We start from the raw sequence: 72,089 nt of genomic DNA on the forward strand, positions 1-72,089 counted from the left end.
CCCACAGTTTGAGGAGGATGATGTAAGGGTTATAAGCAATCCAAAGAGGAAGAGGTCGTCCTCTAGCCCTGAAGGAGCCCTCACTGTGATGGAGAGGAACTTCGATGCTGCGAACTTTATTGATTCCCAACTGCTTCCTGGCACGGAGGAGTATTTCCATGGCTCCGACCTCCGTGGGCAGGCGAGGTGGATGTATCGTTCTCTCCTTCTCGGTGCTGCCATAGCAAGGAAGGCCGAGTTTGCCTTGTCGGAAATGTAGTCAGTGTAGAGGAAGCTCGAATCCTCCGTTCAGGCCAACAACAAATTCAAAGTTGAAGTTGAATCACTTCGGGAGCGGTTGGCTAAGGCAGATGAGAAGCTCAAAGCCGCCGAGGAGAAGGCCACAGTTGCTGAGGAAAAGTTGAAGACCTCTGATTCAGCCGTTTCCAGGCTAACCGAGCGAAAGCTGACTTTGGAGGGTCAGCTCAATGCCGCTCAGGGCCGGGTGGTCCCATTGGAGAAGGAGCGTGATGAAACTGTCTCGTTGGCTAAGACTGCCCAAGACGAGGCTGCTGAATTTAAGAAGAAGTTCAAAGAGATCGTGAAACAGGAAAAAAGTGCCATATTGATGACTGAAGAGGCCCTTAAGGCCCAAGTGAAGATCGTGGCTCCGGACTTCGACACATCAGCAATTGGGGTCTTCAAGACCATTCGGGACGACAAGATTATCGATATGCTGAAGAAGTGACTCTTGTGTTGTATGGACTGTAATTTTTGTACTTTGTAGCTTTGCGAATTTTGTCGTTTTATGTCTTTGATGTTGTGACTTTAAACTATTTCGCTGAAATGGTAGTTGCCTGGTCGGTTTGTAATCTTTCTTCGCTTCTCGTGTGGCCGGTGATACTTTTATATTATGATTTGTCGCCGTTTTATTGGTATTGGCTATTCGTTTGTTTACTTTACCGTTACGTTGGTAGTTGGCAAGGCCGGGTTGTGGCCGTAGCTGATGAGGCCGGGTTGTGGCCTTTATCATTGCTATAGCCGTTTGTCGCGGCATTAATTTGGGTGTTTCCCGGGGTGATCAGTCCTGGGTGACCGTGTCATCGCCGTGTTAATCATAAAACAAGTGAACGTTAATCATGGGATATAAAAAGGGAAAAATGAATTTAATCTCAAGTGAATATTAATCGGCAGCTGGTTAGATCTATAACAATAATAAGTATTTGACAAGAGTAATTTATTTAACCGTAAAGAAACTTGGGTCTTACTGAGACCGGCAGGTCGCCCACTCAGCGTATCTGGTTTACGAATAAAACCTCCTTAGGTTACTCGCGTTCCATGTTCTCGGGACTTCTTTTGCCGTCGAGTCTCTCTAGCTTGTAGGCACCCCTGCCGATTACTTCCTTCACCCTGTACAGACCTTCCCAGTTTGCTGCCAGCTTGCCTTCCCCGTGAGTCGGTAGTCCGATGTCGTTCCGCCGCAGGACCAGGTCATTTGGTTCGAACTCTCTCTTGAGCACTTTGGCATTATAGCGCAGGGCCATCCTTTGCTTCAGTGCTGCTTCCGACAAATGGGCCATCTCTTTAGCCTTGTCTACTAGGTCTTTTTCCACAGCTTCTTCAACTCCTCCCAAGAGTAACCGTGGGCTCGGCTCGCCGACCTCTACAGGTATCATAGCATCCACCCCGTATGTTAGGCGAAACGGGGTCTCCCCAGTAGACGACTGCTGGGTTGTGCAGTAGGACCAGAGGACTGAGGCAAGCTTGTCAGCCCATGATCCCTTCTTCTTATCAAGCCGCCTTTTTAGGCCTAGCAAGATGACCTTATTCGCGGCCTCGGCTTGACCGTTCATCTGGGGGTGTTCCATGGACGAGAACTTTTTCTTTATGCCCAAACCGGCGAGGAACTCTCCGAACTTCTTATCAGTGAACTGTGTCCCGTTATCGGAGATAACGACCTCAAGGATGCCGAATCGAGTCACTACTTGTCTCCACATGAACTTCTGACAATTTGATGAGGATATGCTGGCCAGTGGTTTGGCCTCTATCCACTTGGTATAATAGTCGATAGCAATTATTAGGTACTTGACTTGCCCCGGATCGACTGGGAAGGGTCCTAGGAGGTCGATTCCCCATTGTGAAAAAGGTCGGGAAGATGTCAATAGACTTAGCTCGGTTGCTGGTGCTTTGTGGAAATTGGCGTTCTCCTGGCACTTGATGCATCTTCTCACGAATTCTTTAGAATCCTTCATCATCGCTGGCCAGTAGTAGCCAGCTTTGATGAGCTTCCTTGCTAGGGCTTTGCCCCCGATATGGTGACCACAGCATCCCTCGTGGACTTTTCTGAGCAAATAGTCCGTTTGGTCGGGACGCAAGCATTTTAGTAGGGGTTGGCTGAGTCCCTTCTTGAACAACTGGCCTTGTATGATTGCATACTTGGCCACCTCCCTTCTCAACGCCTTGGCCGACTTCTCGTCTTCAGGGAGCTTACTGTTTTCCAAGAAGTCGGTGATCGGGTCCATCCAAGAGGGATCTACCTTTGTTAGATGGAGGGTGACTGTTGGTTCTTTTATCAAGCCTTGGATGAGAGACCGATTTCCTGCTCCTAGCTTTGTGCTCGCCAGTTTCGACAAGAGGTCTACTGCGTATTCTTCTCTCTCGGGACGTGTTGTATTGAGAACTCCTCAAATTTCCTGGTCAACTCTTTGATCTACTCCAGATACCTTTGCAGTAACGAGTCTCTGGCCTGATATGTTCCATTGATCTGGGAGGTTACGACCTGTGAATCACTGCATACTTCTAGTCTCGTGGCTCCGACCTCCCCGACTAGGACTAAACCGCCCAAAAGAGCCTCGTATTATGCTTGGTTGTTTGATACTAGGAATTCAAACTTAATCGACTGCTTATATAAGACTCCCGTCAGGCTTTCCAAGATTATCCCGGCACCCCCAAATGTCTGGTTGGAAGCTCCGTCCACGTGGAGCTTCCACCGTGTACTCAGTGTCCTGGTTGGGTCTCCTGTGACTTCTACCAAAAAGTCGACCATTGCCTAAGCTTTAATCGCCTGCCTGGGTTCTTATCGTAGGTCGTATTGGGATAGCTCAACAGCCCAAGTCATCATTCTTCCCGCTAGGTTGGGTTTCTGGAGTACCTGGAGGATTCCCTGGTCCGTCCTCATGATCACTTGGTGGCCCTGGAAGTACCGTCGCAGTCTACGGGAAGAGGTCAGGAGGGCAAGTGCTAGCTTCTCTAGTTTGATGTATCTTAACTCTGCTCCCTACAGTGCTCTGCTCACAAAATAAATTGGTTGTTGGATTTTTCCTTCCTCTCGCACCAAGACCGCCGCCATCGCTTCATTCGTTATGGCCAAGTACAGGTACAGCGGCTCGCCGTTCTTGGGTTTCCGAGAACAGGTGGTGTCGCAAGTATCTTCTTGAAATGCTTGAATGCTTCTTCGCACGCTGGGGTCCATTCAAACGCTATCCCCTTCTTCATCAAGTTGAAGAATGGTAATGCCTTAGCAGCCGACACCTCGAGGAATCGGGACAGCGCAGTGAGCCTTCTTGCCAACCTCTGAACGTCTTTGGTGCACCCTGGGCTCTTCATCTGGAGTATTGCTTCATACTTTTCCGGGTTGGCCTTAACCCCTCTTTGGGTAATCATAAACCCCAAGAATTTTCCCGCTTCCATGGCAAAGGCACACTTAAGCGGGTTGAGTCTCATGCCGTGTTGTCAGAGGGAGGCAAATACATTTTCCAGATCACTTATCAGGCCCTCAGGTCGGGTGGTCTTTACCAGGATATCGTCTATGTATACTTCCACTGTTTTGCCTATAAGGTCATTGAATATCTTGTTCATCAACCTTTGGTAGGTGGCCCCTACGTTCTTCAGTCCGAACGGCATTACCTTGTAGCAATATATTCCCCTTGGCGTTATGAACGCCATCTTTTCCTCGTCTGGCCGGTGCATCAGTATCTGATTGTAGCCGGAATAAGCGTCCATGAAGCTCAGATACCGATATCCCGCCGCCGCATCGACGAGCGCATCTATGTTGGGGAGGGGGTAGGAGTCTTTGGGGCATGCTTTGTTAAGATCGAAGTAATCTACGCACATTCTCCATTTTCCGTTGTGCTTTCTAACTAGGACTACATTCGACAGCCAAGTCGAGTAGTCGAGTTTCTGTATAAATCCTGCTTCAATAAGGCTGGCCGTCTGCTTGGCCACCTCCTCTGCCTTTTCTTGCGATATTTTTCTTCTCCTCTGGGCCACTGGCTTGACTTCCGCCTTAACGGCCAGGTGATGAGACATGAGCTGGGGGCTATCCCCGGCATGTCAGCTGGTGTCCAGGAAAAGAGGTCGTCGTTAGCCCTGATCATTTCCATTAGAGGTTCTTTCAAATTTTATGGGAGGTTTCTGTTCACGAAGGTGAACTTCTCCTCGGAATCGCCAACCCTGAACTTTTCTAAGTTCCCTTCCGGCTCGGGTCTAGGCTTGTCGTCAACCCTGGCGTCCAAGTCGGCGAGGAACACTCTCGATGCCTCTTTGGATTTCTTTCTTAAGAAGAGACTGGCATTGTCGCAGGCGACTGCCATTTCCAAGTCCCCCTTTATGGATCCCACGGATCCGTCATCAGCGATGAACTTCATTATCAACATCCTTGTACTGATTACTGCCCCGAGATCGTTGATGGTCTTTCTTCCTAGGATGACGTTGTAGGCCGTGGAGTCTCGCAGAACCACGAACTCCGCCATTACCAACCTCCTTCCTTTTCCTGGTCCTAAAGACATCGGTAGGGAGATTATCCCATTGGGTTTGATGAAATGGTCCCCCAAACCTACCACATCGTGCTGGTGCGGCTTTAAATCGGCATCTCGGAGACCTAGTGCATCGAACACGTTGCGAAACATTATGTTTGAGTCAGCACCGGTGTCTACGAGAATCCGCTTGATCAGGCCGGTTCCCACTCTGGTCGTGATGACCATCGGGGGGCTTTCCGCGATCTCATCAAACCATTAGTCCTCCGGGCCGAATGATATGGGCGGAGTCCTTTTGAGGTTTTGCGTGGGGCTGCGTGACGAGACCGTTAGGACCTTGGCATCTTTCTTGTGGGCCGACGTCGACCTTGGGGCCGTGTCTCTACCGATTACCACGTTTACTATGGTGAGGCCGGGCTCGTGGTCCTTGGGCTCTTGATGTCGTCTCACCGCGTAGCTCTTGTCCCCTCCTTCTCGGTCCCGATCTTGTATTCTCAGCTCCCTAATGAGGTGGGAGAATTCGGCTAACTTTCCCTCCCAGATTACTTGTTCCAGCGCATCTTTTAGGTCAAACAGTCCTGTATCTTGTGTCCATAGCCCTTGTGGTAGTCACAACAGAGGCTCTTTTTCCCTCCGGTTTTGTCCTTCAGAGGTCGGGGCTTCGACAGGATCCCCTTCTCAACTATCTGCTGGTAAACTTCTACAATCGGGACCTCGATGGGGGTATAATTAGTGAATTTTCCTACTCGGGGAAGCAGCTTGAATGTCTTGGCCGGCACTCCGTCTTTGGCATGCTCCTTCATCCTTTCCCTGTTATCGTGCTGCCGGGGTTCGTTGTAGGCAGGCTGCCGCTTGTTGACCGCCACCACTTGATTGACTTGTTCATCGTTGATATATTCTCTAGCCACGTTCTGGATTTCCTGCATCGTTCACACCGGCTTAGTGGTAAGATGCTTCCTAAAATCCTCATTTAGAAGTCCATTCGTCAAACATAAGCTGGCCACCGAGTCGGTTAGGTCGTCAATTTTCAAGCACTCATCGTTGAACCTATCCAAGTATTTTCTGATCGGTTCGCCGTGTCTTTGTGTCACCCCGAGTAAGTTGATCGGGTGCTTCGCCTTTGCGATGCGGGTGGTGAACTGAGCCAAGAAGGCGCATCTGATGTCTGAAAACTTGACTACGGAGCCTTGTGGGAGGTTGTTGAACCACCGAATTGCAGGTCCTGCCAGAGTGACTGGGAAGGCGTGGCATCTCACCTCGTCGCCTACTCCTTCCAAGTTCATCCTGGCCTCAAAGGCCGTCAGGTGTTCTTGTGGGTTGGGTCCCATCATACCTCATGTTCGTGGGCTTATCAAAGTGCTTTGGTAGCCGGACCTCAAGGATTGAATGATGGAAGGGGGTCGCACCCATGATTACAGGGCGTCGTGTCCTCCTCGATCCTTCTCCATCGTCCTCCTGACTTCTCTCGTCGGCTGGCTTCCTTACAGGTCGAGTGTAGATTACGGGGTCGCGCCGTCTTCTTGGCGCTTCCCGGTTCTCCTCCTGGAGACTATCCGATCCGGATCGCGGGCTCGGTGTACGCCTATAACGACTTCTTTGGGGACTTCTCCCTCGTCTGTTGGTAGATCTCGAATAGCTTGGTTCGGGAGTTTGTTGACGATGTCCCTACTCTGCCAGCTGACGTTCTAGGTTCTGCACCCTATGTCGCAATTCCTGCATTACTCTAGCACTATTGTTGCCTGTTCCCCCGAAGGGGCGTCTCTCTTCGAGTCATGAGGGTGGCTCGGGTTGTCGTAGAGGGGACCTCGTGCGTTCGCGGGAGGAAGCCGCCGAGGTCGCCCCCTGGGTTCGGCTCCATCGCTAGGCTCTACGGGACCCAGTAGGAAGTCCATTTGGTCTGAGTCCCCACAGACGGTGCCAATGTCCGATAGATCGGTTATCGGGCAGTTCAGGAAGGGATCTCTTGTATGGAGTTCCACCGGATTCCGGGTCGTGGAGAGGGAGGTTGGAGCGGCCGACTTCCCGAGTTCTTCGCGTAGAGGGGGGTGTCACCTGCAAAGACACTCCGACACTCAAGTCAGTCGGGTGTGCAGGCGTGAAAAGAGTATAGGGTTGTTAGTGACGTACCTTGGGGGAGGGGTAGGACCCTCTCTTTATATACCCTGTCAGTAGGGCGGGTCCCACAGGGGAAAACCTCCCTCCTAGAAGGTTCTTCCCCCAGCTGTCCTATAGCTGGCGTAGAGGGCGCGTGTCTGGGTCACAGACCGGGCAGGTCGCGCGCGCGACGGGCCGACCGCTCGGGTCGGCACCCGGTCCAGTTGGGCTAGGCCGTCACAAATACTAATAATAACCATTGAAAATATCATTAGAAATTAAAACATGTTATGACCCAAAATATTTTTATGATAACCAAATAGTGTTTGAAATCTGTAGACAATTTTTTTTTTCTTTTTTACTATTCACACAAAGAACGAAACAAAAAGTTTCCTACGCTATGTATGCAGTGTGAAATCAGGTACAAACTCTTTTGCTATTGATTCGCTGGTTTAGCAGGTTTAATTTTCTTACAACATGGAAAGGGACCACCTGGAAAAATCACGCTAGGACGGCGTAAGTCAAATTCTACATGTTACTTTTATAGGTGCAACACACTTTACTTAACAAGGTGTATAAACACTCTTCTAATTATCTTTAAAGTAATTACACATAATAAAAATTATATTTTCTACTTTATTAATCTTCTTATTATTATTTTTTTACAAACATTCATAGTTTAAACGAATTAATCTGTATTTTATAGATACTTTAAAGATAAAGTCATCCACCATGAAAAGTTTTACTCTCTATATGGTTAACACTTTGTTTAAATATAGAAAAAAAAATAAGAAGTAAAAAAAAAAGAGAAAAAAATAGAAAAAAAAAGAATTATTTATATGTTGTTTAGATAAAAAAAATGAATAAAAAAAATTGTTTGAACAAAAAAAATTATAATAATATAAAATTATATTAATACCCTTATAATAAAATATAAATGCGTATTTTTATTAAAGTATGGTTGGATATGTATGTCAAACGAGTGTCAAATAAATACCATATTCGTAATACCTTATGATATGCAAATCCGGTAACTCAACAATATGTGCATGATTCATAGATTAACTCAACAAAATGTGCAATCATAATAATAGAATTTTAGAAGCAGCAAAAAAAAAAAAAAGAAAAAAAAAGAAAGAAGAAGAAGAGATGAATAAGGATATGAAGTTGTTGTAGGTTGTAGCACCTATGACGATAATAAAAAAGTCTCACAGCCCATAAATTCAACCTAATAAAATTTATAAATTCAATTTTAATTTTAGTCTCTATCATCTTATCTTATCTTCATATTACCATCTTATCTTATCTTTACTTTTCTCTTTCGTAAATAATATTTTATATATATTTAATTTTATTCTTATAATTCAATCAATCAAAAAATACATACCAAAATATTCTCTATCTTTGCGTACTTTTTTTTGTACTTTTTTAATTTTGTTAAAAAATGTTCTGATTTCTGAAGGCATTTGTTAGCAAAAATCATTAGAATAAACATAAACAAATTATTTCAAATAAAATGTGTTTGTTATTCTTAATACATTTATTTTCAAAATGAAGGGATTATTTTGTAATAGCATTGAAACACCAATTCTTTTTTGTCCAGGAATAGTATTCAATTTGTAATGTCTCTTTTAAAATATGAAAGAATACTTAATCATCAAACTGATTCATTGAGACTTCTCATATTCTTGAATCCAATTCTTTATATTGAGCTTATAGAAAACTATTCCAAATCATAACCATTAACTATTTAGTTACTAGTCTTTGATGTGTTTCACGTTATACTAAAAGATGTTAATACTTCAGAACAATTTAACTTTGTGGATCTTGAAGAAATGTAAATAGGAAAAACTACTTGATGTAGAAAGAGAATGTTTAATGTAGTAAGAAAATCTCATTACCGTTAAATCAAACTTTCTGCTCTCTTCAAAGAACCTCTCAAGAGAAGTCCAGCTAAGGCTGGATGTTGTTTAAGAACCTATAGTGTGTACCCATGTAGTGTGTTGTACTAATAATAAAATTTGAATTAGAGATATTGTGTAAACTCGTCTTTCATGCTTTATTTAAAATTCTATTAATAAATATCAATGAAAATACATTATACGTTGATTATAATATTAGTTTTAAAACACAATTCATATAATTATTTCCACTGTTCTAACCAATTAATATCTAGTCATAACGAACAATATCCAAATGGGTTCATAATCAGTTATTACTACAACTTTAAAATAGAAAAACAAACTGAAATTCACCAAGAAAGCAAACATAAAAATGGTGAACAAGCAAATCAAGTAGTCCTTTGATTAACAACAGCAAACCAATTTCCTACTTTATGGCCAAACCTACTCTGTGAATTTAAAGAAAAGGGATGACAGCATTCGTGAAAATGATAGTTTCCCAGACAACACCGATGCCTTGTCAAGGGGCTCCGTCACCAGATCTGTCATCTCTCCAGTTGTAAGCAGCAACAGGCTCGGGATTTCAAGAAAGTCAGCAGCCTAAACAACCACAGTCACAGCATTGAGTTAATTTGCAAATTAACATGGAGGAGATCAAAAGATTAGAAAACTTTTGGAGCATGTATACTAACTAGCAAAGGGAATTTGCTCCAGTCAAAGACAAGAATGAATTAGATGCTCAATCTAACAATGAGAACCACATTCATCATGATACACACATCTATTAGCATCCACTATAAAATTAGATTGAAAAGTAGGCATTAGAGTATTAGAATGACACCACATCCATCTATTCTCTCCTGATCTCAACCAAATAATATCTAAAATCCGTGCTTGTAGTATATAATATCAAGAAACAAGAACAAAGAAACTAACCTCGTACAATTCCGAGAGAATGTCTATGTTACTCTTGAGGAATTCTGTGACCCAGCACCGGAAATAATCCACAGCCACAAGGCCCTCCTTGATCCGGCGGGAACCATATATCTTATGGAAATCCCATACCTTAGAACAGAAGTCAATGATTGATGAGAGTACAGAGCTATCAATGTTCACAGGGATCTCAGTCCACCAACCACTACACCTAACACAGCGTCTTAAAAACACAGATTCATCAACGGCAACACTCTTATCGATCTGCAAGACCTTTCCGTCTTGGCTTCTTAAGGAGACCTGGGCAAACTGCAGACGTTCGTCGCCCCAATAAAGAGAAAGGCAGACTTGACCGAAGGCAGGGGACTTCATGAAAGTCTTGAATTTATTGTGATTATGATGGTCCCTACCCGGATTCCCAATCTGAGTGAACCATATTCTGAAGTTTCCACAGGCAACCTTATCCAAGCCTCTAAATAACTTGAGGTTATTCAATTCCTCCAGAATGGCTCCACCGCGTTTGTTGTTGCCGGCCATACCACAGAAATAGTGGAACATTTCGCTCGACAAATTGTCATTGAGGTGGCCACCATCCTTGCGCTTTTGCACCTTACTTATCGCTTCCAGCAAGCTTGGGATCTGAAGATCTTGCGCAGCCTAGAGGATCCAAAGTAATAATGACAAAGGGAAATCAAATGTATTAAGATTAAAGGGGAAACGATTTCTTATTGAAGGAATAAGCTAACAGCTGCAGCCTACACTACATGCTTCCACAGAGTCTAATTCAAAATCAAATTCTAACCGGCTAACTAACTAACGGCATCTAACAGAATGCGAAAGCTGACCTGATGCAACTCGGGGAGAATGAGACTGTTCCGGTTGAAAAAGGCGGTGGACCAGGCCTCGTAGTGGGCGGCAGCTTTGTCGTGGGTCTCCTGGAAATGTTTTTTCTTCTCCAAGAAGAGGATGACCTGAGAGAGGACATAGCTGGAGACATTAGGCACGGGGATCACTCCATCGCCGTCAACCACCAAACCTTCTTCAATAGCATCAGCGTGGCCCTTCAAAACCCCAGATTCAGCAACAAGGCTCTTATCGATCCCCAGAAGTTTTAGATCCGCCGTGCATCTTTTTTTACCCCTTTTGTACCAATCGTGGAGAGAGCAGCAGAGACCATTGAATCCGTCATCCTTCGCAAGAGTGTAAAAACGAGCTTTCGCAAGCTCATATTCATGGCAGAGCCGACGAGACTCGTCCGGCTTAAAACAGCGCGCCAAAAAACTTGGTTTACTGTGTAGACGAGAGAAAAAGAACCAATCGCTAAAGGCTTGACAAGCATCCACGCTGTAGAATCCCGATTGCTTCAGTAGCAAAAATTCGCTAATTAGTTCTTCCCGTAATGCAGTTTCGCTGTCGCTTACATAACAGAAAAAGTCGAACAACCCGGACAAAAAATCCTCCATCAATAAGATAAAGTGCAGAAGGAAGAGGAAAAGCCGGAACTGGATCCCTCCCTGCCTCTTCACATAGAAAGAAACTGTCTCTTTGGTTTCTCATTGGCTCAGTGGCTGGTTTACGGGCTTTCTTAATCTACATGGAAAAGGGACCACCGGTCTGCTGTATTCAAGGCTGCGTTTGTTTACAGAGATAGGACATTGATACAGGGACATAAAAGACACAAAATTATGTTTGGCAGAAGAAATATGGACAGAGACAATGTGTTCAGAGACATTAAATTAGTGTATTTTGTGTCCATCCTGACAAGAAAGACACGAAGACACTAACAATTTCTTTCATTATTTTTGTTAATTTTTCATAATTATAATTTTTATTATTATATTTTTCATCTCAAATTTTTTGAATGAAAAAAAAAAGAATAAATTAGATTTTCATAATTTGTTCTAGTTTATTACCAAACAGAATACAAGAACACAAAATTTTGTGTCTCTGTCCATCAGTGTCTTGTCCTGTCATATTCTCAGTGTCTTGTCCTGTCCTGTTCTCGAAAACAAACGCAGCCCAAATGTCATAGATATACAATAAAAATACTAAATAATGTGAATAATAGATATGTTTAATGTTTAATTTAATAGGTATATATATATGATTATATTCATTATTTTTAGTTAGATGGTTATTTCTTTTTATTCGATTTATTCATGTATAATTAATAATGGTTGAATGTTTAATTCACTAAATATAAAGATGATTATCTTAACAATTTAAGAAATAATTTAGGATGAAGTGTTTTTTTTAATTTATCGAGTTAATTCTAGAGCTTATAATTCACATTATTTAAAAGTGATCGTCTACTTTAAAAAAATCAAATAAATAATGTGTCTGAGTGTTTGTTTGGATATAAAAAAAATTAATTTTTTAGTATATTTTATAAATTTTTAATAATGAAAATAAAAATATATATTTTTTAAAATTATAATTTAATTTTTTAAGATTTTTTTAAAGATAAACATTTTTACATAATAAATAAATAAAAAAATATTGTTATACTATTATATTTAAACATAATTAATAAATAAAAATATTTTTATATAAAATATTTAAATATAAAATAATTTTTATTTTTCTATACTTTTTTTAAAAAAATATAACTCAATTTTTTTTTAAACTCACTCAAATAAATTATAAACACTCTTCTAAAAAAATTAATAAAATAAAAAATAACATTTAATTGTCTGCAAATTAAAATAATCACATATAATAAAAATTATAAACCTCACATTTTCTATTTTTATTTTCTTTTTATTTTATTTTATTTTATTTTACAAACATCCATTAGTCTAATGCAGGGACGGATCCAGGAATGTTATCATGGGGGGGCCAATAATATATATATAATATAAAAAAATATATGCAAATAAATTATAATGTAAGATGCATTACAAAAATATACTGATAGAGAACATATATTTAAAGTGCAAAAAAAGTGTACTTTTTACTAACGAAGTGGTACACGTCGATTCTTCATATCATAAAATTCATCGATAATAGAATCTGTGTCAAATCTTTCAGCAATCTTCTTCTCAATGTAAATCAAAAGACAATTAGCAAGCAATTCATCTTCCATTTTGTTTCTGAGTCTATTCTTCACAATATTCATAGCAGAGAAAGATCTCTCAGTTGTAGCAGTTGAAACAGGGAGAGTTAATACCAAGCGAATCAAACGATCAATCAAAGGGTATGTTAAAGACTTTCCTGTCTTCGTTAATCCTTGACATAACTCCGAAATTGTGCACAAGTTAGTTAATTCAACATGATTAGGAACATCAAGTTCATAATGTTGAGCTTGCATTCTAATGTGAAATTTCTCTTGGTCACTGAAGTCACCTGGATAAAACCGTTCTACTAATTCACATACTTTGTTGACACTGAAGAACTTATAATTATCTCTGGGATCTAAAGTTGAGCTTAAAGTAAGCAATTCCACCATATTATCATTGAATCTTCCATTAAGCTCTTGCAATTGTGTATCAATTACAGCCAGAAATAAATTAACACGGTAATGATGCTCTACTGAAATTTGATCAACAATTTTGCGAGTTCGGCCTCTTCTAGGAATATGCAATGCATTCATATCAGGAACTTCAACTTCATGTTTCTCACAAAATAATATTACTTCTTTTATGAAAGCCTCCCAACTTGATTCTCTCATTCTTTGGATTAAAGTCTTCGTAGTAGAAACCAGAGTTAAAGCATTCAATATGTCTTGATTTTTTCGTTGCAAAGCTTGACAAAGATCATGACTAACTTCCAAAATATTTCTCATCAAATGCAAAACAAAGACAAATTCAAAGGATGTGATAGCATCATAAGCAGCACTAGCATCACCACGAGTGGAGAAATTACCTTCTTCGGTGCTTTTTTCAAGAACTTCACAAGTAGCATCAAACATGCATAACAAGCTACGTACAGAATTCAAATGAGACCCCCATCTAGTATCTCCAGCTCTTTGCAAAGTACCAATTTGATTAAGTCCACTTCCTGTCACAATTTGATCATTGGCAATTAAGTTTGCAACATTATTTGCTTGAGCAACCCTTAACTGATCATGACGTTTAGGAGAAACAGTCACAACATTCACAATTAGTGTAAGTTTTGAAAAGAATTGATGAACATAACAAACTTCTTTGGCTGCAGAAACAAGTGCTAATTGTAATCGATGAGCAAGACAATGAATGTAATAAGCAAAAGGGCAATCTTTCAAAAATAGAGCTTGCAATCCATTCCATTCACCACGCATATTACTAGCTCCATCGTACCCTTGTCCCCTAATATTTTGGACATCAAGATTATGACGAGAAAGAACTGATGAAATTTCTGTTTTCAATGTCAAAGAACATGTATCAGAAACATGTATAAGATCAAAAAATCTTTCTTGAACACAACCGTGCTTGTCTACAAATCTCAAAACCACAGACATTTGTTCTCGCTTTGACTCATCTCTTGCTTCATCAATAATTATACAAAATTTAGAATCACCAATTTCTTCTCGAATTGTTGCACGCACTTTTCTAGCAAAGATATGCAATATATCTTTTTGAACACTGGGAGATATATATTGAGCATTTCCAGGAGCATTTTCAAGGACAACATTATGAACATTCTGATTACAGGAGGCTAAAAGCTTAATTAACTCAATAAAATTCCCCCTATTCAAAGATCCAGGACTTTCATCATCGCCTCTAAATGCACATGCTTGAAATGCAAGCCATCGAATAGCATTAATAGATGTCTTCAACCTTAAACGGTTATTTGCAATAGTTTCATCACTATGCCTATCAAGAACTTTGTCTATATGCTTAGATTGAGCCATTAAATCATCACAAGATTTCACACATAAATTATGGGGAGAATTAGGAATAGAACCCTCGTGACATACAAATGCACAATTTACCCCATTATTTACTTTCTTCCAGTTACTAAATCCTAACTCTGAAAATGCATTTTTTCCATCATTGCGAGCACCATAATGTTTACCAAACAAGTAGCAAGGCAAACAATAAGCAGCATCTTTTTCTGGTGAATATTCTAACCAACTTGGAAATTTCTTAAACCAAGAAGATTGAAAATATCGACGGTGATTGTTATTACCAGAAGCTGGATAGCTAATATTTGTTGGTTGGTATGGCCCAGCTATTATGTATGCTCTACGAATTTTATCACGTTCATTGACATTATACTGCCAAATTGGACGTCGCTTTCCTGGATCCCTTTCTAGTAAAGAGATATCAACATCTCTTTCTAATCTTGGTACTTTGGTTTCATGTTGATATGTATTTTGAGTAAGATTAGAGAGCTCACTTACTTGACCTTCTTGTGAAATAGGATTAGAGGGTTGACTTGTTTGAACTCCAACATTATCAATAACCTTTCTCTTAAAAATTGCATCAATTTTACTTTGCTTTTTCATCATAAAATGTTCTAATTTCTTTTTACCTGAAAAAAAAAACTCAAATAATTATATACTTACATGAATAAACAAAGTCTAAGTATATTTTATTAATTAAATATCAATAATAATAATTTTTCATTAAATCACTATCAATTTCATTAAAAAATAAAATAAAAAAATAAGAGAGAATAAATCTTAAAAATAAGTCAATAATTTGCCTATGTAATGTAAATACAAAAGAATAAAATTAAATTATTTCATAATAAAACAATGTACTTTATTAATTAATAATTTTATGTAATTATATAAAAGAATTGAAAAATAAAATAAATACCTTGAGTCCTTGACTTCACTAAAGACTGGCAATGGACAATGGCAGTGTCGCAGTGATATGACCTACTAAGAACTGAGGACGGCGCGTGTTACGGTGTTAGGAAATAAAAGGATTAGAAAAGAATAGAAAAAGTGAAGAAACAGAATTAGTTTTAGGGATTTTTTTAAATTTTAATGTTTTATTTATGTTAGGTTGGGCTTCTAACTAGTGACTACTATTTTTTTTTTTTAAAAGCTGGGGGGGCCCAGGCCTCTACTTGCCCCCCCATGTATCCGTCCCTGGTCTAATGGTTTAAAAGATTTAGTGTATATTCTACAGATACCTTAAAAATTAAGCCATCCACCATTAAAAACTTCACCTATCTTTTAACATGTTTAATTATGGCCTCAGGCCTTCCGAAAATTTTAGTTTTAACCCTCTTTTCAATATCTAAAATACTGCATTTTAATTGGGTGATTGACGCCGTATTTTGATGTGGTCATAATTTACAATGCTATATAAATTTAGAATGCGTTAAGAATTTTTAATTTGACTACTCTTGAGTATAACATTTATATTTTGTTAAAAAAAAATTCTTTTAAGACGTTCAAGTTTTGTAGATGCATTAGAAACGTTATTAAATTGACCAATAGTTAAGTGGTTAGATAAATAAAAAGTAATTTTATATAAAAAAATAAATAAGGTAATTTGGCTTAAATTTAATGTTCATTTATACTAATTTTTTTTCTAATCCCACTTTAAAATTACACTATATAATTTACTATATCTTTTCATTTTATGTATATTTAAAGAATTCAATTTGATACATTTATAATGTAAAATATTTTACACAATTATATAATCATATTTATTTTTTATGACTTAATTAATATTGTGAAAATATTTTTTGAAACATAATTATAATTTATTCAAGTAATATTTTATATTAAAAATTATGTAAAAAATATTCTTCTATTTAAATAAAATATTTTCTTTCACTTTACATGTATTCATTTTATCTTATCATTCTCTGCACTATTATTTTTATGTCTTTATTAGTAAATATTCTCTTAGCAATGAATATTAATAATTTAAAATGGGATTTCAAACTTTACTGAAAATTGTGTCGGACACCGTTTTAACTATTTTTTTTTTTTAAGTTAAGAGTAAGATTTTAATTCACATTTTTTAAATAAATATAAAAAAATTATGTTATTTAAGTTATAACTTTAATAATTTAAATTTTTCAAAATCTAAAATTCAGTGGCAAATAAGATCTAAAGAATTTCCTAGACATTTATTATCTGCTGGAATAAGCGTGTTGTATCATAGTTAGGCTTTTTTACCTAAATGCGCATCTAAAAAACATTAATTTCCAAAATGCGCATGGCTGAAAATTTTTCTGTAAATACGCATTGCCATTTTGTGGCCGCTGCCCGTGAAATGGAAATGAACTCCATTTCAACTATGGTGCCCACGAAATGGGCCACTAATGTCATGCCAACCACACACGAAATGGATATTCCATTTCCATGAGGGCAGCAACGAAATGGAAGGTGATAACTTCAGTTGTATAAAATTTATAGTACTTGGTTTGATTGATTAGGTGTTTAATAATTTTATACTTAAACATAAATAATTAAGATTAATGTTATAATATTGAGTTAGGATGATGCAATGATTGGTCAAAAACAAGAGTAACATATATATATATATATATGCAAAAATAGAATAATTTGAGAATAGATATAATTTCAGATGAAAAAATTAGTAAAAATATTTGATATGTGCTGAATGCTATTTAATGAATTAGAAATTTGATATTAATATAAAGGTATATGAATTAATGAATATGTTTTTAACAATATAGAATTTGATATCAATATTTAATTTTTTTTAGTGTAATTCATAATAACGTATTAATCGCTAGCAACAATTTTTCTTTTCAAATTTTACTTGCACCTTAAATTCTACATCTAATTCTATCATATCCAATTTTATTCGCATAAAAAAATTATTATTTAAAAAAGTACAATATTTAATAAATATAATAATATAAAAACTACTTTAAAAAAATACAAATTTCTAATTCATTAAATAGCATTCAGCACATATCAAATATTTTTACTAATTTTTTCATCTGAAATTATATCTATTCTCAAATTATTCTATTTTTGCATATATATATATATATATATATATATATATATATATATTACTCCTGTTTTTGGCCAATCATTGCATCATCCTAACTCAATATTATAACATTAATCTTAATTATTTATGTTTAAGTATAAAATTATTAAACACCTAATCAATCAAACCAAGCACTATAAATTTTATACAACTGAAGTTATCACCTTCTATTTCGTTGCTGCCCTCATGGAAATGGAATATCCATTTCGTGTGTGGTTGGCATGACATTGGTGGCCCATTTCGTGGGCACCATAGTTGAAATGGAGTTCATTTTCATTTCACGGGCAGCGGCCACAAAATGACTATGCGTATTTACAGAAAAATTTTCAGCCATGCGCATTTTGGGAATTAATGTTTTTTAGATGCGCATTTAGGTAAAAAAGCCTCATAGTTGAAGAGCTGTTATTCACTTATTGAGTTATTTGACAATTTATGTTTGTAAGATCAAGTAATACTGTTATTAACATAAAGCTATGGCCCAGCATTCTAGGCAGCAAAGATGTCACTAGACACTAGGGTTAGAACTTAAAAATGAGTCAAACTAACTCATGAGTCAGATCGAGCTTGACTCGTTAATAGTTCAATAAGCTAAACTCGTAAGCCAGTGAGCCAAACTTAAATCTAAAATTGATCTCATAAATTAAATGAGCCAAATTTGAGATTGAATAAGTTCAGCTCATTAATTTGTGAGCTGACTCGATTATATATATATATATATATATATATTGAAATACATATTCTATATGCAGTGACGGACCCAAAAAATTTATGTTGTGGGGGCAAAAATAATATACATTACTATCATAAGATATATTAATCTAAATTAAAAAAAAAATAAAAATACACATTAATTATTCGAATAAAAAAAGTAAAAAATTACATATAATAAAATAGAACGAAAGATATTTTTTAAAATATTTTTTTATTATTATTTTTATAAATAAAAAATATATTTTTTAAATTAGTAAATTGATCAATTAACTTTAGAAATTTATATGCAACATAATTACATATAATAAAATAGAACGAAAGATAAACAAATAAATAATAAGGATCACTAAATTGAGAATAAAATAAAATATATAAATTTATAAAGAGAATAAAAAATTAGATTAATACCTAAATTATAATTGCTTGAATTATAATTTGTAATTGAAAATGTCAAAAAGAGAAACAATGAAATTGAAAGATACATAGAATCATAAAGAGTTATATTAAAAAAATAAAAAACTTAAAATTTACCTTTTGATGAAGAAAAGATGACTATTAGAAAATGAATAGAAAAGAAGGTTAAAATTAAGAAGAGGATTTAAGAGAATAAAAGAGTGATGACGGCTAAGATTTGAGAATGAGAGAAGACTAAATTTAATTAGGTTAACTAATAATCAAAATGATAGAAAGATAAAACGGATTTGAGACTTTAAATAATTAGACTAAATTTATTTGTAATGGGGTCATTTAAAATTTAAAATGGAGACATATTATATATGTATATATTTTTTTAAAAAAAAAAAATAAGAGTGGGGGCAAATGCCCCCTATCTCACTACTTGGGTCCGTCCCTGTCTATATGTATTTAATCTATACTTTTAATATGATATATAAACATATGAAATAGTAATATATAATTATATATAGGGTTAAATACTGAAATCGTCCCTAAGGTTTGGGGTAAAAATCAAAATCGTCCCGGCCTTTTTTTGTTATTAAAATCATCCTCAACGTTACAAAACATTATAAAATCGTCCTTTTCCACTTCAATTTTATTATTTTTTACCATATTACCCTTCATTGTTAAAAAAAATAATTAAAAATAATATTAAAAAATTAAAACAAACTCCCCCCCTCCCCTTCCCTCCCGTAACTCCCTCACCCCACTCCCTCACTCACCCTTCCGTAACCTCCTCAGCCCATTCCCTCACCCCCACCCCTCACCCCTCACTCACCTAATCACCTTCCACTTCATTCCTCTCCCTTTTCTCACCATTCATTACTCATAACAAAACAAATTAACAACAACATTTACAAAATAAAATAAATCAACAAAAAAATCAGAAGCAGAAGAAGCATAACAATTTCAATAATTACATCAATTTTAATAAATAATAATTCAATAATCATCAACTACAATTTCAATTTTTAGATCAAAAAGTTTAATAATCATCAAGTTACAATTTCAGAAGCAGAAGTTCAAGCAGAGTAGAAGAAGAAGTAGAGACAGTCACGGAACCCCTCACCGTAACCCCCCACTCCTCACTCTCTCACCCCCTTCTTCATCACCACTGACCCAGTTACTCCCAATTTTCTTCTTCATCAGCAAAATAAATAAAAAATTCAGCAACAACATCAATCACAAAATAATCACAAAATTAGCACAATCCATCATCAATCATGTATATGTTATTCAAAAATTAAAAAAAAAAAAAGAAAAATGGGAAGAACGAAGGGGCGGCGGCAGGTTGAACGCAGGGGCGGCGCGCTGGTTGGACGCAGGGGTGAGAGAGTGGGAACTGATGAAGATGGACTTAGGGTGGGTTTGGGGTGGAGGGAGAGACGAAGAGATGCTGGATGTGGGTGGGGTGGAGTTTTATTTTTTTTAATATTATTTTTATTAATAGTTAAGGGTAATTTGGTCCAAAAAATAGAAAAAGACGATTTTATAATATTTTGTAACGTTGAGGATGATTTTGATAACAAAAAAAGGCTGGAGACGATTTCAGTACTTAACCCTTATATATATTAATGATCTTAATTATTTAAAATTTTATATTTATTTTTTACATATACTTTTAATGTAATACATAAATAAAAATTTATAATTTATTAATAGATAAACAATATATAAAATTAATCTTTTTAAATTTTTTTAAAATATATAAGTTATAATTTATTGATATAGTATTATAGATTATATATTTATGTTTCTATTATTTGAGCTAGCTTGTGAGTTCGAGCCAGCTCGTGAACTTTCGATGAGCCAAGTTTGAGCTTAAGAATTAGGCTCGATTGTTAATGAGTCGAGTCATGAAGCAAACTCAATTTTTGTGAGCCAAACTTAAACTTAAACTTGGTCTAGCTCAGCTCATTTCCAACCCTACATGTCACTAGCAATAGCCTAATAAAAAAAGCCAATTCTATGGTGCCTATGAATTTTTACCTAAATTTTGCCTAACTTACTTTTTATAGTAAGTTTTGATTTTTTAAAAATTATTTATTCTTATATCTTTTAAATTAAATAATAATTTTTAACATCTTTTAATATATAGACACCACCTTTTAGACACCATAACATTCACCAATAAAAAATCTATACTCTACACAACTTTTTCCTGGATCATATTGGGTCCCTATTTGTTATTTCATTTTATTTATTTATAGAGAACGAAACGGTAAGTTTCCTACGTTGTGTCCGGTGTGAAATCAAGTGCAAAACTCGTTCGTTTTCATTGGCTGGTTTACTAGGTTTTCTTACTCTTCTGGAATCAGGTTTCCCATGTTTTCATACTCTTTCGTTTTCGACATGTTATTTTTATGAGCTAATTTTCAAAATGATTTTTAAAATTGGTAAAAACTTATGATGTGAAGTTAACAATCATTTAACAACTATTAATTATCAACTTCACACAAAAACTAAGAATTTACTTCAAAATTTTTATTCTATTTCCATTCGATCTTTAGTTTTTAAAATGATCAAATAAAATATTACTCACACTTGGTATCTTTTCTTCATTATTAGTTTTTAAAAAATTAATTTTAATACACTATCTAATAAATTGAGGCTATTCTTTTATATAAAAAAAGATTGTGTAATTTATCATTATAAATAATTGATATATTTTTTTTAATATAGATTATTTTTTTTAATTTTAAGTAACAAATCATATCTTTAAATTTAGAGAAATAAAAAATTTAAGGATCAAATTTCTTAGTGTTACAAACCCGAAGATCAAATTTATATAATAAAAAAAACTAAAATAAAAAAGCTCAAATTTGACCTTTAAATTTATATTTTAAAAAAAAATTTAAAAACCATAAATCTAACCCCTCAAATTTGTAATATCAACAAAAAAAAAAAAATTAAAACACCACAAATTTAACTCTAAAATTTATAATATCCATATAAATAAAAAATACATAAACTTTTCACTTTATTAAAACTCATCACTATCACCTCCCATATTAAAAATACAAACCGACGAATTGAAAAGTTTAAAACTTTAAATACCTATAGAAAACTTTAGACATTATTTTTTGTTTTTAAGGTTTTTTTTTTTTTTTTTTGCTATTCACACAAAGAACGAAACAGCAAGTTTCCTATGCTGTGTGACTGTGTCCCGTGTGAAATCAATCTATTGATTGCCTTGTTTCCCAGGTTTTCTTACTCGGGTGGAAGACCAACACGGAAGGGACCACCTGCGAAAATTACGCCATGGCAAGGCGTAAGTCAAATTCCATATGTTATTTTAAGTTTTTAACAGTGAAGGTGCCACACACTTTACTTAACTACGTGTATAACATCTTTCTAAAATAATAAAAATAAAATTAAAACTAAAATTTAAAATTTGTTTGGATGCTATAAAATTGATAATTTTTTTTTATTTTTTAGTATATTTATCAAATTTTTAATAATAAAAAAATATATTAAAAAAATTAAAAAATATTTTTTTAAAAATTATAATTTATATTTTTTTAAAGATTTTTATTCTTAAAAAAATATTTTTTATATAATAAATAACCAAAAAAATATTTTTATATTATTTTTTTCAAACATAATTAATAAATAAAAAAATTTTATATGAGATATTTAAATATAAAATTATTTTATTTTTATAAAAAATTTTTAAAAAAAAATAATTTCAAAAATAACACCCAAATAAATCGTTAATTACCTTTAAATTAATCACTTTTTCTACTTTATTAATTTTCTTATTTATTACTTATTTTACAAACATTCATAACTTAAATGAATTAGTCTGTATTCTATAGATACCTTAAAGATGAAATCATCCACCATAAACAATTTCACTCTTTATATGATGAAATGTTATGCCAATATACTATTATATATTACTTCTTTGTTAACTCCTATCAAGCAGGAACACAGAGCACAGTATGATACAAAATACGTAAATATATAAATTTTAATTTTTGATTAATATTAAAATATAAATTAATTTAAATTTTATATTAAAAAATTTAAAATATTTTTATTTTAATAAAATAATAAATATACTATTTTTTAATTTATTTTAATAATACAAATTAAAAATAAGTTGTTGGGGGTGGAAATGCACTAGATTCTGGAACCTACATAGTCAAATTGACCAAGTCACTAACTTCAACAACTGGAGGAACATGTTAAAGGGCGAAAGCTAGTGCACTCCAGATAAAGTAGAGAGTCCAGCACTCCTTGAAAAGTAACCTGTTATTAAAAGTTATCAGGTAAATTAAGTTTATTTATTATTATTAATTTTTTTTATTCTTATGGGCTGAACAAACAACTTAATACAGACAGTCACAAAAAAAAAACAACTTAATACAGACAAAAAAACCAAACCCCTCTCTCAACTCTCAACCCTGTAATGTTAAAAAAAAAAGAACTCAACCCTGTTATAGCATCCTCCACCGCCGTAAGGAGAGACAGCGCTGCCGCCGTTCATTGTGCTCAGGGGCCACCGCCGCAGGGAGTGAGAAATTGCCATCGTTCGCTGTGTTGCGGTCGTGCTCCAAGTCTCTCCCTGTTCACTCACGATCCCAAAAAATCCCCAAACAAAAACTAAACCCTAGCTTCTTCAAAGGTTCTGCCGCCGCCGTCCGGGGTTGTCGGCGCCTCCGCGTCTCCGTCCTTCCCCTTGTCCCGAACCCAGGCCCTGTCTCCTAGCTCGGCACGTCGTCCTCATCCTCGCTGGCTTCTCTGTTCGAGGCTTGGAGCAGCTCGCCGTCGTGTAGCCCCTCGCCCCTCGACGCTCGCCGTAGTCTCTCCACTCGCCGTCCTGCTGTCCATCGAAGGTTAGTGGCACTGCTTTCACTTTTTCGGTTATTCCTTTTATGCTCTGTTTAGTGATTTGAGTATTTGACTGGTTTCTGAATGTGAATTACTGAATGTAAATCAAATAATTGATTTTGTGTTGTTGAAATTATTGCTAGTTATGGATTTTTTGAAATTATTCTGCTGTTTTCACTGATTTCTGCTTATTCTGTTTTTTTTTTTTTTCTCTTTAAATTTTGAAATTTGAATGAAATTTGATCTGATCTGCTACATTTTTGAATTTTAATTACCTAAGGTCCCAAATTGGGTTTTCTTTTCAGTATGCTCATATATTTAGAATTTTGCTGGTTAGACTCATTAAACAGAAAGAAAAATGAACTTCAAGAATGTTTAGTGCATTTAAATTAATTTAATGTTGAATCTGTTGTGCTGTTGGTAATAGTTTTTTTTTATTGAATTTATCCTTTGAGTGCTGCTGTTAGTGTGGTTTGGTGTTGCCTTATTGATTTCAGTTGTTGATTTTTGGATATGTGGTATAAAGAATGAGGTTGAATCGTGCTATAAGAATTTTTTTTTTGAAGCAAGTGAACTATAAATATTTATCAAGTCTTTTAAACTTTTATTATCAGAATATGTTAGCCTAACCATTGTCACCAAATTTAGAAAGAAGGCCAAGATGAATGAAATAGTAGACATTAGTTACCTGGTACTTGTTCCTATACAATGTTGCAGCTGATGCATGAGCTAACAACATATTATGTGTTACCAAATATGGCTCCGTTGAAGAATTTCCCTTAGAGCAATTAAATATAGAGGAAGGTGAACAATGTTGAGGTGGTAAGAATCCTATATCATAGCCACCTTGTGCAAAAACATTTCCTTCATTAATTGTCGTCCATTGTTTGACCCTGTCTCCAAACTCTCTAAAGCACACATTTGCAAATGCTGTGAAGTCTCTTCTACAAGAGTATGCAAGTGTACAGAATAATGTGTTAGTAATGTACAAATTAATCATGTATAATTTAAAGTTTAAATTTTGCTTCTTTTGTAAATAAATTTCTTAGCTACTTTCGATTCTTCACTTTCCAAGATGATCATGAAATTAATTAGGTATTTGAAGTTAGGGAACCATACACAATTTTTTTATTAACCCATCCTCCATATTCATCCTCAAGAGCTTGTGGTAAGTCCCAATGATATAATGTAACATGTGCTTGAATTCCTATAAGAACAACAGAAAAGACAAGAATAAGACCAGTATGGGTAAACAATTTAATTAAGCTAATTTCTTCCAAAGGCCCTTTAAAACAATTTCTATGGTTAAAGAATAAAATATTGTTATCTGAAGAGGAGTTATTTTAAATATTAATCTTAAATACTTTTAAAAAAGTCATTTGATATACTTCAGATTATTAGATACCTTCTGAGGTCTTTGATGAGTTTAGATTAGGTTAGAAGAGTATTTGGGATATTTATAGAACTTGAGACAATCATAAAAAAGAATCTCTTAACTAAAATAAGTGAGGAGTATAAAATATAAAGAGTTAAGAGTTCAAAAGATGCTGCCTTATTGATTTCAGTTATGGTTTTATGGATGATTATTTGATTTCTGGCTGTGTTACTGCTGTTTTTAACATTGTAAATGACTTATTGATTTCGGTTATAGGTAATAGTATTAATCAATAAGCAATTTGCTGGTAATAAGCAAATGATGCTGCTAATCCTAATCTTCCTAGTTCTAAGATACTCAGTCACAAGGTTCTAATTTTTAGCTTGGAAATATGTTGCTCTGGAAGTAGTGAATGGAAAACCACAATATCAATGTGTATTTTGTCTACAACCATTTAATATTTAGATATTTCTTTTTACTATGTAATTTTTGAGTTTGTAATTTGATAATATCATATAGATTTGGTTGATGATATTTCTAGTAATGTGATGTTAAGAGCTATTCTTTCTTTAGCTTTTATTGATTATGGAATTTTAAGTGTTGAATTTCTTTTGGTATGAGAGTGTGAATGTCTTGTTTAAACTATTTTTTGGTTGTTTAAATTTTTTTTATGAAGTACTGTCAAGTTCAAACAAGTGGTTTATAATTTCTGTAAAACATACAGGAGCTCTTCTTTCTTTATCAACTAATGATTATAATACTTTGAATGGTTTGTTTTCTTGTGATATGGGAGTGTTAAAACAGGTATTTTGTTTGTTCAAAAATTGTATAAGGTTAATGTTAGAAGATTGTCAGGTCTAATTCAGTTTTTATAATTTGGCTTAACATTTTATACAACTTCTCTATAAACATAAAGAAACAACTAAACATTGAGGGCTTCTCCGATTTACTATTTGTTAAATTGTAACAAATTTATGGCAAAACGTGTCCCTGCTTTCTTGGTATTGTGCATTCGCAAATTTTAATCCATTGAAAGAGAACCCATATAGTGATACAATAAAGTAATACCCCTTATGATGCAAGGAGATCTTCTATAATATATAATCAGCAATTTTGTAAAATTGTGATACTAGGAGCTCTTTTTTCGTTATCATTTTTTAGTCATGAAATTTTAAATTGTGATTTTCTTTTGGTATGAGAATATGAACATGTCTTGTTCAAACTGATTTCATGGTTGCTCAGATTTTTTTTATAAAGTTAACATTAGATTGTCAAGTTCAATTTAGTTGTATAATTTCTGTAAAATTTATATGTTGTTTTTACATGCACAAAGGAATAACCGGACAATTGAAGATTGAGGGATTTTCAGATTTGTTGTTTGAGTCGTGGCAACTTTGCAGCAGAGCATCGCACAAATTTTTTGGTACGTACTATTGCAAATATATAGTGTATTTAAAATAGAATTCTGGACAGACCATAAACCCATATCTCTAGCAATTCTATGATTGTAATGCTAGGGATTCTTCTATAATATATAGTTTTTAATGAGAAATTTTGTAGCATTGTGTTGATAGGAGCTCTTATTTCTCTATCAGTTAATGATTCTGAAATTTTGAATGGTTCATTTTCTTCTGATATGGGAGTGTTCAAACTGGTATTTTGCTTGCTCAAAAATAGTATAAGGCTAATGTTAGATTATCAACTCTATTTTTTTTTATAATTTCTATAACATTTTTATAAAATTTTTCTATAGACATAAAGGAACAATTAAGATTGAGGGCTTGTCCAATTTACCGTTTGATGAGTTGTTACGAATTTGTGGAAATGTGTCCCGGCTTTCTTGCCATGTGATTCTCAAATTTCTAATCTATTAAAAGAGAACCCATATAGTGATACAATAAACTAATACCCCTTGTGATGGTAGGAGCTCTGCTATAATGTATAGTCAACAAATTTGTAGAATTGTGATGCTAGGAGCTATTCTTCTTTATCTATTTAATAAACTAATACCTCTTGTGTTAAACTTGAATCTTTCTAGCATTTTTGTTACAATTTATTCATTTTCATGACCTTTTTTATTCTTTTTACTCTTTATGTTTGATTCTTGTGGCATTTAAAATTTTTCTCATTAAGAAAGACTTTTGTTTCGCCACGTCTTTAGTTCCGCGACATTGCTAAATTTATTGTCGGTTATCTATTTTACATGCAAAATTTGAAGAATAAAAACTAATTAGTTTTTTTATGTAGTCATATTGTATTGTTTCGAGTCATATTTTGCCCTAGAGTTCAAGAACTTGTGCTATGTTACTTTTTTTTTTCTTTATCTTTTTTCAAGTCATTTCATTATAATAGTATTTTAAACTTGAGATATACAATATTAATAATATTGAATAACACAAAGCCTCTATTTTCAAAATATTTACCAGAATAATAATTTTATTATGATTTTCATTCATTGCAAGAAGCTAGTAACAATATGAAAGCGAAGTAGCATTCATTTCTCTAGTAGAGTGCTAGGAGTAACGGAAAGCAATACGGAAATATATTTTATAGTAATGTTAATTCATGAGTGCTATTTTTATGTTTTGTTATTGTGCTATTTGCGTGATTTAGTTGTACTTTGGAAGTGCGAATGTTGTGTTGGTAAAAATTTGTTATTTGTGATATATCCTTGTGATTTATTTGTAATTGTTTTATATTTTATTATTATTGGATTTTGAAGAAGAGAATTTTGGACTTCATTTCGTGGTGTCTTGTGCCTATTGTTGTCATGTGGTACTTACTTTCATAGTTGTGAATATGTCAAATATTTTGTACTTGTGTCATTTCATAAATATAAATATTTTTCGTTTTCTTTTATTGTAATAGTATGCAGTAAATATAGCATTCAACAAAAATGGTTGATTTGATCGGAGAGTCATCGCATAACCAAATAGAGAATGTTTCAGCTGAGGTACATCTTTTTATCTGGATTATTCCAACGCTTAAGATGTTAAGCTTTATTATTGTTTGAAAGTATATTTAGAACGTTGAGGTCTACTGTTGTTTACTGTCTTTCAGGAAATAGACGAATTGTTAGTTGATAGTGATGGCAATGATGTTGCAGACCTGTTACTGAATAGTATAGGAAGTATCGGTCGGGTTAATTTCGTAGGTTTGAGCGTTGATGCTGCTAAGAAGTATGTATTTTCGGACCTTGATGTTGCGTATGCCTTTTACAATGCATTTGGGAGGGTCAATGGATTTTCAATTAGGAAGTTCAAGGTTGGGCGAAGTGAGATTGATAAGCGCATACTCTGGCAAACATTTGTGTGTTCGAGACAAGGATATCGTATTTTCAGAGGGGTTGATGAAACAAATAGGAAGAGAGCTCCAAAGCCAGAGACTAGGTGTGGGTGTGTAGCACAAATGCGAGTTCACATAGATGTTGGCAGAGACTGGTGGTATACAACATTATTTCAAAATGAACATAATCATGAGTTAGTACCCCCAACTTTGAGCCGGATGTTGAGATCGCAACGGAGAATGACTGATCAAGAAATTCAAAGAATGAACGACATGAGAGATGCTGGAATTCCCACAACCCAAATCTATATGCATTTTGCCGAGCAATCTGGTGGTTTTGAGAATGTTAGATTTCAAAGAAAAGACATGTACAACCAAATAGAAAAGCAAAGGCAATTGATGGAAAGTGATGTGACCGAAACGTTGAAGTACCTAAAGAAGCGGAAGAAATTAGATCCAAAGTTTTACTGGAGTTACGAGGTGGATAACAATGGTGTGTTTCGGCACCTAATCTGGATGGACGGGAAGAGCCGTGTTGACTTTGAAGTATTTGGTGATGTTATGGCCTTTGATGCAACTTACAAGAAAAATAAGTACAAGTTTCCATTGGTAGTTTTCTCAGGAGTGAACCATCACCTTCAAACAATAGTTTTTGGCAGTGCAATTGTGGCTGATGAAGGAGAAGGAACTTACATATAATTGTTACAGAGATTCGTGGAAGCAATGAATGGTAAACGACCAAATGCTGTAATAACTGATGGTGCCAAGGCTATGAAGCTTGCAATTGAAAAGGTATTTCCAGATGCACACCATAGGTTGTGCGGATGGCATTTGTTAAGAAATGCCACAGCCAATGTCTCCAACCCCAAGTTTACCCAACAATTCAGGAAATGCATGCTTGGCGATTATGAGATTGATGAGTTTGAGGAGAGGTGGGTGTCAATGGTTAATAGTTTTGGGGTTAAGGATATGGAGTGGGTTGAGACCACTTATGGGATTAAAGATATGTGGGCTACAGCACATATGAGAGGCAAGTTCTTTGCCGGGTTGAGAACTACATCGAGGTGTGAGGCACTACATTCGCAAGTTGCTAGGTTTGTAAAATCTGGCTATAGTATTAAGGAATTCCTCCATCACTTCCGCCGGTGGATGGGTTTGTTGCGGAATAATGAGGCTGAGGCTGACTATTACACCTCATACGGGTATCCGATAATGCAAACACAGGTGCAAGCATTGGAGCGATCAGGAGCAAGTGTTTATACAAGGGAGGTGTTCTACTTGTTTCGATCATTATTGTTGAAAGCGTCAAGTGTGATAATAGTTGATTGGCGAGAGACTTCATGTAGTGTGAACTATGATGTACGAAAATATTGTGAGTTAACACGAAAATGGGTTGTATCTTATTGGCCTGGTAGCAGTGAGTTTAGGTGTTCATGTCAACGAATGGAGTCATTTGGAATTCCATGTGTTCATATCATTCGTCTGTTGATATATCTTCAAATTACAGAATTACCTGAGTCACTGATATTGAAGCGGTGGACCATGAAAGCAAAAGAGGCTCATATAAGGTTGGAGCAGCACGGATCGCTAGTTGGAGATAGAAGTTATGAGAGTAGGATTGCTGCTATGAATGATGAGCTGGAGGGCTTGCCATTTGCTGCTTGCGGAGATTTAGGTGATTTCAAGGATGTTATGGAGTGGGTCAGAAACAAAAAGGCTGAATTATTTGCCAAACATGAAAAGAATAGAGAGGGAAGTTCTAAAAGTGCGGGTGAGAAATTCAAAACACGGACGGATGCTACTTCAAAAGAAGCTGGGGACAAAAAGAAAAAGCGAAGGATTCGGTGCAGCAGATGTAACGGTGTAGGACACAATCGGCGAAATTGTCGTCGTGGAGATGACCATAATCAAATGGAAAGTGGAGACGGAGGAGGTCCCGAAGATGATGACGATTGGTCTAGTCAAACCAGCGAGGAGGGGATCGAAGAAATGGTGAGTATTTAAGATATTGCTTCTTATTAATTACATGGTTGTCTAATTTTATTTTATTTTTGTTCTTGTAGGATTTTGATGTGACCATTGGTAATCAGAAAGGCAAGTATCGTTAGCTATTACTGTCTAGCCTTGGATGAAAGATGAATATGGATTTTAAGGGGTGAAGTATACGGTACAGATGCAAATATACAGATATTCCATTCGAGTCACAAAATTATTGATGGGTGTTGTGTCTGCTAGGGAAATGACATAAGAAAGAGAAAATGGTAATTAGCTTTTCTGCAATGTATATAACGGGTTTGTTATTTTATTAAGGTAGAAATGAGAGACAATTATACTAGACAAATAACAGAATTGTACTGCCACCGGTTGTTCATCTTTCTTTAGTTTATACGTTATATTTATTTTTTAAGTTGAATTTGAATTTTAATATCATACCCATAGGCAATAGCTATTGTTTTTAGTAAGAAACTTTATAACTAATCTGAACTACGATGTAAAATACACTAAGGCACTCAATTTTTATAATATTTATTTTCAATATTCAACGTTACAGATAAAAAAATGTAAAGAACAAAAATAGTCAACTATTAAAATGCTACAATTAAGATTTAGTTTAAAAGCCCGTGTATAAATTGAGTGCATTGTATCTAAAATATAATTATAATAAACTTTCTAGCACTATATCCAGAATATATATAATTTATAAAAAATATTTTCTTAAATAATATTTATCTATTTTTTATTTTTTTAATTTTTTAAAAAATTTAGTAAGATTACTTCATAAAACAAGAATATATTATAAGTGAGATATAAATTTAATTATAAAAAGAAAAAAATAATTTATTCGAATTAGGTTAAATAAATTTTGAAAGTTAAACCTAAAATTTAATTTAAGTCCAATACAAATTATTTTTAATTTTGATATATTTTATAATTAAATTTAATAATAGTTTTATAGATACGTATAAAATTTAAATTGTAACGGCAATCACTTATAAAATACACGCACTGGGACGAGAATATCTTTTCTAAATTCTATGTTATTAAATTAAATCTGAAATCACATATACCTACATAGCATAGAAAAAATTTAATTATTTTCAGTAAATATAATAATTTTTTATTTTGTTGCTTTTATCCGTTCTTCCTAAAAAATATTGTAGTTGTCATATTAATTCTTTAATATAATGCAAAATATATCTTATACAATGTCTTATATCATATGTACAACTTGAATATGTACAACTTGAATTAAAAATTTATGATTATAATTTTTGTGTTACTTAAATTATATTTTTGTATTATTTAACTAAATTTTTTATTTTTTTAATTAATTATTTTGCATTTTTATTAAAATGTATGGATTTTTTTTGGTATTATTCAACTAAACAATCTGCATAATTAAAAATAATTTATGTATTATGGAATGAACCAAATTTTTTTTGTGCCTTTTAACAAAGTTTTTGTTTTTTTTTTCTTTTGTTATTCATCTAAAACATTACACAATTTAAAATTACTTTACTTTAAAAAATATTTTTCACATAATTATAAATAAAAAATATTTTTATATTAATGTATTTACATATAATTGATGAATAAAAATCTTTTTTATTTGAAATATTTAAACATAAAACTTATTTTTATTTGTTAAAATAATTTTTTGAATAAACATAATTAATTTTTTATATAAACTCACCCAAATAAATTTTAAATCTACGAATATTCTAAGTTTACAATAATAGATAAATCTTGTAATAATCACAAGTTTATTCACAAATGACATAATCAACATTCCAAAATTAATATTTAAATTATCTTTTCATTTTCTAAACAACATACTAGCTAAATGAAAAAATAACTGGTTTACTAAAACACAACATTTTGTAATAAGGAAAAAATATATATATATATATATATATATATATATATATATATTATTTTACCGCCATATAGCTACAGATTATTTTATCTACTAGTATATTACATTTGGAAAAGAAAAAAGAAAATAAATTTGAGTAAGATAGAATTGGAGAGTACATAATTGAATTTCAACGAAAAAATAATATGCATATAAAAGCTGTGAAACTAAAAAATCCTAAATATCAAGGAGTACATATAAAAGATAAATAAAAAAAGTAATTGATGTAACAAATAGGTCCCATAACAAATAACATAAATACCAAACAATCAAATCAAATGTATTTTATATTTTCCTAATAATAAATAGGGTGACCATCTAATTGCCAACCAATGCTTTCCACCTAGCTGCAGAACGATGTCTGACCATGTCATTATATTCATTGTGAGTCCCATTTAAAGTTGCACATGTCGCAAGCATTCGAATTTTAGAATCAAGAGACTACAAAAAGTAGAAGTTAAATTAATTAGTGTGTCAAAAGAAACAAAAAGTACACATGGTAAAAATTTGTTAACTTACCCTAGCAGTGAGATTGGGTTGAAACATGTCCTCCATTGCCATCCACTCAAGTAGGATCATTATAAAATACAAGTAGGAGTTATCACTATAAAATACAAGTCATTAATATAATTAGGATCATTATTATTCATGATCTAGTTAACAAGCATATCACAATAAAATAGACTGTACACCTTGTGTTGCAATCAGGGATGCCACGAGCATTACAGAGAGGCCAATTGTCCATTGGAATGATTTTTTTGTCTAATATATTAGTGCTGGAGTACGGACCAGAGAAAATGAAATCTAATAGACCGAGCTATGGCTCAAAACAAAATGAATTACAAAAACATATTAATGACGAATGAACTTTAAATAACATTTATATAAAGAATTTAAAATTAAATAAAAAATTGTGTTTAAAAAATTATTTTCTATTACACAATAATAAGTGATATTAGAAAATATATAGTTTACTCCACTATCAACAACTAAAAATACACCAAGAAGATTAAATATATCACCGTCCATCTCATGACGAATTTTTTTGGAGATATCTCGCTTTGGGTTTGGATATGAATCAAGTTTATATACCTTTCCCTCGTCAATAGATATTACCATCAAGAACCAGTGAAAAATGTCGTCAATGAGTGGAACATATATCTGTGTGGACATATTCATGGACAATTAGAGTAAAAAAAAAAATCCAAATAGAGGGTGAGTGAGAATAAAATACATATTTTAACGCAGAAGACTTCGGCATCCAGATGTTTTTGTACTTTTCATACACTTCTTGACGTAGCATATCTGGGTTAAGGGCATCAACCTAATTTTTGAGATTATAAATTGTTAGTTTTAGTGGGACTGTATATTTTATGAGGGTCAGTTACCGAAATTTCTTACCCCAAATTGTGGTGGTAGAGACCAAGTTGTTATTTTGTTGGACATATCTTCAAAGGCATCATCAATACGTTGTGTCATTGTTGTTTTAAGGGCAGCCAGCATTAAAATCTACATGAAAATAAACATGTAATTAACTAAAGCATATTTTTCAAGAATCTAATAAAAATTACCGTATTTACTTACATTAGAGTGTACTTCATTACCAGGAATGAGACACTGAAAATCTGCCCGACTCATCTCAATATTTTTATTTTTGAACAAAGTTTCCCTGTGTAGATACAACAAAGTTGTAGTTGTATAAAAACTTACAAAAGACAAAGAAATAAATATTCGACATCAATAATTAACTTATTTATATCTGTGTTTTATTTTTGTTAAGTAACTAACTAAATGTTTTTACCCTTCGTATAGGTCGTGGCCAAATACATAAAGTGATATTTGAGTAGTGTCAACTGCATTTCCTTAGTTGGACGGAATTTAGACTTCAGTTCAACTGGGAGTACACAACCAATTTCAGCTGATAGTATTCTAGGTCCATTAGATCCTTTTGGTCTGTCCCTCTTTCGCCCAGAACAAACATTTTCACTTGAGTTGTGACATTTAGGTGACTAGTTCAAAGCATATTTGGATGCTTTTTTTGCCTACACGAATTATATAAAAAAAAACTAAAAAATTAATAACTAAAATATATGAATACTGCAAATGAAAACAAGTACCTAAAAAATCTATATACCTTTTCACGAAGATAGGTGCGAGTATAATTGATATTTCTTGATTGTGCTATTATTTCTTCGTCCAGGTTGATAATAGTTATCTTTTGAGATTTTTCATTCAGCGGAGTACTAGTATTCTCAGGCTCGCTTCCACCAAGAATGACATCAGTATCTTCTTCTATATTTGCATAATCTTTCTCAAATACTTCCTTCCCTTTGACCCCGTCAGCTGGAACATGCCGTTGTGGCATTTGATCAGGAGCTGCTGGGCGGTCTCCAAGGTCCAAAACTGCAACTTGAAGAATGGCCATCTCTCCCTTCATATTGTTGTACAATCTCTCCAGATCGGTTATTTTAATATGCAAATCCTGCAAAATAGAATATTAATATTAAAAAAAAATTAGTTGCAATCGTGCATAACAGATACACTTGGATTGGAATACATCGCACCTTCAAAGAGGCAACTATGCCGTCAACAACACTGTTGGAGTGGAGGGTTCCAATCTGACCAGATTGGTTTTCATTGATACTTTTATCAACACACTTGGAGGTATTATTGTCAATTTCCATTCTTAAGCGGGAATGAAAATATTTTTCACGGTTCGGAGGTTCTTATGTAGTGCAAAGTTATGATGCTGCCCACTAAGAGCACGTAACATTTACACGAAGCGCATGACGTAGTCAAAGGATAGAGTTCATGGCAGTTACAACAAGTTCATTATCTTTTATTTCAAAAGATCCACAACGTTCACATTAGTGGGTAACAGAATCAAAAATTAAAATGAAATTATACGTAGATAGTTATTCACTGAATTACGTTGTTAGTAATTTATTCAAAAAGAAATTAAAATTTGAAGCTATTCAATATAAAATAAAATTCTACAGAAATATAATTAAATAATTATTCTATTTAATATCAGAAAACTTTTAAATATAACAATACAACGATATTTCAATAATTTTTAACCATTAATTTTAATTATATTATATTATATATATATATATATATATATATATATATATATATATAATGATTAGGATCCACCGTTAAAAGTTAAAAAAATACCGAAATAGCCATGTACTCATTCACTTGCAAATTTTCCCTTCATATATAATTAAGAGTACTTTATTTTTCTATAAAAAAAAATGTTCACATTTCATTTTATTCATTTATTATAAAAATTTTGTTGTCATATTATTCGATTAACCAAAGAAAATAACATGTTATCTTAAGAGAAACTAATAAACTATATTTATTAATTCTTTTAATACAACATAATAAATTTTAAATGTCCTTTTGAATAATATATATTAATTAAAGTAATATAATTATTCCAAATACAATATTTTAAATATAGTAAATAACACGTTTAAATAAAAAAATTGTTAAAAGTTATATCAATATTTTTTATATGCATTTTTTCATTAAATTTATTTTTCATTGTAAGACCAATTATAAAAAGTAAATTTAAATATTTGATTTTATTTTCTATTTGGTTCGAATTTCATCTACTGGGAAAGCGTCCAACTCAACATGTCCCAATTTTGGATTCCTAAAAAAAAGACATTATCCATTTTTTTAAAATAAAACAACAACAAAAAGAGAAAAGCCGGCTATCGGAATCGAACCGATGACCATCCCAACCAGAATAGAATGCAAGATCGGATATAGCTGGTTTTCCGCGAAATCTAACGCGTTAAGTATCCCGCCTGGGGAGTACGTTCGCAAGAATTTAGGGGGATCTGGTCGAAAGACCGGCCGGCGCCCACCCGCAAGTCTGCCTGTTCAAAAGAGTCTTTCAACTCGGGATGAATGTTATCGTAGAGTAGGTAGCGTAAGAACTCGACCTCTCTTGAGGCATCATATTAATCTGAAATAGAGGCCTTGTAAGTAGTTAACTCCTTAAGCCGAGAAAGCTAACAAATTTCTTGCCAATCACTGCCCTTGCGGCTCCTAGCTTTCTTGCTCTATCTATTAGACAACCACCACTGATTCTTCTACATTCATAGAGTGATTTGCATAAAAATAAGTGGTAAGAAGTCGAGAAGTCAACTAATTTCTAGTGCTTTCCACAGGGAATCCTGAAGCTTGACCGGCTTGACAGGTGCCTCTTTAAGAAATCTCTAGCCAACCTTCCTGTAAAAGATCTTTTCTTAACATCGCTAAAACACTTCCCATTTTCCATATCCCACTGCTCATGAGTGAAAGTTCGCGCTCCATAGCCCCGCTGTTGTCGGACGTTCATCAGTAACCGGTGTGATGTTAGCAATGGAATGCTTTTTTCGCTCCTCTCACATTCGTTCGAGCTGTTGAAAATAAGGATCTTGATAGAAAAAAAAACCTAATGAATTTCCATTTTTTTCTTTGGCCAAATTTTTGATTTGAGAAGCAGATGAATAATCATCTGCTTCCGGAAGAAATCGAAGAATTTCTTGGGAATCCTACAAGAGCCAATCGTTCTTTTTTCCTTGTGAAGCTTGACATTTTGGAAGAATCGCAAAAAAAAGAAGTAATCCAACCCACGGAATCGACTTGAATGGGCTATTTGAATCTATATGTGTGCAGCCAAGGATATCTCATCAACCGGAACATGCCACTAATCAAAGGCTGTCATTTCTCTACCTCGGCTGCCTTGTCTTCTTCAGTTGGAACATAACCCAACCTATAAGTTGCCTTGTGATTCACAAAGTTTGGTGACCCCTTGCTCTTTCTTCCCCAAGCCAAGTCCAGGGAAATGTCCCAGAAGGCAGCCAGGGTTTGCTCCTGCTCGAACTTTGCGTTCTCTACATGGTGAATTGCTTGCTCAATTTGAGAGTCAAGCAGTGGTTCCTGCTCTTGCCTCTCATGAATCTACTCGGCCATTCCGGGAACGGGCTTCCCAAAAAGCCAGCCCCGGGCCGGGGTCGGCATAGAATGAAGGGGACGGCTCTAATGTTGTGTTCGACCTCCTATCTTCTCTCGCTTCAAGCGCTAAGCTGACTACGCTAGCTACTCTAGCACATTCGCTGTCCTCTGGCAGCATTAGGGATGTCTGACTCCGAGCTCGGTCTATCCACATCATAGACCTTCTGGCGCTTTTCGCCAGCGACACCTCCAGAATCTCCGTCGCCATCTACGCCGTCGGCACCTTCCGTTCCAAGAAAAATTCTTAGGGAGTAAGAAATAGAAAAAAACTGGAAATTCTTGCTCCCATTGGACCGTCTGTATCTACGTGCATTAAGATTCCGATTCATGGATCTCTCGGTTCGAGAAATCAAAATAAGAGGATCGAACTTACTAGCTTTGCGATAGGAGCTTGCGCGTTCGAGCAAGCGTAGCCTTCAGTGGTCGCGGTTGCGAATTAGCAGCAATGATTCCGCGCAAATGCAGGAGCCTTTTTCCTTTTTCCGCCTTTCGTCTTTCCAGTCAAGCAGTGGTTCCTGCTCTTGCCTCTCATTTTCGTTTGAAGTAAATTCTGGAACGGGCAGAGTCTGAGGGAAACTTTTTCGGTATCAACAGCAAACCAACCAGAAGGACTGGAGCTGTTGGATGTTGCAGCCCTTTTTTTGTAGACTAGGCTTGATAAGCTAAGCTATTTAACGACGCTTTTGGAGGAGTCAACGAGCTCGTCCGCGTCCTCTGTCCATGGGCCTGCTGGTAGTTTATCCCCGGATGCGAGCGATACCGATCCTTCGTCACCACTTTGCGGAAAATGGTTAGATATCAATATGTTAGATACCTGTGACTCGATTAGTGGAATAACATCACAGGGACGGATTGAACAGCAGCAGTTAGGGAAGCTAAGGAGACGTCAATTTCATTAATTCCCCTTCCTGCATATCCATACAAGACCCGAGTAGGCGGGTCGAGGTCCTACGAGGTAACCACTACTCGGAGTACCCTCCCAAAAGGAAAAAGATCTTTTAAAAAAGGAAGAAAGAATCAAATCCGAGGAATAGCGTAGTATAGATGTGTCCTTGGTTGAGCGTAAGCGAGAGGGAGAGGAGTGATAACGAATCGGATCCTGACGTACCAGTAGGTACCAGAGGAGATTTGCAACCAAACATCTTGAACAACTTATTCGATTTTCAGCATCTCTCGCTTAGCTCTGTGTCCTCGCCGGGTAGTAGTCAATCCGATGTAGCTAATTCGACCGGCATTAGTAGACGAGTACAAATGAATAGATTGTCTTTTCGCACTTAGGCGCACAGCGTGCCATTGGTAATGATTCTACTACCTAACTATTTACAGCGAGACAGAGTCAAAGAAGGATCGCTGTAAAACCACTTGTCTCAGTCTCGTTCGAACATCTTAGGGTTCACTTCAAGCACCAACTGATGCCAGACTTCTTTAGTCTCATGCTCCTAGAAGGCTTTTAGAGACTAGTACGAGAGGACCGGGAAGGACGCACCTCTGGTGTGCCAGTTATCGTGCCCACGGTAAACGCTGGGTAGCCAAGTGCGGAGCGGATAACTGTTCCATCCTTCAGGGATGTTCGGTAGGTGTCCGAGCTTCCTAAAAAATCCTTCCGGCAAGAATGCTGCTTGAACTTTCGGCTACTGGACTTTCGCCATCTAGGGTGCAGCACGTCATAGATGAGATGAGACTGATATTGAAATATGCTCCATGGATATAGTGCTCATATACTATATATATATATAGTTCGGGATCATCCACTATAGACATAACCTACCTTACCATACATATGATTATATACATAAGATTACTTAAAATATTTAAAATATATATCATGTAAAAAATAGTTTTGACACAAATGTATTGTGTGGGAAATAATCAATACTAATTCTTCTAATTTTTTGTTAGTTTTCTTTTAAACTAATTAATTAGATATGTAACATACATTTAATTATATTTTAATTCTTAAAATTACAAATTTAATATTAAAATTGAAAACAAATTTTAAATAATAAAATCTTCTAAGTTATTTAACATGTAAAATGTATATAATAAATAAATTTAAATTAACAAAATAAGATTAATAAAATAGGTTGTTATTATATGAACAAAATCAATTTTAAATTTGACTAATATTATTTAAAGGTTACTTATTTATAAAGTTATTAAATTTATTTATTTTCTCAAACTTATTTCGTTAGAAGAAAATTTATAAATTTATATACAAAATAAATTATTATTATTATTATTGTCAACAATATTAAACATTATGATGATATACATATATTCTTATTTAGTTATTACTGTAATGCAAGGTTCTGAGAGTTCAAACTGGCTGATCGAATCATAAATAGGTGGAAACAACGAATCAGTTAGATACTATAACAGGAAGATTTAGAAACCATAGTCGGTCGGTCAAACTAAACTGGGATCCGGTCGATTTTCTCCCAACAGTCCAAAATCTCGCTGTTTGGTTTAGAGGAAAGGAACCCTAACCAAACAACCAAAGTCCAAAATGTTCAGTATCACCCTCGTGTATTAGAAATTAAAAATTCAATTTTGATTTAAAGAAATGTTAATTATACTTTTAGTTCATTTAAAAAACCAAAATACCTTCTTTATAACTCAAATAAACTTAAACTTTAAAGAAATTTTAAAGTTTTTTTACTTTTTTCATAGATTCTATTTTAAGAGAGTAAAAGATTCTTATAGCGTTTAAAAAACAAAATCAAAATCGACACTAATAATCTGCCGCTATCTTAGAACACTCGTTAGTATATAAAGTCATAAAAACAAAAGTACTTTTGTTCAATCAATAGATACTGAGAAACAAATATTAATACTCTATGGTAATTGCAAAAACTTTACATTCTAATAAGTTAAGCTTTAAGAAACCATTTTAAAAATAAAGTAGAATTTTTTCTCATTAAAATTCACTTAAACGAAATCATAACACATTAACATATAAAAACAAAATAATTATTTTATAAAAGATCATACTATTTGTCTGATTTTCTCAATAAAATTCATACTTGCACTTTTATTTCATATTTTTAATTGAAAAGATAGCAAAAAATCAATTAAAAATAAATTTATCAACAAAGATAGTAACCATTACTACAAAACTAAAGTTTGAATGAATGAAAGCTTTACGGCCGCAGTAGTTTGTGTTGAATTAAAAAATTAACTAAATTAATTAGTGATGACAAATGTTATTTTTGGACAAAATAAATAATTAGTCTTGATTATTGATAATTGTATGTTGCTAATTTATTTATTAAAATATTGCAGGCCAAAACTTTGTCTAGCAGTCCAAATTGGAATGAAAATAAAAACATCAAGGCTAGTAGGTTGGTTAATCAAGTGAAGCCCAAAAGAAACAAAGCCAAAGAAATCAAAAGGGTTGCCTAATGGATATCCGATCCAAGCCCGAGTTGATTTCAAATCCCCCCATCTTGCTTCCAAAGCAACGTTCTTTTTTCCTGTTTCAGTCAAATCATAGAACTCAGAAAAAGTAAGAAAGAGAGCTTAGTTCCTAAGCTAGTCATGAAAGAAGAAGGAAAGAGAAGGTTAAGCAAAGAAGGGTAAGGTCTAATCAACCATTTCCTTAAACATGCAACACACTTTCTTCTCTTCATCTTCAACTCTCTGCCACTCCGTTTTGAGCTATATGGAAAAGAGGATTTCTATTCTTTACTGCTGTGTATCTACGGTCATAAGTGATTCTTGGGGACCAAGTTAGTTTTCAAGGGTTCAAATTCGATTTACCATTGGAAGACTTTTGTGGTTGCTGCTTTATGGCTTTCGGTCAAGATAGAGAAGTCAGAAACAAATTTTTCATTGTGAGGATTAATGGGAAAAAGTGAGATAGTGGGTTGGTGAAGCTCAAGGCTCAAGAAGTTGACCTAGGAAGAGCAACCAAGCAACATGCAAGGAGATAAAAGAAGATTTTCTGTTCATTCAGAAGTAAGGAGAGATAACCAGTGTATTGAGGTTTTGTTCTGTGAAGTGTTCTTTGAAGAAGTTCAAACATGTTGGTGTTAGTTTCTCTCTTTTCTGTTGTGTTCTGTTTTCTGATATTCATGAGACAAAAATAAATTGTCTCATAAAATTCCGCTGCTAAGTTCAAACAGAATCAGAATTGAAAGATTGTTTGAAATAGTCATTTCAGTAACTTAAAAAGAAGGCATAGATTCAACCCCTCATTCTCTAAGTCTACCACAACCTTCAATTTGTTCATTTCATATCTGAATATTGGGTTCACTTCTTTCTACAGTCTAATGACGTACACCACAGCAAAAACTAGTTAATTCTACTTAATTGGTTATTTTTGGATTTTATTCTGTATACACATTTAGAAAGAAAAAGTAAAAAGAAAAATATTTGACAAATAAAATTTTCAAAAATAGCTCATGCAAGAATTATTTAATATGGGTAATTACTAATGAACATGAGCAAAAATATAGTAACACATCATCATGTTTTGTGTCAAAAAACAAAAGAAGGAAGAAATTAGCGTCACTCAGATTCGAACCTTAGACCTTCACTGTGTTAATTTGACGTGATAACCAATTATACTACGAAATCATTTAATGTATTTTATATTCTATTCAATACAAATCAATATTAAAATGCATCCATGAATTGAATATATCAATGTGATGTGGCTCTGGCTTTTGGAACCCTGAAAAGTGAAAACGGAAAACCCCTAAAATATTAAAACAATAAAACATCTCATTGTGCCGTCGCTCATTGCAGTTGCGCCAACACCCCATGCCACTGCCTCACACAATTAAGGTCTCTCTCTCTCTCTCTCGTTCGGCTTCATTGTATATGTAATTTTTGAAGCCATGATTTCTAAACATATTTTATAGAGTATTCAGTGGGATTGACTGTTTGGTAATCATGCTTTTGTAATTTTCTCATTACGAACATAATTATATTGTCATCATAATAAACATGTTAACCTTCTTTAATAATTTTAATATATGAAAGAAAAACAAATTATACTTTTAAGTGAGTATATATATTTTTTAAATTAAAATTATATAATAAAAAAATCCTTTATCATTATTTTCATATTTAATGTTATAATTTTATTTTTCATAAAATAAAATTATTATATATTTGTTTATTTTTTACGTGATATATATATATATATTAAATAAATTTATATAACACAAAATATTTTATCATTGTGTTTATATTTAATATTACAATTTTTTACATAAAATAAAATTTATTTAAATTTTAATATTATATACATATTATATATTTAATATTAATTTTTCTAAGATTCTAATATATCTTTTTTTTTTTTTTAATTTGGTGTATGAATTCTTAACTTATTTCTTATGTATTATTTATTTTAATTTTAAAGCCCAAAAACTTGTTTTTTGTACAGACATATTATAATTAATATTCATATGTTTTTTTTTTTTGGACTTGAGCCCAATATGTAAAACTTACAAAAAAAATTTAAATTTTTAAAAACAAAAAGTGATTAACCTGATTAACAGGTTGCCTTTATAAATCCAGGCCATTCAAATAAAATATAATAAATGAAGAGTTTAGATTTAACCAACTAACAAGGTGTGCAGCACTCCTTACTTAGCAAGGAGCGTTTAAGGATGACCCATGTTAAAGCAATCATAATAATAGAATTTCTAGAAGCAGAACAAAAAAATGACAAAAGAGATGAGGACATGAAGGGTGTGTTTGGATTTGCGTTGAAGAAGAGAGAAGTTCGTTCGTTTGAGCTTTTTAAATGCTTCATTTTTATGTTTGACAATATTTTTATCCTGTAAACGTAGAAGCGATTTTTGTCTTCAATCCTAGTTTACCAAAAGCTAAAAATTCTAGCTTTTCCGTTGATCTTTTCACATTGGATTGAATTTTATGTTCTATGTACTAATTATGTCCTTCATATTTATATGTTTATTATTTTTTTATAATATTTTTTTCTAATACTCTCTTATGTATATTATTATTTTTTATAAAATTTTTGATTTTTTATATGAGTTTTTTTTACCGTTATTGTTATTTTTTTTGTATGGAATATTTTTTTACTTTGTATTATGATTCTATTAATTCTATTAGAGTACTAAAAAATATTGAAAGTACTAAAAAAATATTAAAATTTATTTAAATATTTAAAATAAAATTATAAGATAACATAAAATAATTATTTAAATTTATATAATTTTTTGTAATTTTTCATCTAAAAGTGATTTTGAATAATATAATCTAAACAATATTTAGTTTACTATAATCTATTTTGAATAAAAATTACCAAACATAAATCATATTAATACCAACTCACTTTTGATTTAAATCAATTTTACAAAATCAATTTTATACAAACTTTTGTTTGCAAACTGTAATCCAAACATATGAAGTTGTTGTAGTTGACTTGGTTTTGTAGGGGATTGAGCGGGTTGGCAGGGTAGGTCAGGATATCGAGAAGGCATTTGCTAGCAAAAATCATTAAAATAAACATAAACAAATTATTCCAAATAAAATGTGTTTGTTATTCTTAATACATTTTTTTTTTCAAAATGAAGGGATTATTTTATAATAGCATTGAAACACCAATTCTTTTTTGCCCACGAATAATTGTAGAATAAACACCATTCACTAAGTATATTCCTAAAACTCCCATGTGCAATTTTAAAGAGTAAAAATTATGCATCATCAATTATTGACATCATTTTTCGATGAGTTATTCAAGGACATGAACATTACCAACATTTTACATTTTGAAAAAAAGAAGAGAATAACAACTTCATGGGAAGAAGCATGGAACCCCTGCAGAAAACTTTGTGATTAATGGTCAATCAAAATTGATAGAAAGAGAAAGCCAAGGAAGGTGATATGTTCCAATGGTGACAATGTTTAAAATTGAATAACAAGGGCAGCGACATTAATAAAAATAAAGAATAATTAAAAAATCACATAAAAGAGGAGTGACATATTATGACTTTTAAGACTGAACAAATAATTTTCCAGTACGAATATTTTAAAAACTTACTTTAACAAGATACACAATAGCTCAAAATTTAAATAGGGATAATTCGGTGCACAAATATTTTATATTAATGCAGAGTTTGAAAAAGAACCGTAGTTAGCACTTCGTTAAGGGAAGAGTTTTTTCTGCTTAACCACACCACCGAATTATACTCAATTCAATAAAATATTATTGAATTGGATTTCGGAACCATCAATTCCTGAGCAAAATATAGGGAAATAGGGAACATTTCTAACGGTGGACCCATTTTTTTAGGGCAAAGGTGATATACAAGGCCCATAGCCCACTTTGGACGCCAATGTGACGTTTAAAGCATCATAGCCCAACTGTAAAAAGTAAAAACAACAAGGCCCATATCTCAATGACAGACTTAAGAATAAGGTTTTAATTTCGGACTTTGTTAGGTAGATAATGACTTTTGTGAACAACATAAATAATAGATTGTAAACTTGACCCAATAAAGTAAAAACACACTACACTATTAAATTACCCACCTAAATCTAAATATTAGCATAACTATCCGCACACCTAGTAAATTGAACATCCAATATATCTATTGTTCACATTATTTAGTATTTTCATTATTTACTTATACTTTTCCATTTCATTACCAGAATCACTTGTTTTGCATGCTTATGGAATACAGATAAAATTTAAGAACATTTTGAAGTATCCACGTCCAATATTTCTGTTTTAGTTGTAAATTTCTCTGCATTTTTTCTGCAAAGGAGTCACTCCTTTCTTATCAAAAGTTTCCTGAGGCTCCGCCCTTGCCCATGGGCCATGGTATTAAAACAGGGAATAAGCCCATATAATGCATCTGCTCTACTCTGCTTCTTTGGACTCCAATGTGAAATTTTAAATCATCATAGCCCAACTGAAAAAACAACAAGGCCCACATCTCAATGACCAATGTAAAAATAAAACTGGTTTTGCATTTTTTTGCAATACAAATAATAATTTAATAATATTTTGAAATATTTATCTCCTAGTTTTTATACAAATTTAAGTATTTAACCATTACAAATAAAGTTTAATTTAATTTAATATATTATTATCTGATTAAATTCATTTCTAATGTTATTTATGAAAAATATATACTATGTCGATGTAATATACGTCATCAAATATTTATAAAAAGAAAACTTGTTTATACCTAAAATACGTTTAAAAAAAACGTAATTCCCTAATTATTAATTAATTAATTCTTAGTTTAACCATTTATCATCACATCATTTGCAACGGCAAGTCCGCACAACAATATTACCTACCGGTCGTACCCATCATTATTTTTATTTCTTACAATTTTTTAATTAAAATTTTCGGCAATTTTATTTCAAAGGAAAAAAAAAAGAGAAATTTTAAGGAATATCACCAAAAAGCAAAAACCCTCTTTGTGTTTTGAGCTTTTTCGAACACGAGCCTTGATCTACGCCCATGGCTACCACCAATGGTTCTTCTCCGGTAACTTCTATTCTTCTTCTCCTTCTTCCAATCCCTTTCCCTTTCTATATTCCTATTCTTCAATGTTTCAAAATTGGTTCTTGTTTGTGTTACTGAGCTGAATTGCAATGCCACAGCGAGCTGCTGAAAACACAGAGAACAGCTTAGAGAAGATCAAGCGTCAACTTGCTTCAGGTTCTGGCAGAAACTTGTTGCAGGGTCCTCTTCTCAAGCGATCTGAAACCGTAAGCTGAAATTGCTTTCTCCTTTTTCATATTTTCCGTACTTTGTTTGCTGTCTCTCAATTTTGATCACCAATTGTTTGTTAAAATTTCTGTTTTGTAATTTCATCTTATGATCCTTTTCATTGGTACCCATTTATTTAATACTAGTTATTTTTCTCAATTCTAGTTTAAAGTTCCAATTTTTCCTGGGATACATAGGTGATTCACTTTTCATGTGTCTTTTAGAGTTTCATTATGTGATTCATTGAGTTCCATGATTGATATTTTCAGAAAATATACATGCTGTGTGTTTACTTAGGATGCTTAAGTACTGCATATTGAATTGATATTTGCTGTGTTTGCAGCTGAGAAAATGGAACGAGCGTTGGGTAATCTTGGATCCAACAACTGGGAGAATGGAATACAAGTATGTGTATTATGATATATGTACTTTTCTTTGTCAGGCTTAAAAAAACTATGGATAGTAATGTTCTACAATGTTTTGCTTGGATTTTAGGTTAAGAAGAAATGAGCCAACTGTTAAGGGAACAATTATATTTGATGCCAATAGCACAATTACTGTATCTCCTGTGAATTTCCAGTAAGATTATTGTCTTTAAGATTGGCCTGTGTTTAATAATTTCTTTTTTATGAAATTCTTTTGGACTAAGTTTGTTTGTGATGCTCATTGGCAATGTATTCATTTGTTTGTGTTTCAGTGGGCTACCAAAGTATGATGGGTGCTGCTTTTGTATCCTTTTTGTCCCAATTTTTTTCATCACTTTTATTAGCACTTAAGAATCATATATGCTAACAAATGAACCAAAAATTGCCCTACTTGTTACCTCTTTAACTGTCTCCAAAAGATATTGGGACACCACAGAAAAAGGATTACTTCCTCTGTGCAGAGACTCCTGGTGCAGCTAGAGCATGGGTGTCGACTTTACAGTAAGTTTAATCATCACACCCCCCCCCCCTCCTTTTTCCTCATCTCTTTGGGCGGCCAAGTTGAGAGAATACGATCTTATTAATACTATATTGGTGTGCAATATGTTTCTGTCTATGGTAAAGTTCTTTGTTGTTGATGCAATATCTTCTGATCTATTTCATTATCTGACATCAGGGCAACACAGTTAGTTCTAAAAGCGCATAAAGAAGCTGTGAATTCCTTAAGTGGGAGTGGTTCTACAAAATTAGGAACTGTTGCAACAGTTGTTGCTGCAGCAAATTCAACGGCCTTGGAATGTTCTAAAGAAATTGAAGCAGCAATGCAGATTTCTCTCAGAAATGCTCTAGGAATGATGACAACAAAGCCTACCGATGGTCCTATGGATGATTTAACAATCATGAAGGTACAATTTAATCCTGGTTCATTTCATCTTTCTAGGCTCCACTCCATAATTAAACTTTGTAAAGTTACATGTACAAGTGACTATATACTATGTATTTTATCTTGTTTATATCTCATAAACGTACAAAAGAATTCCATAAACCCTGCTAGCTATGCTTTTAGGTTTCTCTCCGATTTTTTCATTGTTTTCTTTTGGTTTGGAGGACACTTTTCATAGCTTTTGATTCATTAAATTTTATAAAGATTTGAATCCATTTAAATTCATATATTTGTTTCTATTAGATGCTTAATCTCTATTACCCCCTTTCTTAATTTATCCAATTTCTCCCTTCATCCTGGAATAAACTTAGCTTCACTATTGATAGGGTGATTAAGAGATGGGTGAAGGATACAGTTACATTTCACAATAAAGAAAACCTTAATAAAAGGAAGAAGTTAGAACATGTCTATGGTTGTGGCAAGATAGATACTGTAGTTGATCAGGAGAAAGTATTAGACTGGGGTGGAAAGAAGAGAGCGAAAAAAGGGTTTTTTTTTTTCCTTTTTTTTTTGGGGGGGGGGGGGTTTGATATGGAAGATTGATTGATTTCACGACAAACATTTGAAAGGAGTATGCATGGTGAATATAATAGAGAAGGGAAAATTTTAATTTGAAAAAGATTTTGTCCCCGTGTATTATTGTCTTTTTTTTATATATATGAGATGCTTTATTGCTTTTGATTTGGTTCTGAAGATGGTACACTACTCTGTAGGAAACACTAAGAGTCAAGGATGAAGAGCTGCAGAATCTGGCCCGTGACCTTCGTGCACGTGATTCAACTATAAGAGATATAGCTGATAAACTATCTGAAACTGCTGAAGCGGCAGAGGCAGCAGCATCTGCTGCTTATACTATGGATGAGCATCGGAGAATTGCTTGTGTGGAAATTGAGCGATTGAAAAAAGATTTAGAGAAGCAACAGGAGTTGTCTGCGCAGAAGGTATACCATTATGCTAGTCCATTTGAAAATTGTTCTTATCTTTTTACCCACTTCTTTTATTTGCAGCTTGAAATTTGAGTTACCGTTAGTAAATGCTTTGGAAAAGTAGCCCATAGCTTTTACTTGCAATGAAATTGTCTGAGTGATCAATTTGTCTTTAATTTTTATTATAGCTAAAGGAGTATGAGGAAAAGATTACGGGATTAAGCAAAGAAAGAGAGCAGTTAATCAAGCAGACAGAGGCAGCTATTCAGGAGGCAAATATGTGGCGTTCTGAGCTGGCCAAAGCTAGAGAGCATGACGTAATCTTAGAAGCAGCCGTAGTAAGGGCAGAAGAAAAGGTTAGAGTTGCAGAGGCAAATGCCGAAGCTAGGATAAAGGAGGCTGCACAGAGAGAAGCAGCGGCAACAAAAGAGAAGCAGGAGCTCCTAGCATATGTGAACATATTAAAAGAACAACTTCAAAGGTTCATTTTTCTTTTCTTATTTCTTCCGTTGCATGAAATGCTTTTAATTAGGTTTTACAAGTATGCTTTCGTTTTCTGACCTAACCTAAAACATACATGGAGTTATTACACATCAATACTCGATAGAAACAGGGAATTGAAATGAAATTTTGGATATTTTGTTTATTTGTTTTGTCGAGTTCAATTACTTGGATATGTATATCCAGCTATGAAATGTGCAGCTGTCATGAAAATGAAGTTGACAATGGCCAATGTAACAGGCAACACATTGATACAACTGAAGTTGAGAAGACAGAAGCATGCTCAGATACAAAGCACGTTGACCCGACAGATGAGAATGTGGATAAAGCATGCCTAAGTGTTTCCAGAGCGACTCCCATCCCCACAGAGAATGTAGTTCACATGGCAACCGATCAAGTAAATATTCGACCAGTTGAGGACAGCGAATGGAGCGATATTCAGGCAACAGAGGCAAGGGTAGCCGATGTAAGGGAAGTAGCACCAGAAACTGATGGAAGCAGCTTAGATATTCCTGTGGTTAGCCAACCAGGTGCGAATCATCATCATGAACAAGGATTAGGCTCTTTCCATCAGCCATGATGTTGTTCGCACATGCATACACAGAAATTTTCACCTGTAGGGAATGTAATTATATCATTTGTTGGATGAGCGTGTAAACATAATTATTGATTTTCAGTTGACTAATCTGTTATATGACCTTCCCTTAAAGTGGATACCTTTTCTGATGTAATCGGATTTGGATGTATACAAAATCTGACTTGTAAACTCTCCTAGTCCTAGATATGTACCATTTGTTCATCAACAAATAGAGCAATTTCCAAAACAGTTCATTTCAACTGTGCTTCAACAAATATTGAAGAATTGAATAATTATAAAAAGGGCCAGAAGGTGGTTTTATCCTTATGATTCCAATCTTCCCAAAATTCACACCTCTTATGACTCATATTATCAATGGTCTTGCATGGTTATGAGGTAGCTTTCTGCTACAGTAAGTTAATGAACAATTGATTAGTTGTTTTTAAGGTGGCAATAGCTGCACTGCACATCATAGGAATAATTCTAGTTTTTGCAAATTCCTAAAATGAAAGACAACTTGGTTTCTTTGTCATGTCTCTAAATAGCAGACACTAATGACTATGGCTTTCCACAAACTATGATCAACTATACAAATCAAGGAACATCATTTGGACTAATGGGTTCAGTCAAATCCCATATTTCTTGTGTTGAAATTTCATTCTGTATATTGCATTCTTTTCAAAACTAAAGATATTTTGACCACAACATTGTAAAAGGGCAGTGATTTACAACTAAGATTTGGATTTTGAAATTTAAAAAGTGGTTATTAGTAAACTAAACCAGGAGTGTATTAGGTATAAATAAAACTATATATGTTTATATTAAATTAGCAAAAGAACCAAGTGTATGTGAACAATGTCAAAACAAAACTGAAGGCCTATTTTTCATACAAACATACTCTATCAAACTTTCTCACTTCAACCCCAAGAAAAGAATTTGGGGTTAGAGTAAGATAGATATACATTATAGTAATACATGTCACTATTATTGGTAGTAGTAGTACTAGTAGTAGTGTAGTTTTAAGAAGCTAAATACCCTAATAATAATACCCTCTCAAAATATATATTAAACTCTTTAATTACAATCATAGATAAACCTTGGAATTATTAGGGTCAGTGGCAAACTCAACCACAGATCTAAGATCATCCCAATTCTCATTTGCAAACAAGTAATCCTCCACAAGATGGTGCTGGTTCCATGATGAGTATGATGATGATGACAAAGCAGTAGTAGTAATTGTTGTTGGAGCTTGTTGATGATGTATTGATGAATGGTCTAAGAAAAAGTTGTTGTTCCTTTCATCAACATGTCCAATAACAAGAGGCTTCCTTTCACATTGTTGAATGCCCATAGTCATAGTGTTAGTGAAAGTCAAGAATGGCTTGCTATTGTTGTTGTCAGATTCTAAGCTGCATGATATGGAAGTTACTGAGGAATCAGTTTGGTGGTTAATGTTATTGATGGGTTTGTTCATCAGTGGTGATGTTGATGAATCTTTCAAATTTGGTGTGTACTTTTTGTATGTTGGAATCCTTTTGAATATTCTGCATAGTGTCCACACTTCCTGTAATAACCATCCAAATAAAAAGCCTATAAAATTTTTGTAAATATAATCTATGATCTACATGAATTCTTAATCAGATAACTAGTTTTGTAAAATTTTTATTAAGAAAAAATAAATATCTATAACTTTAATGGACTATTTTATAAATTATAGGAAGAGTTTTAAGTATGTCGAAAACACCGGTGTTCCAGTTGTTTTAACCGTTGATCTGAATTATAAAAAATATATATAATATATATTAATTGAAATCAACGACCAAAACAACTGGAACACCAGTGTTCTCCGATACATTTGAAATTTTTTTTAAATTATATATGTATAGATAGAAAAATAGATAGATAGATAGATGGATTGATCATTTTGTTATTTTTCTTTCAAAAAGTTGACTTGGTCAGAGATGAAGGGACCAAAGATGTAACAATATGAAGAATGGAACATCAAGACCTGTAAAAGTATACCAAGTTCCATTAAGTGCCAATTGACCAGACTCCATTAATAATACAAGTTTGGTGGGGTAATGCAAGAAACTCAATCCATAATTTAATGCAACCTCTTAAGATGTCATCTTGACTTTGACTTTTTGCACAAGAAAAATATTTTTAAATAGTAAATAAAAATAAAAGTAGATTTAGTACTTTATTTACATCTTATCTCTAAAATATACTGATTAAGAACTAGTATAACAAAGAGAGAAATTGACTTATTAAAGAGAGACAAATAAAGCAATTAATGCGGCTTAATTATTTTTTCTCAGTCAAAATAATAAAATATATTCAGAAAAAAAAAGAATTAACTTGATTATTTTTTCTCAGTCAAAATCCAGACGACTCTTCTGATTGACCAATGACCTAATTAATGTGTCATCAACCGCAAGTTTCACTTGGAAATATTAAAATACAATTTATTAAAATAATACAATTATAAGCATATGTGAATATTAAAATACAATTTATTAAAATAATACAGAACTAATTAAGTATATGCTATGAATCACGTTAGTTCAAATAAATATAATAAAATACACTTTAATTGGTTAATTATTACAAATATAACTTAGCTGACACTATGTATATTTGTATACTTATATATGCATGTGTGAATATGTAACATATTATCTCGTTAATTTGTTGATAAATTGGTTGCTTAATTTATTCACTATCATGCATTCTCCTCAATACATGGGTCTAAATAACGTGGTTCTGACTTTTGAATAGAGACAACATTGATATTTATGGTCATGGTGATGAGTATGAACAAGATTTCTAGCAAAGAACCTCAGCATCTGTTGTAATAATCATTTATTTTGAATATATTCCCTCTAGAATTTGTCTTTATTCTTCTACTTCTAGATGGTCTAGTTTGCATTCTTATTTAAATAATATAATCCTCACCACATTTTTCAAACAAGACAAAAGAATTTAAATCCCTAAAGAGACATACACCATCTCTAATTAAAATAATATATATAGTATATGCAAATAAAAAATAATGAAGAAATATATAGTAATTAAATTCTTGGAAAAAAAAACTAAATAAACTTGTGATACTAAAAAATGTATTTCATTTGACAAAAATTAGGAAAATATTGAGAGAACTTGTCAAATGAAGGTTTAATTACTCTATTGGTTTCTATAGTTTCGTAAAATTTTTAATTAGATCCCTATACTTTTTTTCTTTTTAATTGGTCCTTGTACCAAATTTTTTTTGTCAATTAAGTCCCTCTTAGTAGTAATTGGCTTAATTTTATAAGGAGCAAACTAAAAAAAAAATTTGGTACAGGAACCTAAATAAAAGAAAAAAAGATATAGAGACTCAATTAAAAAAAAAATTTGGTATAAGGACTGAATTAAAAGAAAAAAAAGTATAAGGACCTAATTAAAAATTTTACGAAACTATAGGACTAGCAGAGTAATTAAATCTCAAATGAAATATATATATTTCAAGTATCACATAGACTTATTTAATTTTTTTTTTATCTAGAAGCTAGTTACTTAAATTGTCAAAGTATAAAGTTTGAAAGGCAAAATTAGTGATGTAGCCAAAAGAAAAAAAGGGTATAATAATTGACTTACAGCTTCATGAAGATCCTTGGTAGCATTATTAGCTTCTTGATTATTGCTTAATAATTTTGCTCCATTATTATTATTGGGTGGGAGACGAAACTCATGCATCATCCAATCAGTTTTGGTGCCTTTTCCAGCACTTCCCCGGTAATAAACCAATGATTTCTTCAGTCCAATGCATTCATGATGATCACCATGCTCCTTACTATTATTATTATTATTATTATTATTACTATTATTATTATTATAATTATAATTAGCACTGTATATAGGTTTATCAATCCCTGTGGCTTTCCAAAACCCTGATCCTGTAACCCTATTAGGCCTTATGCTGTTCCTGTACTTTCTCCCTCTTATGCAAAAGAAATACCATTCCTTCTCCCCCATTGATGAACCAACTTCTTCACATATTAACAATAAATTCGTTAATTAATTATTATATAAACAAAATTGTATAATAACATAGAAAAAAAAAAAATCAAAATTGCACCTATATAACATACATGAGGTTCATATATACTTGTACAAATAATTTTTTATGCATGTAATAAGATAAGGTAATTAACTATGTAATCTTTAATAAGTATTCAACTTTAAATTTTTCGATCATAAAAGTATTACGAAATTATCTCTCTAAAAAAAAATATATGAATAGTTATAATCAAACCCAAGAAATTTAAACCCTAAAACATGCATGTTACAATTAATTAGAAGAAGAATTGAATATCTTACTTGGAAGATCCCATGGATCATATTTGTAGATATCAACATGTTTGATAAGTTCAATCTTAAGAGGCTTCTTCTCAACCTTCCTCCGAAGATAAAACCCAACAAGCTCTTCATCTGTTGGGTGGAATCTAAACCCAGGAAGCACAACTTCTTTCTCCTCTTTCATCATCTCATGATCTTCATCTTCATGTTCATGTTCATGTTCTTCGGAGTAGTCGTTGTTCATGTACAACTTAGCCACATCCATGACTCTAAAAACACTTAAAGTCTCAAGTAAAACAACACATACATGTGAAAACTATTCTCTATGCTTTCTCTATATTTATATTAACATATTTTCATATCTTCTTATAGTGTGTAAATGTATTGAATATTTAGGTGATGAAGTCAAGTCAAACATTTCCATTTCTTGGGGGTCCCCATCATGGCCTTGATTAAAAGAGAGTTCTATAGCTTACAATAGATTTTGACCTAATGTTACATATATCGATTTTTCTTTAAGGGGGGTCTCATCAAGCCACCAAAGGTTAATTAAATTAATTAATAATAATTGAATTTGAAAAGACTACTATAGTTATTTCGAGTGGCGTTTTTTTCTTTACTATATATATATATATATATATATATATATATATATATATATATATATATATATATATATATATATATATATATATATATATATAAGTCTACCATACCCTCTTTAAAATAAAGGGTAAATTACTTCTCGTGACATATATAGTGATTATCATAAATTATCCATCCACCAGAGTTTCAAGATTCAAGTTATCTTCTCTTTTTTTTTTTTAAATTGACGCTATGTATTATATTTTTAAAAATCTTTACACATAGTACCAAAAATATTGCCTGACAAGACATATTTCTCTATTGCAATAGAATTGAGGGATGAAATAGCGTTTACAAAATTATTACTATTTGGACCATTATATATATGAATTTAATTTTGATGTAATATAAAATATTTTACACAGTTGTACAATCACATTCGTTCTTTTGAATAACTATTTAAGCGGTTAATGTGATAATATAGTTATTTTTGCTGATATAATATTATATAATCAAATATAAGTATAAAACTATTTTACACTTATATTACATTAAATTAAATATATATAATTTTAATATATTGTAAGTATAAAATAATTTTATATAATTTAATTATATAATATTATATCAACAAAAATAATTATTTTTTATTTAAAAAAATAGTTGTAATTGAATAATTATATAAAATTTTTTATACCGTTAGTATGTACAACAAATACACATATATGGTTTAAGTTCTAACAAATATTATTATTATTATTATTATTATTATTATTATTATTATTAAATAATAAGAAGGAAGAAAGAATGAATGAAAGGTGAAAATCCAATTGACTAGAATTTGTAAAACATGGCTAGCTTTTAGTGCAACAACAAATAAAACAAAGTCTAGAGAGTGGGCACAACTTTGACTATTAAAAATCTGGATGGTGTGGGACATAGAGTACATTCATAAATAACTATGTAAGGAAAAAGTCAAAGAAAATATCCAAAATAAATAAATTTTGAAGAAAATGTATATTAAAATGTATTTCATCCGTTTAACCAAAAAAGTAAAAATTGTATTCATCCAAAATATAATATCTATGTATAGCGTTGGTTTTATTATTGACTAGGTTCACCACTGTATTTTGTTGAGCAGCCTTAATTGACATTTATATCTCTTCATTGCAAGTCGAACTTTTTTAAACTTTAATGTATTAAAAGTGTAAAAACTTATTACTACTTTAATTTTTTCAATCAATATCCTCGGGACACTCTTTAACTAATTCCAAAAATAAATACTTCAATTAACAATGATAGTTTTTGAACTAATACTAAATATTTTGAGTCATATTATATGAACATATACAACAGTACATTTTGATAGTTGATATACATGTGGTCCGGGTAGAGAAAATCGAGATTTTATGTGAAATGGAAAAAATAAATTAAGAAGTAAAACGTAAAATTTTAACAAGATTTAAATTATAAAATTGTCAGATTTAGTATAAATTTAATAAAATCAATAGAATTATTTAAAATTATAATATTAAAAATTTTTAAGAATTAAATTGAGATTTTAACTATTATGCATGTAGTTAATATGAAAAAAAAAAGAAATTAAATAAGTAAGATTCGGTTTGGTAAAAATTTTATTTTTTACGAGGTAGCACAATTTTTTTTTTTAAAGAAAAATTGTTTTTGTGGTCAATTGATGATTAGAGAAACTTATATATATATATATATATATATATATAATCATTGATAATATAATATGGATTCAATTAGAGAACCAATTTCTTTTTTATGAAATAAGTTAAATTTTCAACTAATAAGGGAAGATAAAGATTGGGGTCTGCGCCATATGAAAAACACTATCTATATATTAAATTGGCATGCATGTCATGACATATCAAAATCAATCCACAACTAGCAAGAGTGACGACATTCTTTTCATATTTTCCTGTACCTATTAATTCTACTTTGAAATCTCTCTTCCACCAAAGTTTTAATTTGTTTAGATGATAAGCAACCTATCTTTTTCTTTTATGGTGGTCACTATTGATAATCTATTATATATATATTATTAATATAACTTCTAAGAATAGGATGTGAGGAGATCACAATCTCATCAAGAAAAAAAAATTAAAAAAATGTTAGAAATTAAGTAATTTGGTTAAAAAATTTTAATATGTTTGCGGAGGGATGAAATCCCAAAAAATAAAGATTATTTGTAATTTTCTAAAATACAAGAGACAAACCAAAATTGTCGAAAACATTTTCAAAATTAACAATTCCGTAAGGGCGAATTCTATTTTTTATTTTTTGAAAAATAGAATTTGTTAGGAAAGATTCACTTTTCTTTTAAATAGAAAACAACAAAGATGAATTTTAAAAACGTTACGTTAGAAAAATATTGTCATAAAAAAATTCATCCGTGATGAATTTTCATATAGATGCACTAGATATGAAAAAGTAATGAAATTATACCATTTTTTCGTAATACACCTAAAAATTATCATATGTAAAATATATTTCTTGTACAAACGGAACAATTTCTATACTATCTACAAGACATTCATCAAATAATGAAGAAATGTCCAATTTAATCCCTTAATTTCAATCGTGATTCAATTATATCCCTAATTTTAAAAAATTATCAAATAAATTTCTAACGTTATAAAACGTGATTTTCCGTTAGTTCTTCATTGAATTGATGTTAGTGAGATACTGATATAATAGGCTGTTAATAAACTATCATATTAACTGTCCATTGAGCAAGAATGAAACGACGTCGTTCACAAGGGTTAGGAAATTATGATGCAAAACGACGTCGTTTGACTTTTTCCTCCTCAAATTAAACAATCGAAATGGTCCCCCTCCTCATTCAAAGTTTCCCACCAAAAAACTCAAAAAAGTTCTTCTCTTCCATGTCGTTCCTTCGTCTCCCACAAGAAAGCAGGTGTTAGGTGTCACTGGTGCTTGTCCGTTGCATGCCGTTTATCTGTTCAGTGAGTTGTTTCATCAACAAAGCATCGACGATGCACATTATGATGTGACAGGTAAAGGTTTTATATTTTTTGAAAAATCATAGTATAATCACTTAATCAGTGAGTATTGATGGCTCTATTTTGGACTTTTGTATTCTTTCAGATAAGTAATGATTGTCTGAAACTCATTTTTCACCATAAGAAAAGGTTTGAGGCACTTGTTGGTGATAGGATTATCTACACAAGCAACTTGACTGATGAATGGATTCGGGTAGATGAAGATTACATGGATGTGTTTGTTGTTACTGGTTACTATAAAGAGTTGGGATATGATAAAGCTAATGCGACATGGTATTTAAACCCAAAGGAAGGATTGGAGTTTGGTTTGGGAAGATTGGCATTTGACCAAGATTTAAGGGACATGATCAGGCACTGTCATGCCAACAATAATGTCATTCACATTTACTTTGAGGATGGTCAGTCTCACCCTGAGTATATAAACGTTATGAAATTGTCTAAAGATGATGAACATGGTGGAAAAGGTAACAATGAACCAGATGATGTAGGAGTTAAAGATGCAAGTACTATTTTAAGTCAATTGTGTGACCTAAACCTGTAAAAGACACCATCGGAGCCTAATCTCACTACAACGTTGCATTTCTATTTCATGATTCAATAACACAGTATCCTGTATCAGCTGTTACATAACAAAGTTTAGGGACCTAACCTATTATTACCTATTAGTTGTTTACTTAAAAAATTCACCAAACAAGCAACTAGACCAACACTAATAGCCACTGCTAAAAACATCATAACCATCATCATCTTCTTTAGTGACCTAACATCACTCTCCAAATTTTCTAGTCTCCACTTGAACTCATTCACCACTTGTTGAAATTGAACAATACATTGTTTATCATCGTATCCATCAACCCAACGAAAAAGTTACAATGGCTTTCAAACTGCAACGAGAAGAAACAAACACTACAAGACAGGCGGCAGATGGCGGCGCCATTTTAGACGTGGTTTTTAAATCAGCCGCTATCTACCAATTTAGTAGCGATTAATGCAGCCGTTTTGGAGAAAGCTGCAATACATTTTATTTTTCTCATAGCTTCGCCCCTTCTTTTCCTAAATCTCAATCTCATCTGAGTTTACCCTAATAATTACCAGAGTTCTCTCTCTCTCTCTCTCTCTCTCTCTCTCTTCCATCATTGTCTTTGCTGCGGTTTTGAGATCTCTCAACGGCGTTCTCTGTATGCCTTGCTCCTCTGCTTCCTCTGCTATGCCAGGTCCGCTCGCTGTCTCCTCTAAGCTGTGTACGAGCGTCCTACCAGCGTTGCCTCCAACCTCCATAAGCTCTACCAGCGCCCATCGCAAGGTCTTCTCCTTCTTCCTTCCTTTATTTATTTTGGTATTTCGTTTATTTTTTCTTTTTTTGTCTAGGTTTTCATGTTTTTACAGGAGGAGAAGCACCCCCTTACGCATTCCAAACGATGCTTGTGTCCCAGATCTGCTTGCTACTTATGTACCACTTGGTTGAGATTATGCCTTTATTTAAATTAGATCAAATTTTTTTCTCTATTATTTGGTTCCAAATCCATCCCTTTTTTTTTATTTGGTTTCAATTTACACTTTTTTTTTGTTCTTGCCAAGAACACAGAACAAAAGACGGTGAAGCAAAATCCAATCCGCCAACGATGCATCGGTGCCGCTGCATCGCCTTGCACTTCCAGTTTGTGGGTCTTTCTTGCTCACCATCACTGCTCTGTTCCATCCTCTCCTCTTATCTGGTTTGTTCTTCACTCTTTGGGTCTCTATTTTTTTTTTTTAATTTGGATGTCAATTTCAGTCTTTTGATAATTTGTGATGATTATCACTTAATAGTTTAGTTATTGATTTTTACCTAATAATACATTTAATTTAATCCCTAATTAAAAATTAGTTGGATCGTTGGTGAAGGATAGAGAGCTCCTACGGTCACAGGATACGTGATTTATTATTTGTTGTTTATGCTTTATTTTGGTGTTTTTTATGTTTAGTTCTACCAATTGTTTGTGAAGTTGTTTGTTTAGTCTTTATAGCATTTGATATCTTCAGTGTTGATAGAAACAAAGCACAATCATGCCCCTTTTAGTTTGTTCACACCAGTCATGGCACTAATTTGATTTTGATTTATGAGTTCTGCAATTGCTGCTTTAACATTGCTACCTCCTTTTGCCAAAACTAGATAATAATAACCAATAAAAAAGGTATTAGATGTTAAAGGACTATGATGATAACACAAAGTATTGAAGTCTGGAAGGTTGCTCTTGACAAACAAAGTATTGAAGATGAGCCAAAATGTGGGAAGCTTGCTAACTTTGTACCCTTAACTAATTACAGGTACATTTGGTTGATAGTATTTTTATTCATTTTAAATTTTTGTCATGTTAATTTGTTGATTGCAAAAATATCTCATGCAATTGGCTTATGCTCATTTGTTTACAATGATTTTCTACTTAAAAAATTATGTGCTATTTCACTTCTCAAATTAATTAACCTTACACTTTATTAATCATGAAATCCCATTGAGTTATTTCATTTATGAATTTTATTTCTTGTGTTAGTCATACTTCAAAAGAATGCCCCATCCCTCTCATTTTCTCTTATGCTTTCTATCACAAGTTATGCAGAAAAAAATATAATTGAAGGAAACTATTATTTTATACAAAAATAGCAGCCTACTAATTAACCAAGAAAATCAGGGGTTCCCCATCCCTCTTTGCTTGCTCTGCTTCTCCAGCGGCACAAGAAAAGGGAGGAAGTTCAGCTTCGAAAGGAAATAAAAAACAAGAAACAATTAATCTTTGTTTTGTTCTTATAATGATATGAGTTGTCTATTGAAAGTTATTAGTCTCCATCATCAACACCTCCTATTTTTTGAGTTCTAACTCTCTATATAAGCCATAAATTTTGCCCCAAACACACACCACGTTCCTTGGCTTCTCCATTCACACAATACCATTGGGCACATCCCATATATACTCTTTTTCTTTTCCAAGTAAACATCACATTAATTAGATAACATATGAATTATCATTTGTATAATTAAGTTTTGGAGTTGTTGACTCTAAAATAAGGTGTTGCACTACTACTATGTATTTTTTCCCTTTTTCTGCATACTAATAATTGCAATGTATGTGGATCTTTGAATTATTTTTTGCAGGCTATTGTTATTAGTATTAATAAGCGTGTTGTCTGGGGATTAATATTCAATGAATAAACGTGTGAGTAATGAGGCGATGGGGATTAATATTTTTTAACATGTAGACACCACTTTGTTGATGATTGTGTTTATTATAACAGGACCTTGCATATGTGAAGCTTGCATATTTGGATCCTTGGTATGGATTATGCGAGTATCATGATGATAATTGATAAGTTCTTATTTTTAAGTAATTAATTTCTTCTGCTAATTAATATTACCTTTTTTGCACACTCAAATTTTGTGGCACCTCTTGTGTATGCTTTCATGGGAACCTCAAGAGATATTGTGATAGGACTTGTAACTGTGGTGTCCCTCTTGCTTGGGAGTTTGCTTTCTAGTGAGATCAGTGACACCAAAAGTCATGACTATGTGCGTCTTGCATTGACTGCTATCTTCTTTGCAGGAGTCACTAAATTGGTACTTGGAGTTTTGAGATACATACAGTACTAAATAGGACTTAACTATGCAAAAGGTTCATTTTCATTCATATATGCATTGTCCTTTTTGGTGGTGCTTTGCCTAAAGTATTGTGCTTTCATGAATGGTTATTGTAGGCTAGGTTTCTTCATAAATTTCCTATCTCATGCTGCCATTGTGGGCTTCATGGCTAGAACTGCCATTACTATTACATTGCAACAACTTAAAGGTTTGCTTGGCATAAAGGACTTCACCACAAAAACTGATATTCTTTCTGTAATGCATTCGATTTGGAGTAATGTGCACCATAGGATAAATCTTTTCATCTTGCTTTATATATATATGTTTCATTATATTTAGATGATGAACAAGCTCATAAATAATAATTGTTTATATATTAGTACTTGTCCCTATAATTTTGTTATTCTTAGTAAAGAAAAAAGAAGGTGAATGAAGATTCAACATAGATTATAGTGTATTAAAATAAGTTAGTAGTGGCTAAAAATTTCTGTAACTATAGATTTTGTATTGCTACTTGCTAGATGAATCAAGCTGCTAGTGTATTATCTAATTTGGATCTTTAATAGGGTCATTACTAAATTTGTTATTACTTTACTTGTGATATTTTAGGCATTTTTAGCTTGCTCTTATTTTTGTGTTTGTCTAGATATAGAAGAAATATAATTGAATAGTTTTATGAAGCTAATTTTTTTAATATAAATGTGAAAATTGTGGGGTTATAAACCTCTGTAATATACAATTTTTTTAAAAAACCTGTAAGCCAAATCGCAGCGGTTCTAAACCGCCGCAAATAATCTAATCCTATTTTGCTGCGGTTGTGCCAGCGGTTCATTAGAACTGCCACAAAATCAAATCTCCACGCCCTAATTGAAAGAAATTTTCCAGCAGTAGTTCTTATCGCAGAAGAATAGAAAGAAAGAAAGGGAAATTGAAAAGGGCAGAAAAGCTAAAGAATAGAAGTATTGAATTTAGTTTTTCAGTAAAACAAAATGAGTCATTCCTTCAATAGAGTTTACCATCTCTACTTATATAGCACTTTTAAAATCAAAATTAGTTCTCTAATTATCATAATTAATCATCCTTAATCTCAACACCCCCCCCCCAAACTCGAGCTTGGCCTTGGGACAACTCGCAGTTTGAACCTCAGTCTTTCAAATGTGGAGGCTGTCAAAGGTTTAGTAAGAAGATCAGCAACCTGGTCTGTTCCTGGAATATGCATAACATGTAACTATTTTTGATTTATCTTGTCCCTGATTAATTGTACTTCAAGCTGGAAATGTTTAGTCTTGTCATGTAACACAGGATTTGCCATTAACAAAACAGTGCTTAAGTTTTCACAATATATCGTTGGAGCAGTTTGAAGCTTGACATCCAGTTCTTCTAGCAAATGCTTGAGCCATTGTACTTCAGCTTCACAAGCTGCTACACTCCTAAATTCTGCTTCTGCAGAGGAACGACTTATAGTCGGTTGTTTCCTGCACATCCAAGAAATTAAGTTAGCCCCAAAATACACACAATACCCTGACACCGACTTTCTATCTTCTAGATCTGCAGCCCAATCTGAGTCTACAAATCCATATAATCTCATATCATCGCTTCTGTGTAGGACTAAACCATGATGCTGTGTGCCTCTCAAATATCTTAACACCCGCTTTGCTGCCTTCCAATGAGCCAAGAGGGGAGAATGCATAAATTGACTAATTTTTGACACAATAAAAGAGATATCTGGTCTTGTGATGTATAAATATTGTAGAGATCCTACAATAGTTCGATAAAGCTTTAGATCTTCAAAACTCTCTGAACCTGCCGACAACAATTGTAACGAAGAAACCATAGGGGTTGGCATAGAGCTAGCTCGCGCCATCCCCAATTTTGACAATAAATCTGCAATATATTTGGTTTGTGAGAGATGCAAAGTTCCATTTTTCAGTTTTGTGAATCTCAACCCCCAAAAAATAGCTTAAGTCACCTAAATCTTTTAATGAGAAAACAGTGTCCAATTTCTTAATCATGTCAGCCACACAATGTGAATTATTGCCAGTAATTATAATGTCATCCACAAAACAAAGAATATAAATAATTGAATTGGTATGTTTCTTTATAAACAAAGAATTATCAGACTTGGCATTATTGAAACCAAAAGAGTGCAAAGTGGTGCTTAACTTAATGAACCACTCTCTAGGAGCTTGTTTCAAGCCGTAGAGAGATTTATTCAACCTACAAACATGTGTGTCAGACTTTTCTTCAAAGCCAATCGGCTGTGACATGTAGATTATTTGATGTAAATCCCCATTCAAAAAGGCATTGTTGAAATCAAATTGCCTTATCACCCAATTTCGAGAAAGAGCTAAGCTTAAGATCAGTCTAATTGTTGTAGGTCTAATTACTGGACTAAAAACTTGTTCAAAGTCAAAACCTTCTTCTTGGTGAAAGCCTTGAGCCACTAACCTAGCTTTATACTTGTGAATGGATCCATTAGGGTGTCTTTTAATGGTAAAAACCCATTTGCAACCTATAATTTTTGCATTTTCTGGCTTAGGCACTAAAGACCAAGTATTGGTTCTTTGTAGAGCTTGAAACTCTTCTATCATCGCCTCTTTCCAACAAGGAATACTGAGGGCAACATGAGCTATTTTAGGAGGTTGTTCATCACTAGTTTCTGACCGAATAGAAGAAAAAAACACTTTTGGTTTAGATGAACCTGTTTTAGACCTTGTCATCATAGCATGAGTATTGTGAGGAGTAATTGGTTGTGAATGGTATGATGTTGTAGAGGGTTGAGTGTTAGAGGATTCTATAGGTGGAAGAACAATGTCTGTGCCAGAAGTGGGTTGTATTTGGCCTTGTGGCTGTGTTGGAGTAGGATTGTGGCTAGGACCAAAAGCATCCTCTAATTGATGGCTTGGATAGTCATTAGTTGTGATAGAAGGAACACCTTTAATTGTATGTGAACTAAGGAGAGCGTCTTGTTCATTTAAGGTGCATGGATTTTGATGAGTGGCGGAAGTTACATGTGGAACAACAGTAGGAACAGGGTACTTTGAAAAATAAAAGGAACTATCTGCATCCTTCTTAGTTAAGTCAAGCTCATTAGTAACAGATTTAGAGAGAAATAAGTCAGAATAAGGAAACTGAGATTCATCAAATTTAACATTTCTAGTGATATATATTCGTCCATTGGGTGATAGACATTTATAGCCTTTGTAATTAGGGGCATATTCAAGAAACACACACTTATGTGATCTATAGTCTAATTTATTCTGATTAAAAGGTGTAAGAAGAGGAAAACATGCGCTACCAAAGATTTTGAGAGATTGATAATCAGGTTTCTGTTTAAATAAGACCTCAAAAGGTGATTTTTGTGACAAAATAGAAGTTGGTAACCTATTTATCAAATAAGTAGCTGTAATAACAGCTTCATCCCAAAAATTCTTTGGCATTTGAGCAGTGGATAACATGGCTAAACTCATTTCTATTAAGTGCCGATGTTTCCTCTCAGCTCTTCCATTTTGTTGGGGAATATATGGACATGAAAAACGATGTTGAATACCCTCTTGTGCAAGATATGTAGAAAAAGCTTTGGAAGTGTACTCACCGCCATTATCTGACTGTAAAGCCTTTAATTTTCAATCAGTTTGGTTTTCTATAAAATTTTTATATTGAATGAAAGCTATAAAAACTTGAGATTTGTGAAATAGTAAAAAAGTACATGTATATCTGGAAAATGCATCAATAAATGTAACATAATACTTGTAACCAAGATGAGAAATAATGGGAGGGTCCCCAAACATCCGTATGAACCAATTGCAATGGTGAAGTGTAAACAGTTAAAGAATCACTATATGGAATAGAATGCATTTTAGCTTGAACACAATTTTCACAAAGACTAGGCTTCTTATTATCAACACTATTATCAAAAGGAATGTTACATTGTGATAGAACAAGATGTACAGTTTTGGTGGCAGTGTGTCCTAATCTCTTATGCCACAAATCAAAAGAAGGAAGAGAGATAGAGAAAGCTTTAGGACATGAATCTGTTTGTGAATGATAAGGGACAATAATATTAGAAAACTGATATAAACCTCCTTGCCTAAAACCTTGTAGTAGAACCTTCTTAGTGAACTGACATTTAACAAGACAATAAAAAGCATGAAATTCAAAATAAATAAAATTATCCTCAGCAAATTTAGAAATAGAGATCAGATTCTTAGTTATATGAGGACAGTGAATTAGCTTTTGTAGAGAGAACCATCTTTTAGAAGATAAAGAATACAAAAAGGAGTGTCCAACATTAGATATAGAAATACCTGTTCCATTACCTATCTGCACTTGTTCTAGCCCTGTGTATTCAGATGATGCAATCAAGTTAGATTGAGAAGAGGTTACATGATGAGATGCACCTGTATCAGGATACCAAGCTGGGTCAGAGACAGTAGATGGCGCAGCAAGGAATGCAGCATGGTTGTGAAAAATATTTGTAGGTGGAGGAGGAGTAGTTGCAATAGAATTCACTTGGGATGGAGTGGAAGCAGTCGATGAAAGAGAGTTGTAATTGTTCATTTGAGTGCCTTGATTTTGTGACGGCAGGGGAATCTGTTGATCAAATCTATGAAAACAGTGCCAAGCAATGTGTCCAAATCGGCCACATACTTGGCATTGAGGTCGTGGTTAAAGGACCTGCCACCTCTAAAAGGTCGACCTCCACCTCTCCCCCTTCCTTGCATCGGATTGCCTCTCACAGTATTTGACATAGAAGGAAAAGAACTTTGAGCAAAATTAGCTTGTATAAGAACATTATTTAGCTTTCTGAACTTATTCATCATGTCATCATGAGTCAATACCAGAGTTTGCACTTCACAAAGACTATACATTTCAGGTTTCGCATTGATTGTGATTAAAAGACTTTGATAGTCTTCATTTAAACCCTCAAGAATAGCTTTTACATGTTTCTTTGTCGAAAGAGGGTAACCTAAGGCTGCCAAAGAATCAGCAAGGCTTTTAATTTTTGAGATATAATCTTGAGCAGACATACCATGTTTCTTGACCAATTTGAGTTGTGCTTTGAGTTGTTTAACCCTATACTTGATGGATTTCTCGAAATATTCTTCAATTTTTCCCCAAATTTCATAAGCAAAGATGCACCCAACCATTTTACCTTTGAAATCAGAATCCATAGATGCGAGCATCCATGAGCTGAGATTATAGTCTTCCTGCCTCCATTGTTTGAATTGTTGAGATTCAATCCCAGCTTGCTGATTTGCCGTCGAATCAAATTGAGGAGAAATTCGTGTTGGATGGAGATGATCTTCAAGATCTTGTCCTCGAATGGCAAAGAGAGCTTGCTGTTGCCAAGTCTTGTGATTATTCTCACCAAGTTTGTCACTAATCGGGTGAAAGGGTTTTTGATTGAAGAAATTTGGGGGAAAATTGTTGATAACAGAAGAGGGGAGAGGAGTGTTGTTGGAATTGGAATTGGCTGAGTCTTCGTTGGGGAAAGCCATGGATCAAACACCTGTTGCTCTTGATACCATGAAAGGAATTTTCCAGCAGTAGTTCTTATCGCAGAAGAATAAAAAGAAAGAAAGGGAAATTGAAAAGGCAGAAAAGCTAAAGAATAGAAGTATTGAATTTAGTTTTTCAGTAAAACAAAATGAGTCATTCCTTCAATAGAGTTTCCCATCTCTACTTATATAACACTTTTAAAATCAAAATTAGTTCTCTAATTATCATAATTAATCATCCTTAATCTCAACACTAATAAGCAACGGTTAACGAACCGCTAATATGCCATGTTGCGGCAGTTTTTAACTGCCGCCAATCCCCAAAAAAACCGCCGCAATTTCCCATATGTCTTGTAGTGAAATGTCGAAATCGGATTTCCTCAAGGCATAAAACATGAAATTTCTTGGACAAACCACTAACCTTATAACTAGAACACCCATAAAATGGTCTTCTTGGATTCTCCGATGTCCTCGACTACTTGACTATTACTAGCAAACCATAGTTACAAAATATAGTATTCCTGGATACTCTAGGTCGGATGTCTTTCCTCTCACTTGAATGAAGATGATTCTCATAACTCGAAAATTCTCAGACAATGAGAAGAAGAAAATGAAGATTATTCTCAATTTTAGGGGTTTAGGGTTTTAAAATCTATGATGGGATTGATTTGAACACAAACAATCAATTTAGAACACTATTTTAAACATGTTGATGTAGTGTCCACATTACACTACATATCATATATCCAACAAGGTAATTAACAGCTCACATTAGCATTTTACTAACATCAGTTCAGTGAAGAATCAACGAAAAACTACGTTCTATAACGTTGGAATTTATTTGATAATTTTTTAAAATAAAAAATATATAATTCAATCACGATTGGAAATTCATCAGATACCAAACTGAACATGTTTTCTTCAAATAATAGAGCAAACCAAACATTTCCAAAATATATCAAATAAAAAGAAGGGGGGAATGAATAATTGTAATTTGTAAGCGAAGATGAATTTAACTTCTTCTGGAATGCATACGTACGTGCATATATATGATGTCACTAGTAACCCCAAATATCTTGAGTACTCGTGGATGATGTCAATTCCTTTTAATTATATGTACCATTGATCAAACACATTGAACAACATTGTGTTTCTTGGTCGTATAATATATGCTTTAATTGATATTGTTAGACATTTTCAAAGTTTTGAACTTTGCATACGATCTCTAACAAGTTTCTCACCAAAGATAGATTTATATCAATGGTCGGCCATAATACACTGATCCAAGTAGTTATATTAGTCGCCACAATTTGGTTAAGTTACTTCATTAATTACCATAATCATAACACCAAGAAAATTGCCCAAGTTTAGGTCTGAACAAACCACTTTAATGGAGTGAACAGTGATACAATGATTAAGAATTTCATTTCTGTATTATCCTAATGGCTGCTAAATCTGTCTTTATATAATTATGATTTTATTCAATTTTTAAATAGATGTGAAAAAGGTATTTGAAAGAAAGGTTGTTAACTAATAATTTTTAGAAAAAAAAAAATCTTATCATGATGTAATTTTTTTTCTGAGGTATTTTTTAATCTAGCATGTCAAAAACTAATTTGTTACATATATAAATTTTATTTAAAGATTTATTTTTGATTAATAGATTATTGTATATAAAAAATAAAATTTAAATTTTTAACACTTACTTAAGGAGATAAGCTTAAATCACAAGCCATACTAATAAAAAAGGATAAATGTGAATCTAGAGGATATAATAAGTTAATAACAGCATCATAGGAATTAAGTTAACTTGTAAAATGTAATTTTGAGGATTTATAATTGACAATTTTAAAGAATAAATTGAATCTCTGTTCTAAAATTTAATTTGGTAAAATTTTTTAAACAAATATTTGTGTTTTTAAAAGAAAAAATACATTATTTTATATTTGATAAATAAAAAAATTATGTACTTGTATTTGCATAGAGATGTTTTTAAAACATCCAATATACAACTTTTTAAAATTAATTTATGATTATTAAAATTAAAAAAAAGTAAAGTATTGTTTTTGTCTCCAACGTTTGGGATAAGTCCTAAAGTTGTCCCTAACGTTTCAATCGTCCTATTTAAGTCTTTAACGTTTTCAAAACTGACTCAATGTTGTCCTGCCGTTAGGGATTCGTTAACAGAATTGATGGCGGGACAAAATTGAGACGATTTTGAAACGTTAGGGACTTAAATAGGACGAAAATGTTGGGGACAAAAATGATACATAAAGATAAATTTTAATTTTATCATTCAATAATATCAATTTTTTACTATACATAGTATTCAATTATTTTTTAATTACATCTAAGTAAATTACACTTAATCATATTACTTTCATTTTAAAAAAAAATTAATTTTTTTTTATAATTTTACTCTTAAAGATTTTTAGTTATCATGAAACGTTTGTAGAATGACTAATATATAAACTTGCAGAAAAGAAAAAAAATAATATATATACAATAAAATATAAATTATACCTTTTGTCTCTAATGTATCAAAATTCTTTAAAATTATAAAAAATAAATAAATTTAAAATGAAAGTAATGTGATTAAGTGTAATTTATTTAGATGTAATTAAAAAATAATTGAATACTATGTACAGTAAAAAAATAATATTATTGAAAGATAAAATTAAATTAAAATTTATTTTTATGTATCGTTTTTGTCCCTAACGTTTTCGTTCTATTTAAGTCTCTAACGTTTCAAAATCGTCTCAATTTTGTCCCACCGTCAATTCTGTTAACGGATCCCTAACGGCAGGACAACATTTAGTCAATTTTGAAACGTTAGGGACTTAAATAGGACGATTGAAACGTTAGGGACAACTTTGAAACTTACTCCAAACGTTGAGAACAAAAACAATACTTTACTCTTAAAAAAATTTAATATTATCTCATATATTTAATAAATATTTAACTTTGCTTATATTTATGTCTACTTATATTTTTTTATTTTAAAAATTATTTTATATAACTATTGTTGTTTGTATTTATTAAAATTTATTTTTAATTTGATTTAATACTAAAATTTTTAAAAAAATTATTTTTTAAAAGCTAATTTTCATAAATTATTTTTGAAAAGTGAAAATTTGAGCAGGTAAGCTTAAATTAAAAAAAGTCATACAATAATTACTTAATTAGCTGACTAACGGGATGTTTGTTTCTATATTAAAAGTATTAATCTCCAATTAATTTGGTGACCCATATATATCTTCAAAAGAAACGTGTGCCGTTTATGTGGTCCACTGGTCCCTTCTTAACTAATTGTCTGCTTTGTGAACTTTAATTTCTTATTATTGCATCTTTTAATTTAAACTGAAAAGAGTTAATGATCATATTGACAAATTTACTCTTTCAAATGTACGGTTCACAGCTTCACACCTTGAGGGCAAATACATGTTTAATTTATCTTATACACGCATTAATTGCCTCACGATTTAACTTATTAATAATAATCAAATTTATTTGTAAAACTTAAACTCGCTCCTATAAAGTTTATAAGGTGATTTAAATAGTATATATGAACATATATAAATTAAATTGTATAAAATATAATAATATATATTATCAATTATTTTATATTTTCTTTAGTCGATAACCTCTATTATAATTAAAATATATAAACATGTTGCACTATTTTTGTCGTAAACAATAATAAATTAGATTTGTCATATTTTAATTCATCAATCATTTAAAATACAATAAATAAAATAGATAAAAGAATTATGAATTAGATATGATATACATGAAAGACGTTTTACTTTTATATATCTAATATAAAATGCATATCATATAAAATAAACATGTAAAATAAGTAAATATATAAAAGATGAAGCTAAGATTGACAAAACTTTAATTATGTTATAATTTTAAGGTTTGATTAGATTATTTTTTTAAAGAGATATTTATTTTTATATTTAATTGCTAGCATAATTGATGACAATAATTTTTTAAGATAGAATGAAACTTATAAATTTTTTAATTAGTAATAATAAAAAAATTTTAACTCTCTTCGACCTGAAAAAAGAAGAAAATGAGACTTGACAAATATAAAATTAACTTAGGAGCAAATCCGAGACTAGTAAAAATATAAAAATCAGTAATAGATAAGGTGGATGAGAGATTGAATTTATAGAAAACAAAGGTTCTTAGTAAAGTTAGAAAGGTAGTGCTCACTAAATCAATTATAAACAGTTTATCTATTTACTATTTATGTTTGTATAAGATGTCGAAAACAGTTGTACAAAAAATAATTGCATTGCAGAGGAGGTTTTTTTAGAAAAAGAAAGATGGACGACCTGACTTAGCTCTTGTAAGGTGGGAGCTGATACAAGCACCAAAGAAGTTTGGAGGTTTGGGAGTTAGAGATGCAATGATTCGTAATACAGCATTACTGTTTAAATGGCGGTGGAAATTCTCTAAGGAGGATTATCCATTATGAAAAAAGATTACATTGTGTGCTCATGTGACTTAGAACCTACAACTCAAACATTGCTAGTAAAAGGAGGTCCATGCAAAGATATATGTCAAATACAAATAAAAGAACAACATGTGAGATAGAAGATGATTGATGAACTAGCTATGGAAGTAGGAGATAGTAGATCAACCTGATTCTGTGAGGATACATGGTTACAAGTTGGAAATTAAAGTTAAAAGACTCATGTACAATGCTCTTCTTGATTTCAAACCAAAATAAAGGATCCCTAATTGGGGATGGTGGGTTAGAATGGGTCTGAAACTTTCAATGGAAGAGAGAACTTCACCCATGGGAGACAGAGGTCCTGAACCAACTGCTTGGTGTATTACAATATGTTAGATTGATAGCAGATGTACAGAATAGAGTGATGTGAAATTTTGACAAAGAAAGCGTTTGTTTTATTAATTCATTTGTGCAGGTATTGTAGAAAGCGACTTTGGCGGATGATATAAGTAATTATAGATTCACAAATGAAATTTGGAAAGGACTAGTTAGTTCCGTCTCGAGTTGAGCTATTTACTTAGTTTGTTCTAGTAGGTCAGGTCAATATAAGGACCAATTGAATCGTAGATTGGGTATCATTGAATTGAGCGATAATTTGTGCATTTTGTGTAGGAAGGATGTTAAAATTATACAACACTTGTAAATTTTCTTGACAGGTGTGATGCACATAAATTTCTGATATTAGATGTGATTGGATCATCCTAAATACCATAAAAGACACTTTGAGAGTTGGAGAATCATATCTATGAAAAAGAACATGCATAAAAACTAATTATTTAGATTCTTCTCTGTTATTTAGAATATTTAGCTACACAGGATTAATGATGTGTATTTCAACAAACTAACAGAAGTAAAAGATTATTGTATTGCTATATTATTTTGTTACTCTAAAGAGTAGTATAGTTGGTAATTCAATATTGTTGATGATTATATCAGAAATGATATTAAAATACGTTACTATTGGTTTTATGTTTGTCTTTATTTGTCCTTGTCATTTGTATATATATTAGCACTCCGTTTGATATGTTGAGCTCTACTTAACAAACAATTTTCTTACACCTAACTTGTTTAGAGTATATATATATTGTATTGATAATCCAAAGTCACTAATCACATTGAATGGTTGTAAACTTTTGCTATTGTGTGAATAGGTATAATATATCATTACATACACTAACCATCACATATATAAATATACAATCGTCAACAATTAACTAACTCAA

The 72,089-nt window shown here is 32.8% G+C and overlaps 7 protein-coding genes across 8 annotated transcripts; 3 read left to right on the plus strand and 4 right to left on the minus strand.

Annotated features, from left to right (window-relative positions):
* Positions 1–5,662: 5,662 nt before the first annotated feature.
* Positions 5,663–6,061, minus strand: LOC112762634 (uncharacterized). The gene has a single exon (XM_025808502.1). The coding sequence runs from the start codon at positions 6,059–6,061 to the stop codon at positions 5,663–5,665; it is 399 nt and encodes a 132-aa protein (XP_025664287.1).
* A 2,883-nt stretch (positions 6,062–8,944) lies between these two features.
* On the minus strand, positions 8,945–11,306 carry LOC112764306 (uncharacterized). Its single transcript, XM_025809867.3, has 3 exons — positions 10,507–11,306; positions 9,665–10,318; positions 8,945–9,328 (listed from the first exon to the last, which is right to left on the minus strand). The coding sequence occupies exons 1-3, from the start codon at positions 11,122–11,124 to the stop codon at positions 9,173–9,175; spliced, it is 1,428 nt and encodes a 475-aa protein (XP_025665652.1). The 5' UTR covers positions 11,125–11,306; the 3' UTR covers positions 8,945–9,172.
* Positions 11,307–11,639: 333 nt separating this feature from the next.
* LOC112762635 (uncharacterized) lies at positions 11,640–15,037 on the minus strand. The gene is made up of 3 exons (XM_025808503.1): positions 14,985–15,037; positions 12,831–14,826; positions 11,640–11,657 (listed from the first exon to the last, which is right to left on the minus strand). The coding sequence occupies exons 1-3, from the start codon at positions 15,035–15,037 to the stop codon at positions 11,640–11,642; spliced, it is 2,067 nt and encodes a 688-aa protein (XP_025664288.1).
* A 12,817-nt stretch (positions 15,038–27,854) lies between these two features.
* Positions 27,855–28,942, plus strand: LOC112762636 (protein FAR1-RELATED SEQUENCE 5-like). Its single transcript, XM_025808504.1, has 2 exons — positions 27,855–27,911; positions 28,019–28,942. Exons 1-2 carry the CDS (start codon positions 27,855–27,857, stop codon positions 28,940–28,942), a joined length of 981 nt encoding a protein of 326 aa, XP_025664289.1.
* A 19-nt stretch (positions 28,943–28,961) lies between these two features.
* LOC112764947 (protein FAR1-RELATED SEQUENCE 5) lies at positions 28,962–30,656 on the plus strand. The gene is made up of 2 exons (XM_029294551.2): positions 28,962–30,235; positions 30,307–30,656. Exons 1-2 carry the CDS (start codon positions 28,967–28,969, stop codon positions 30,349–30,351), a joined length of 1,314 nt encoding a protein of 437 aa, XP_029150384.1. The 5' UTR covers positions 28,962–28,966; the 3' UTR covers positions 30,352–30,656.
* Positions 30,657–45,419: 14,763 nt separating this feature from the next.
* On the plus strand, positions 45,420–49,584 carry LOC112764830 (uncharacterized). Its single transcript, XM_025810624.3, has 10 exons — positions 45,420–45,660; positions 45,777–45,884; positions 46,229–46,290; positions 46,381–46,464; positions 46,583–46,614; positions 46,730–46,811; positions 46,987–47,215; positions 47,967–48,194; positions 48,368–48,660; positions 48,921–49,584. Exons 1-10 carry the CDS (start codon positions 45,634–45,636, stop codon positions 49,258–49,260), a joined length of 1,485 nt encoding a protein of 494 aa, XP_025666409.1. The 5' UTR covers positions 45,420–45,633; the 3' UTR covers positions 49,261–49,584.
* A 531-nt stretch (positions 49,585–50,115) lies between these two features.
* Positions 50,116–53,934, minus strand: LOC112767137 (uncharacterized). Of its 2 annotated transcripts, none has more exons than XM_025813017.3 (3): positions 53,617–53,934; positions 52,894–53,282; positions 50,116–50,821 (listed from the first exon to the last, which is right to left on the minus strand). In XM_025813017.3, exons 1-3 carry the CDS (start codon positions 53,858–53,860, stop codon positions 50,342–50,344), a joined length of 1,113 nt encoding a protein of 370 aa, XP_025668802.1. In that variant the 5' UTR covers positions 53,861–53,934; the 3' UTR covers positions 50,116–50,341. The 2 variants fall into 2 exon arrangements, with proteins under 2 accessions (XP_025668802.1, XP_025668801.1); XM_025813016.3 differs by having other exon boundaries at positions 52,894–53,285.
* Between the last annotated feature and the right edge of the window lie 18,155 nt (positions 53,935–72,089).

Source organism: Arachis hypogaea, chromosome 17 (assembly GCF_003086295.3).
Source record: "Arachis hypogaea cultivar Tifrunner chromosome 17, arahy.Tifrunner.gnm2.J5K5, whole genome shotgun sequence".
In the NCBI taxonomy this organism is placed as follows: Eukaryota; Viridiplantae; Streptophyta; class Magnoliopsida; order Fabales; family Fabaceae; genus Arachis; species Arachis hypogaea.

What these genes read in the sequence shown, in the direction of transcription:
- LOC112762635 (XM_025808503.1), bottom strand. Translation starts at nt 15,037, where the DNA reads ATGTTGGAGTTCAAACAAGTCAACCCTCTAATCCTATTTCACAAGAAG. An exon ending in CTATTTCACAAGAAGGTCAA is followed by an intron (nt 14,827 to 14,984) that starts GTAAGTGAGCTC and finishes TAAAATTCGTAG; the next exon opens with AGCATACATAATAGCTGGGC.
- LOC112764830 (XM_025810624.3), top strand. Translation starts at nt 45,634, where the DNA reads ATGGCTACCACCAATGGTTCTTCTCCG. An exon ending in TTCTCAAGCGATCTGAAACC is followed by an intron (nt 45,885 to 46,228) that starts GTAAGCTGAAAT and finishes CTGTGTTTGCAG; the next exon opens with CTGAGAAAATGGAACGAGCG. An exon ending in GCATGGGTGTCGACTTTACA is followed by an intron (nt 46,812 to 46,986) that starts GTAAGTTTAATC and finishes ATCTGACATCAG; the next exon opens with GGCAACACAGTTAGTTCTAA.
- LOC112764306 (XM_025809867.3), bottom strand. Translation starts at nt 11,124, where the DNA reads ATGGAGGATTTTTTGTCCGGGTTGTTCGACTTTTTCTGTTATGTAAGC. An exon ending in TTCTCCCCGAGTTGCATCAG is followed by an intron (nt 10,319 to 10,506) that starts GTCAGCTTTCGC and finishes TGGATCCTCTAG; the next exon opens with GCTGCGCAAGATCTTCAGAT. An exon ending in TTCTCTCGGAATTGTACGAG is followed by an intron (nt 9,329 to 9,664) that starts GTTAGTTTCTTT and finishes GTGGTTGTTTAG; the next exon opens with GCTGCTGACTTTCTTGAAAT.
- LOC112762634 (XM_025808502.1), bottom strand. Translation starts at nt 6,061, where the DNA reads ATGGGACCCAACCCACAAGAACACCTGACGGCCTTTGAGGCCAGGATG.
- LOC112764947 (XM_029294551.2), top strand. Translation starts at nt 28,967, where the DNA reads ATGAATGGTAAACGACCAAATGCTGTAATAACTGATGGTGCCAAGGCT. An exon ending in AGGAGGGGATCGAAGAAATG is followed by an intron (nt 30,236 to 30,306) that starts GTGAGTATTTAA and finishes TTGTTCTTGTAG; the next exon opens with GATTTTGATGTGACCATTGG.
- LOC112767137 (XM_025813016.3), bottom strand. Translation starts at nt 53,860, where the DNA reads ATGGATGTGGCTAAGTTGTACATGAACAACGACTACTCCGAAGAACAT. An exon ending in TGATCCATGGGATCTTCCAA is followed by an intron (nt 53,286 to 53,616) that starts GTAAGATATTCA and finishes TAATATGTGAAG; the next exon opens with AAGTTGGTTCATCAATGGGG. An exon ending in CCAAGGATCTTCATGAAGCT is followed by an intron (nt 50,822 to 52,893) that starts GTAAGTCAATTA and finishes TGGTTATTACAG; the next exon opens with GAAGTGTGGACACTATGCAG.
- LOC112762636 (XM_025808504.1), top strand. Translation starts at nt 27,855, where the DNA reads ATGGTTGATTTGATCGGAGAGTCATCGCATAACCAAATAGAGAATGTT. An exon ending in TAGAGAATGTTTCAGCTGAG is followed by an intron (nt 27,912 to 28,018) that starts GTACATCTTTTT and finishes ACTGTCTTTCAG; the next exon opens with GAAATAGACGAATTGTTAGT.